Source organism: Macrotis lagotis, chromosome X (genome assembly GCF_037893015.1).
Source record: "Macrotis lagotis isolate mMagLag1 chromosome X, bilby.v1.9.chrom.fasta, whole genome shotgun sequence".
Taxonomy (NCBI): Eukaryota; Metazoa; Chordata; class Mammalia; order Peramelemorphia; family Peramelidae; genus Macrotis; species Macrotis lagotis.
The window spans coordinates 208,283,261-208,355,349 of record NC_133666.1 but is presented as its reverse complement, the minus strand read 5'-3'; the positions used below and the strand labels follow the sequence as shown (position 1 = coordinate 208,355,349).

Sequence of the window (72,089 nt, the reverse complement as noted above, 5' to 3'; positions counted from 1 at the left end):
GAAATACGAAAGGAGGGAGTTGCGATCAGCAATGGCAATGTTAGAAAAATATGGAAGTAACTTTTGTGATGAACTTATCATAAAGAATGTGATCCACCCACGACAGAGTTGGTGGTGTTGGAACACAGACTGAAGCACATTTATTATGATTATTATTATTGTTATTATTATTATTATTATTTTAGGGGGGGCAGGGCAAATGGGGCTGGGTGGCCTGCCTGGGGCCGCATAGCAGGGTGATCCTTGGGTGTCTGAGACTGTATTCAGACCCGGGTGCCCCTGGCTCAAGGGCCAGTGCTCTGTCCACCACGCAGCCACCCCTACTATTATTACTATTTTACTTTATTATAGGTTGTTTTTTTTTTTTTTTTTGCAGGGCAGTGGGGTTGGGGTGGCTTGCATGTCACACGGCTGGGTGATTGTTGGGTGTACAGGGCCAGATATGGGCTTGGGTGCTCCTGGCTCCAGGGCTGGTGCTCCATCCACTGTGCCACCTGGCCATACCTACAATTATTACTATTATTTTTTTATTTTTAATTTTAATTTTTTTCTCTCCCCTTTACTTTAACGCTCAAGTAAGTCTATTTTTTGGGGGGAAGGGTATTTTGTTTACTCTTAAACAGGAATATTTTATTAATGTATAAAAAATTGTACAAAATGAGAATAAATAAATATTAAATTTAAAAAAAGATCAAGGACTGGTTTACCTGTTAGATCTATGGAAAGGGAAGTAGTTTATGACTAGGGAAGAGATGGAGAGCATCACTAAAAACAAACTAGATGATTTCGATTACATTAAATTAAAAAGCTTTTGCACAGATAAAACCACTGTAACCAAGATCAAAAGAAATGTAGTAAACTGGGAAACAATCTTTACAATTAATGTTTCTGACAAAGGACTCAATTCTAAAATATACATAGAATTGAGTCATATTTTTTTTAAAAAATCCATTCCCCAATTGACAAATGGTCAAAGGATATGCAAAGGCAATATACAGATGAGGAAATCAAAGCAATCCTTAGTCATATAAAAAATTGCTCTAAATCATTACTTATTAGAGAAATGTAAATTAAAGCTTCTTTGAGGTACCACTTCATACCTCTCAGGCTGGCCAATATGACCAGAAAGGATAATGATCATTGTTGGAAGGGTTGTGAGAAATCTGGGACACTATTACATTGTTGGTGGAACTGTGAACTCATCCAATCTTTCTGGAGAGAAATTTGGAACTACTCCCAAAGGGCAACAAAAATATGCATACATACCCTTTGATCCAGCAATACTACTACTGGGTATATACCCTGAAGAGATGATGAAAAAGGGTAAAAACATCACTTGTACAAAAATATTCATAGCAGCCTTGTTTGTAGTGGCAAAGAATTGGAAATCAAATAAATGTTCTTCAATTGGGGAAATGGCTTAGCAAACTGTGGTATATGTATGTCATGGAACACTATTGTTCTATTAGAAACCAGGAGGGATGGGATTTCAGGGAAGCCTGGAGGGATTTGCACAAACTGATGCTGAGTGAGATGAGCAGAACCAGAAAAACACTGTACCCCCTAACAGCAACTTGGGGGCAATGATCAACCTTGATGGACTCGCTGATTCCATCAGTGCAACAATCAGGGACAATTTGGGGCTGTCTGCAATGGAGAATACCATCTGTATTCAGAGAAAGAACTGTGGAGTTTGAACAAAGTTCAAGGACCATTCCCTTAAATTTAGAAAAAAAATCGATATCTTATTGTCTGATCTTGTTATCTCTTATACTTTATGTTTCTTCCTTAAGGGTATGATTTCTCTCTCATCACACTCAATTTGGATCAATGTATATACCATGGAAACAATGTAAAGACTGACAGATTACCTTCTGTGGGGGTTGGGGGGAGGGAAGTAAGACTAGGGGAAAAATTATATAACTCAAAATAAATAAAATCTTTAATACAAAAATTGTTTTGGGCGGCTAGGTGGTGTAGTGGATAAAGTGCAGGCCCTGGAGTCAGGAGTACCTGGGTTCCAATCCAGTCTCAGACACTTAATAATTACCTAGCTGTGTGGCCTTGGGCAAGCCACTTAACCGGTTTGCCTTGCAAAATACTAAAAAAAAAAAAAAATTGTCTTAAAACCTTTTTGGTGAAATGTGAAAAATGTGAAAAAGTCTTCAAAGATTTACTCATTTGCTTTAATCATGTACTAATTTTGGCTTATTCAGACCCAAATAAACCTTTTGTTTTCTACGTAGGTGCCAGCCTGGGAAGATTTGGGACTTGTTTGTTAGGAAGAGAGTGATGGTCACCACAGGCCAATTGCATTCACTAGTCAAGAGGCTTGACTGACTTTGAGCCTTGTTGTACTGTGCATAAGCTTGAGTTCTTGACTTCAAAGGGTCCATTACAGAGAAGTTCAAAAACAATTTATGGAGCAAAGTGTGAACTGGTAACAACCCATTGACATATCTTGATCAGTACAAAGCTTGCCAGAGTTGGGTAGCCACATTGGCCAATTGTAATCTCAGCATACATTATGGGTCTGACAAGACTAATACGTGTGTAGACACTTTGGTCAAAATGCCCCAGAATCCTGGAACTGTGGGAATGCTAAAAGAAGCAATCTACGGCATGCAGAGCACTGGAGTACAATTGAATGGAAATGTAGCTTAGAGCATGGCATTTCCATCAGTCAGCATACTAAGAATATCTGTGAATCTTGTGACATTGATATTCTTGCCAAAATTTTCTACACATGCTTTGAAGTGAAAATATATGATATCTGATGAAAGACTAAAAGAAATGACATAAACCTGAAAGCAGTGTAATGATCCTACTTTCATGACATTCCAGTCAGTAAGAAGGCACCTTATTGTTGATGCCATGGAAGAAGTTGGAGCAATTTGATGAAGTATGGTATAGGACTGTGACCAATACCATACACAGAAATAGGTAGCAGCTGATCCTACCCAAAGTATGCCACTTAATAGCCATACATGCCCTGCATGATGACTTGGGTTTTATGTATCAAGAAAGTGCCTTAGAGCTGGTAAGAAACCAATTTTACTAACCTAAGATGACTACAAATGTTGCCAAGAAATATGAAATTTGTGCCAACTTGTTCTACATTCTTGGAGCACATAAGTACTGGCAAGAATTTGGAATTTATCTGTATTGACTTTCTATTCCTGGAAAGAAATAGTAAAAATATGGATCTTATCTTGGAGACAATTAACAATTTCATCAGGCATGCACAAACATACCAACCAGAAACCAAAAGGCATCTACAATTACAAAAGTCTTAGGGGAAAAGAATTTTTTAGTATTTTGTGTTATAAGAAATAAGACAGGGGGCAGAGCCAAGATGGTGACAAGAAGGGATCTAGTCTTAGGAGCTCTCTGATAAAATTCATCAGCTAAGGACTCTAACTAAACTTTCGAGAGACAAAAACCACAGATGGACCCAGTGCGGCAGTTCTCCTACTCAAGGTAACCTGGAAAAGAGCAGAAAGGCTCTGCTGCCCGGGGTTAGAGGGGCGGCCTGCCAGAGGGGTGGCCCGCCAGAGCGAAAGAACTTCAGCCTTCCAGAGGCAGCCCCAGGGCGCTGGGAGCCGTGGCCCACAGCAGCAGGGGAGTCACCTGAGCTGCACCCTGAGGAGCACCGGGCACAAAGTGGGGGAACAGCAGGGGACCTCTGCCAGAGCAAGCACGTGGAGCACAGCCCTCAGGGCACACGGTGAGCAACATGGTCTTTCCCCAGCCCTGATCCAGAAACAGAAGCAGGCAGAGCCAGTAAGCAGGAGCCTCCAGGGCATGAACCCATTGAGCTAAGGGAGGGGAGTGAAGAGAGACTGCAGAGCTCTGTCCTCTGCCTCTGGAACAGGACTCTGGGGCTCTGACCACATTCAGATCCTGATCCCAGTCTAGGCCCCCCATAGAACAGCAGCCCTGCCCCCACCTCAGCCCCGTGGCAGAGGGGGGGCGCTTATGGTCATTCACAGACCAGGAGGGAGGACAGAGCCTCACACACTGAGACCCTTGTGGGATTGTCCCAAAAGCTCAGGAAGCACCCCAAAACCAGGGCCAGGCTGGGAAAATGAGCAAGCAGAGAAACAAAAGAAAGACTATTGAGAAATATTTTGCAAATGAGCCCAAGAAGGATCAAAATACTCAGTCTGAAGATGAGGAAGCACAAACTCCTGCATTTAAAGACTCCAAGAAAAACAGAAATTGGGCTCAGGCTATGACAGAGGGCAAAAAAGACTTTGAAAATCAAATGAGGGAGTTGGAAGAAAAACTGGGAAAAGAAAGGAGAGAGATGCAGGAAAAACATGAAAATGAAGTCAGCAGCTTAGTCAAGGAAATCCAAAAAAATGCTGAAGAAAATAGCATGCTAAAAACCAGCTTAGGGCAAATGGATAAAACAATTCAAAAAGTTATCGAGAAGAATGCTTTAAAAAGCAAAATTGGCCAGATGGAAAAAGAGATAAGAAAACTCTGAGGAGAACAAATCAGACAAAGAATACAATTCAGGGAGATTGATGAATTTACCAGAAATCAGGAATCAATACTTCAAAACCAAAAAAATGAAAAATTAGAAGAAAATGTGAAATATCTCATTGAAAAAACAACTGACATGGAAAACAGACTTAGGAAAGATAATTTAAAAATTATTGGAATACCTGAAAGTTATGATCAGGAAAAGAGCCTTGACATCATTTTCAAAGAATTACTACAGGAAAATTGCCCTGATATCCTAGAAGCAGATGGAAAAATAGAAATGGAGAGAATCCACCGATCCCCCAGAGAAAGAGATCCCCAAAAACCAACCCCTAGGAATATTATAGCCAAGTTCCAGAACTCCCAAGTCAAAGAGAAAATATTACAAGCAGCCAGAAGGACAAAGTTCATATATCATGGAGCTGCAGTCAGGATCACACAGGACTTAGCAGCAGCTACATTGGAAGCTCGTAGGGCTTGGAATACAATATACCAGGAGGCAAAAGAGCTTAGAATGCAGCCAAGAATGAACTACCCAGCAAGGCTGAATGTCTTCTTCCAGGGAAAAAGATGGACTTTCAATGAACCAGGGGAATTTCAAAGGTTCCTTTTGGAATGGCCAGAACTGAACAGAAGGTTTGATCTTCAGTTACAGGACTCAGGTGAAGCATGGAGATTGGAGGAGAGGGGGGAAATATGAGGGACTTAATGAGGCTGAACTGCATGTATTCCTGCATAGAAAAATGACACTGATAATACTCATATGAACCTTCTCAGTTAATAGAGCAGGTAGAGGGAGCTTTTATAGTTGAAGCACAGGAGAAAGCTGAACTTGAAGATAAAATATGGTGTAAAAATGGAGTCAATAGAAAAAATGGGAAATGGAATGGGAGAAAGAAAAAGGAGAGGGGGAATAGTCCAAGATATTTCACATAATAAGATTTTTTTTATTACAATGAGCTATTGCAATGATATGGAAGTGGGGAGGCAAGGGGGAATGAGGGAAACTTTGCTCTCATCAGAGATGTCTAGGAGAGGAATCAGCATATATACTCAATGGGGTATAGACATCTGGAGTAAGAAGGGGGGGGAGCAGGGGGAAGGGGTGGGGATGTGAATAAAGGAGAGGATAGACCATGGGGGGAGACTGGTCAGATATAACACATTTTCTTTCTTACTTCTTGCAAGGGGCTGGGAATGGAAGGCCTGCCCAGGACCACAGGGCCAGGTGGATTCTGGGCCTAAGGGGTGGTATGGGGGCTCAGGGATTCTTGGCCCCAGGACCAGGGATCTGTCTGCTGCACCACTCTGCGACCCTACAGCAGAGTCAGAGTGAAAGGAGAGAGAAAATATAGTACATGGTAGTGGAGAAATAAGAAAGGAGGGAGTTGCGATCAGCAATGGCAATGGTGGAAAAATATGGAAATAACTTTTGTGATGGACTTACCATAAAGAATGTGATCCACCCATGACAGAGTTGTTGGTGTTGGAACAAAGACTCAATAACATTTTTTTGTTATTATTATTTGGGGGAGGGTGCAGGGCAAGTGGGGCTGGATGGCCTGCCTGGGGCCACATAGCAGGGTGATCTTTGGGTGTCTGGGGCCGAATTTGGACCCAGGTGCTCCTAGCTCAAGGGCCAATGCTCTGTCTGCCACCCAGCCACCCCTACTATCATTACTATTTTATTTTATTTTGGGTCTTTTTTTTCCTTTTTTTTTGATTTTTGCAGAACAGTGGGGATTGGGTGGTTTGCATGTCACACGGCTGGGTGAGTGTTGGGTTTATGAGGCTGGATGTGGACTCCAGTGCTCGTGGCTCCAGGGCTGGTGCTTCGTCCATTGCGCCATCTGGCCATGCCTACAATTATTACTATTATTTTTTATTTTAATTTTTTCTCTCCCCTTTACTTTTTTCGCCCAACCAAGTCTATCTATATTTATGGGGGAGGAGGGGTATTTTGTTTACTTGTAAACAAGAATATTTTATTAATGTAAAAAAACATTTGTACAAAATGATAATAAAAAATAAAAAAAAAGAAATAAGACAGACTTTAGAAAAAAATATATATACACATATACTCTGCCAGGATCCATTGTGATCAAGGTGGAGACTTAAAGAGAAAGTTACTCAGGGAAATGTTTGCCTTGGCAATTATCAAAAAAATCCAGTACTACTCCTTACCATACTCAAGGAGACTCATAGACTGAATGTTTTAATCACAAATAATTGAACATCTTTGGAGTTTGAGGCCAGAACAAAAGGTTCAACAGGGTAAACATATATCACCATGAGTACAGGCATATGATTCCAACAATAATGATGCTACAGGCTTTTACCATACTTGCTCAAGTTTGGATGAGAAAACTCCCCTGTTACCTGTAGAGCCTTGTATGAGGTAAAATTTGACCCTTTATTTTTGCTGAGACCCCTGGAGAAATCTCCAACTAGAATTTTTCTTTTTTGTGATACCCTAGACTAAGAGCAGGGGACATATTGTTCTGTTGTTGCCAAGGCAGCTGCAGATGGAATTCGAAATTCAAAAAATCTAGGTGCTTTTTAGGGGTGAATGATATGTTTGATCAAGTATAGACCTCAAATGATGTTACAAAAATCTGAATGACTTGTCAAAAAAAAAATGTTTCCCATCCCTGCCATAGGCTATGAGATCCTAGAGAAATTTGACCATTTTTTTTGATAAATAGAAATTTCATATTTTTCCCTAGGGAATATTTCCTCACAGGTCAGTTTCATTGACATAATTTGACAAAATGTATACTTATTAACTGCTTGACTGTTTAAGTATGACAGCTTTTGTATTATTAAATTCTATAAAAATATCAGTATTCTATTATTGTCTACATTAAATACCATATACAGTACTTATAAGTGCTGGTTTTAAGTTTACTGTGAGAAAGTTGGAATCACTAGATTGCTACCCTCTAGAAGAAATGTTCATATTATTTTTGCTTTTTTAAACAGATCTAGATTACTTGTCTTTTATGAAAACAAAATACTCTGCACTTTTTAGGATTAGAATGCCCGTACCTAATAAAAGATCCACAAGTAGCTAATATTCTTTTCTATATCTCTAATAGAGCCCACTTTTTTTATCATTCCAGCAACTCAATCTTCTTCTTTTCATCTCATTTAATGAGGTGATTAGCAGAATATATATACTGATATGCATATATATATATATGTAATTAGCAGAATATATATCAGAATATATATATACTGACATCTTTTAGTGACTTTTGGGATACCACTTTGTAGAATTTGTTTTGTTGGTCAATCTAATTTTTTTAAAAGAAGAAAGCTTAATTATCAATATCAATAATGAAAAGGGTGAATATATCACCCATGAAGATGAAATTAAAGGAATTATTAAGAGTCATTTTGCCCAATTATATGCTAGTATATTATATACTAGTAAAACTGACAAAGTAGGTGAAATGGTCAACTATTTCCAAAAAAGTAAATCACCCAAATTAATAAAAGTGGAAGCAGAATACTTAAATAACCCTATCTTAAAAAAAATAAATTGACCAAGTCATCAATGAACTGGCCAAGAAAAAAATCCCAAGCACAAGATGGATTTACAAGTAAATTCTACCAAAACATTCAAGGAGCAATAAATTTCAATACTATACAAACTATTTGAAAAAAAAAGTAGGTAAAGAAGGAGTCTTAACAAATTCCTTTTTTTAATGAAACAAATATGATTTTGATACCTTAAACCAGGGAGAGGAAAAACAGAGAAAGTCCTAGAACAGTTTTCCTAATGAATATTGATGCAAAAATTTTAAATAAAATTATGGTAAGGAGATTACGGCAATATATATATCACAAAGATCATACACTATGATCAAGTAGGATTTATAACAGGATCTAGTATTGGTCCAATATTAGGAAAACTATCAGCATATTTGTCCATTTCAATAGCAAAACTAACAAAAATCATGATTATATCAATAGATACAAGAAAATTTGACAAAATACAACACTCATTCCTATTAAGAACACTAGAAAAAGGGCGGCTAGGTGGCATAGTGGATAAAGCACCGGCCTTGGAGTCAGGAGTACCTGGGTTCAAATCCGGTTTCAGACACTAAATAATTACCTAGCTGTGTGGCCTTGGGCAAGCCACTTAACCCCATTTGCCTTGCAAAAACCTAAAAAAAAAAAAAAAAAAAAAAAAAGAACACTAGAAAACATTCCTTAAAATGATAAGTAGTATCTATTTAAAACCATCAGCTAGCATCATATTATAGGAATACATTTGAAGTTTTCCCAATAAGAAGATCAAGAGTGAAGCAAGAATGTCCATTATCACCACTATTGTACATATAATAAAAGAATTGCTAGCGGTAGCAATGATGTTTCTTTTTTTGGGGGTGTGGCGCAAGGCAATGGGGTTAAGTGGCTTGCCCAAGGCCACACAGCTAGGTAAATTATTAAATGTCTGAGACTGCATTTGAACTCAGGTACTCCTGACTCCAGGGCTGGTGCTCTATCCACTTTATCACCTAGCCACCCCTACAGATATCATTTTGTTATACTTAGAGAATCAATTGAAAGAACTATTCAAAATAATTAATAAACATAAAAAGTAGAAGGATATAAAATAAACCTATATAAATCATTAGCATTTCTTTATATTATCAATAAAACCCAAGAGATAGAAAGAGAAATTCCATTTAAGATAATATTAGACAGGGAATAGCTAGGTGGTGTAATGGATAGAACACCGGCCTTGGAGTCAAGAGGACCTGAGTTCAAAATCAACCTCAGACACTTGATACTTACCAGCTGTGTGACATTGGGCAAGTCAATCCCATTGCCTTGCAAAAAAACAAACAAAAAAGAGATAATAATAAATAAAATGCTTAAGATTCTAACTGCCAAAATACAGCCATGGGTTATCTGAGCATAATTACAAAATGCAAATTAAGTCAGATCTAAACAGTTGAAGAAATATTAATTGTTCATGGGTAGACTGAGCTACTATAATGAAATTCTAACAAAATTTAATTACTTATTCAATGACCTGCCAATCAAATAAGAATTATTTTATAGAACTAGGAAAAATAGTAATAAAATTCATCTGAAAGAATAAAATGTTAAAATGTTAAGGGAATCACTAAAAACAAGTGAAGGAAGGCAACCTAGCAATTCCAGATTTCAAACTATGTTACAAAGTGATTATCATCAAAACAATTTAGTCTGTATTTCTTAAACATATAGAGGTTGAGACAAATGTATAAAAATAAAAACCACTCCCCAGTAAATTAATGGACAGAAGATATGAAAAGACAGAAAAAGAAATCAAAGCTATCAATAACCAATTGAAAAAATGCTCTACATCACTATGGATTAGAGAAATGCAAATTAAAATAACTTTGTGATACTACTTACTAGTAGCTTAGATCGACTATCATGATAGAGAAGGAAAATGACAAATTCTGGATGGAATGTGGAAAAAATTGGGATACTAATGCACTTTTGGTGGGTGCTATAAATCATTTTGGAGAGCAATTTGTAAACATCTACAAAACTAGGCATATCCTTTCATCCATCAATGCGACTAGTAGGTCTGTATCCTAAAAAGAGCAAAGGAAGAAGAAAAGGACCTATTTGCATAAAAATATTTATAACAGCTTTTTTGGGATGGCAAAAAATGGAAATTGAGGGGATGCTATCAATTGGAAAATTGTTGAACAAGTTTTGGTATATGATTGTGAAGGAATTCTATTGTGCTATATAAGAAATGATTATTAGAGTGGTTTCAGAAAGACCTGCAAAGACTTACATGTACTGATACAAAGTGAAATGAGAAGAATTAACAGATCAATATTGTATAATGATCAACTGTGAATCACTTGGCTACTCTAATTCCAAAGGACCCATGATGAAAATCTTATCTCTCTTTAGATAGAACTCACTATGAACTCTGAAATCAAATTGAAGCATTCTTTTTTTTTTTAAGTTTTTGGGAGGCAAATAGGGTTAAGTGGCTTGCCCAAGGCCACACAGCTAGATAATTATTAAGTGTCTGAGACCGGATTTGAACTCAAGTACTCCTGACTCCAGGGCCGGTGCTCTACTGTGCCACCTAGCTACCCCTGAAGCATTCTTTTTAAAAACTTTTTATTGTTTTCTTTTGCAACATGCTAATTTGTAAATGTTTTACCTGACTTCACATTTATAGGTTATATAAAATTGTTTGCCTTCTAAAGGAAGAGAATTTGTAACTTAAAATTTGAATAATATTTGTACATGTTATTGAGAAGTATTTTATATAAATATTTTGTTTTCCAATTATATACAATAGTAGTTTCTACCAATCATTTTTTTTGCAAGGTTTTGAATTTTACAATTTTTCCCCCTTCCTTTCCTTCTCTCCCCCACCCCCAACAGAAGGCAATCTGATAGTCTTTACATTTGTTTTCATGATATGCATATATCAAAATTAAATGTCTTGAGAGAAAAAAACATATCCTTAAGGAAGAAAGAAAATATTAAAGATAGCAAAATATGTAAAAAATAAGATGACTTTTTAAAAACTGAAGATAATAATCTTTGGTCATTGTTTAAACTCCACAGTTCTTTCTCTGGATACAGATGGTATTCTCCAACACAGATCCCCTAAAATTGCCTCTGATTTTTGTACTGATGGAGTGAGCAAGTCCATGGGTTGATCATCATCTCATGTTGTTGGTAAGATGTATATTGTTCTTCTGGGTCTCCTCATCCCATTCAGCATCAATTCATGCAAGTCTTTCCAGGTTTCTCTGCAATCCTATTCCTCCTGATTTCTAATAGAATAGTGTTCCATCACATACATATACCACAATTTGTTCAGCCATTCCCCAATTGATGGACATCCCCTCAAATTCCAATTTGCTATGAATATTTTTGTATATGTGGGGCTTTTACCCTTTTTCATGATCTCTTCAGGATATGGCCCCAGTAGTGCTGGTTCAAAGGGTATGCACAATTTTATTGCCCTTTGAGCATAATTCATTGAGAAGTATTTAATGAAATAAATTAAAATAATTAAAAAAATAAATATTTCATTCTCTTTTTTGCCATCTTTTGCCTGTATTCTTTCTGTTAAATTCTATCTGTTGCCATCGAGTGTGGATGCCATGAACTGAATCAGAGGAGAAATACTATCCTTTTCCCTGCCACATCTCTTTTACCTTTGCTCTGAGAAATGGGTTTGGGGATGCTTCTCTCTGTGTTGCTTATTCTCAGTTTTAAGTGCTGATGATAATCCTAAGAAGTTTGAGTATAGCAAACTTGGAGACAGAATTACAGGTGATGCATCTGTGAAAACTGGAGAAGGTAGTCTCTGGAATTTGTGTCCAAGGAACAGACAAAGTTTGGACTTGGAACTGGGAGTGTACTCTATAGAAAGGAAACTACACTATGAACCTGAGTCTATTTCTTTAAAATTATACTTTAGGTAATAAAGAGATCCTATATGCATTTCTACATGTTCAGCTTTTTTGACAATTTTGTGAAGAAAACATATTTGTTGTTCTAGATCATAGCATTGAGTTTGGAGCTTTTAAGTTTCTTTATTCTCATTAGTTAATGTGTTCGCCCTTATGCAGAATATTGTTTTGCCAAAAAAGAAATGGCACGATTTAAGAAAAGAGGCAAAGATCTTTAGTTGTTTTAGAGCAAATTCATCAAGGACAGAAAGGGAAAAAAATGCACATATTGACTCCTACACCAATTTTAAAAAAGTTATCTCTTTTTTGTTTGTTTTTTGCAAAGCAATGGGGTTAAGTGACTTGCCCACACAGCCAGGTAATTATTAAGTGTTTGAGGCCACATTTGAACTCACAGCCTCCTGACTCCAGGGCCAGTGCTCTATACACTGTGCCACCTAGCTGTCCAAGAAATTATATCTTAAAGACACTTGCCTAGATTGGATTCAATGAAGGTTGTGTTGCTTTGAACGAACTGCTTTTTTAAGCTGAACGAAGCTAAGAAAGTTAAAAACGTAAACATCTTCATCAAATCTACATCAAAAACAATGTATTGGTAGTCATTCTGGAAGAAGCAATATTTGTGTTATCCTGAAATGTTGCAAGAATTTGCACACTTATGTTACTCAGTAGCAATCCTAGATTAGAAAGTAGTACAAAAAAATTGCACAGATTCTCTTGTTCTTTGGTATATAGGAGAATAGCCAGATTCATTCTGAGCAGGAAGCTTCTTTCATAGAAAATCATTTCAGAGTTTATGAAGTATTTTGAAACTTAGAAGTTTACCAATTTACTGTATTCACTTAAGGAACAAAAACACTCTTGTGAATTCAAATGATAAGAAATCATATTTAATAGATATATGGTATTTTTATTTTGGGGAAAATAGAAGCATGGTTACTAAAAAGTGGTGTGATATGCTGACAGTACTCCTTGAAAATGAATTCCAGCAATTCTTAGTCTGAGTTGGATTAATTACAAGTCATTTATAATATTAATGTGGTTATTGTTAATCCTATAAAAAAGATTATATGACACTTGAAATTAGTGAAAAAAGTTATAATTATAGTCTTTCAAAAGCTATGATCATTTTAAATTGTAAAAATATTGGTATTTAAATAGAGATTTTTGTTTACCTTTAACCTTAAATTAATCTTGGTAACAATAAAGAAACAGTAGTTTTCTATTTTAGCATCTTGTAGATTTTATTTCACTATTCACTTGGATAGAAACATTTTCTTTGCCTTATTCTTTAGTAGAGGCAAAGGCATGATGATTTTTCTGTTGTTTAGGAGTAACAACCAACTTGCACCACAAAAAGGATATTTATATAATTTTACTGATTCATCTTGCAATATCTGTCATTGAATGGCCTTTTATTCTAGTTGTAATGAAAATATTAGGCAAATATGTTTTATGTATAAAATAATCTTTAATGTACAATTTGTCATTATGCTTTAACATTCCATCTCTATTTTATTTTTTTAGTTTTTGCAAGGCAATGGGATTAAGTGGCTTGCCCAAGGCCACGCAGCTAGGTAATTATTAAGTATCTGAGATCGGATTTGAATTCAGGTCCTCCTGACTCCAGGGCCGGTGCTCTATCCACTATACCACCTAGCTGTCCCCCATCTCTATTTTTTAGAATATAATTTTTAACTGCTTTTGATGAAACAATATTTCAATTCATTTTGGTCAGAAACTTATCTTTTGAGAAATTGGTTTGAAACAGATATAGCTAATACTAGCTGATGTTTTAGGGTCAAAATTAAGCATTTTATTTCATGAATCTTCTGATCTACTTGGGAACAAAAATAAAAAAAAAATCATTGCCCCACTTAATACCTGCCCAAAGATAAAATCTATAGATCTAAATCACTGTTTGTTTTTTTCCAGAAAAAAGAAAACAGCTCTCTTTGACAAAAATGCAAAACTAAACTGCTCAAAGGTGTTAAAAATAAAAGTCTAAAGATACGAGTAATTTAATTTTGGCTAAAAAATGAATTTGGTTAACACTGCTGCATAATTTAGGTGAAGGCCCCACCTCTGTTAATTTTTTCCTTGATCTAAATACATTTTAGAAAACCAAACTATCAATTATCAATAAAAATGTAGTTTTCTGAAGACAAAAAAAGGTTTTTTGATCTATCAGAATAGATATTCGTCACAATTACTATTAGTGCCTTAAGTGGTTGTGCAGTAAGTAAAGTGATATTTAACTCACTCTTGTGGTTTTAAAAAAAAAAGAGAACTAAGAGAAATGAAGTAACTAAATAATAACCCAAAGGGAAATATTGGTATTTACTTAATGAAAACTATAAAACAGTATAGGATGAAGATACTACAATCTTGGCTTCAGTCCTACTAAAATAATTTCATAGGACTATCCATACAGTATTGTCTTTTGAAAATACCTTTTAAAAACCATTTGCTTTTGACACATTCCAAATGTTCAGTCTAATGGGAAATGGGTTCAATGTCTGCAATTTTCCCTGAAAAGGAACTGCTTAAGTAGAAACATCTCATTTTGATATAACACTTAGTTCACTAGAGAAATACTGTATTTTGATGTAATATTTAGTTCTCTATAGAAATACTGTATTTATAACTTGGATCTTTTTTGGGGGGAGAAAAACTAGTTTTGTTGCCCAGACTTTCTTTAACTAATTTCAGTTTCTCTTGAGACAAAAAATTCCAAACAACAAACAAACCACCAATCCTAAACCGTGACTAACTTTAAAAAAAAAAAGAACCTCAAGCACAATAGCTGAGAAAAAGAGGCTATAGTTACAACAAATGACCTGAAATTGTAATATTTCAGATCTATATTCATGTGTGAATTTTACTAAGAGGGGAATTTATTATCCATTAAGATAGAAATGCAATGGTTTGGAATGGAAAAGTTAAGGGAGAGTGTTTTCAACATATCTTTTAATACTGAGATTATAAGTAAATGGCTTAAATACTTTATGCATCAGTGATAATGTGAATGTTAAATTGTAACCTTAAAATACCCCTTTTGAACATTTCTGGATAGATTCTCTGTATAAAACAAGAAAACTGTCAGACTCTTGAAACTAATATTTTAACAGAATGTTATTTTTTCCCCTATTTTGGAAAGAAATTTCTCCTGAAATGTTCTTTTTTAAAACAGAATATCAGTTACAATGGTAGTTTCTACCAATCATTTAAAAATAACATTATCAATGTAAAATTTTTAAATAAAAATCCTATGAAACCAATTATAGCAATTCATCTAAGAAATCATTCATTAAGACCAAGTTGGATTTATACTAGAGATAGATAGTTCAAAACATAATTATATTTAAAGGATTCTATACCATATGGTTACCACAAAAGAGGTAGGAAAAAACTTTGACAAAATGTAAGGCTCATTTATACTTTTTAAAAACCTACAAAATGGAAGCACAGAGAGAGATTTTTTTTTTGATATCACAAAGAACTATCTATTTAAAATCAAAAGCAACCCTGGGGAGACACACACAATGGGGATATAATAGAAACTTTCTCCAATAAATATGCACTTTCTTTCTGCTTTGGTTCTATATTGTATATAGTTCTAGGAATACTACCTATAACAATAAAATATGAGATAGAAATGAAAGACATAAGGACAGGCATATAGGAGACAAAACTATTTGTATTTGCTGATGACATGATGATTTATTTAGAAAATCTTAGAGAATCAGTAAAGAAACTAATTTGACAACTAATAATTGAGGAAGGTGGAGAATACAAAATAAACTCAACAGCATTTCTGTACAATAAAACACAATCCAAGAAGGAAGAATAGAAGGAGAAATATCATTAAAAAGAACAAAAAATGTTTAAACATTTGGCAATCCAGTTACCAAAGCTTATTCAATATTTACATAGATTCAATGACAAAGTACTCCTAAAGGAAATATTAAAAAATAACCTAAATAGCATGAAGAATAAGCAATGCTCATGGGTGGAACATGCCAATATAATAAAAATGACAATTTTTCCAAAGTTAATCTACCAATTTAATGCTATACCATTCAAACTACCAAAGGAATATTTTACAGAATAATCAAATTCATTTGAAGTAACAAGAAATCTCACCTATCAAAGAAAATGCTAATATGGAAAAAGAAGTAGGAATATGATTTTCAAATAAAGAATTAATGATTGAAATCATTTTGTACTGGTTAAAAAATAAGTCAGTGAAACACTGATTTTTTTCTGATTTTTCATCAGAAAAAAATGGAATTCAATAATCTATTGGTTAGAGGTAGCTAGGTGGCGCAGTAGATAAAGCACCAGTCCTGGAGACAGGAGGACCTGAGTTTAAATCCAGCCTCAGACACTTAATAATTGCCAAGTTGTGTTACCTTGGGCAAGTCATTTAACCCCATTGCCTTAAATAAATAAAAAAATCTATTGGTTGATAAGCTATAAAACATAAATTACTTAAGAAAGAATTCTCTATTGAGAATTTTCAGGAAAAATGAAATCAATCTGGCAAAAATTAGTCTTAAAATAATATCTTATGTAATATTCCAATGGATAATTTTTTGGATACTAAAGATCATACTATAAAAAATTAGAAGTAGATCATATGCCTATTACAGCAGTAGAATTTTTTAAATTTTGAAATACATTTTATCATCTGAAAAATAAGCAAAAATCCAACATCTTGCCCCACTCCTTCCACCCATGCAATGTGAATAAAAGAAAAACAAAATTCCTGTTATAAGCATGTATAATCAAATAAAACAAAGTTCTTCCTTGGTCATATCTTCCAGTCTCTTCCCCCCCAAAAAAGGCCTATTGTGTATTCTTCTTAATCAGATGAAAGAATTACCAGCATATTTCTTAATAATTCCTTTGGAATTGTGATTATCGATTAAATTGATCAGGGTTCCTAAATCTTTCAAAGTTGTTTGTCTTCAACAACATTATTACTCCATTTTGTTCACTTCATTCTTCATTAGTTCATACAAGTCTTCTATTATTTCATTTAAAGTATCCCCTTCATCATTTCTTTGAGTACAATAGTATTCCATTTCATTTATGCATCATATCTTCAACTATTCCACAATTTATGAGCACCTCTTTAGAGTCCCATGCTTTGCTGCCTGAAAAAAGAGCTATATTTTTGTATATCCTTTGTTCAGTTTGTTTCGCTTAGCACTAATCACTAATTATACTAATCATTTCCTTCCATGCATGCAGGGGTCACACAATGTTCCCCTTTGGGAAGATTATTCCTATCCTGCATGACTACTTCCAAACTTACGGCTGATCTGACTCAGACTGGTTCCCTGGTAATTTAGGCATGAAATTAGATTATAATGAGACAGTCATAACTCTTTTAATAGTTAAAGACTTGCTTAGCCGTAGCAGGATATTCAGCAGAAGAAAATAAAGTTCATTTAGAACAGAATATTAATGTAGTTAAGATTTCCACTGTGGTTTGTGCTGTTATGTGGGGAATATCTCTAGTCCCTGGTGCTTTGACTGTTTTGTTTCCATTTGTACAATGATTTGAGTCTTACTTAGTTAAATCTCAAGAAACTTTAGAAAGTTCCTTAAAGAACCCTTTAAGGAAAAATGAATCAATCAGGGAAGAAACATCTTCATGGAAGTGAAGTGGGGGAGGGGGCAGATTAATAAATTGCTCCCACCACAGCACCAAAACATCTATGGCATTCATTCATAGGCCAAATCTTCAGGTTTAGACCAGTTCTAGGCTCATTAGGATGCCTGAATGAGTGAAAATGCATTGATTAAACATCGACTATATGCCAAGAACTATGCTAAAGACTGAATTCAAATACTAAAAAAGGGATAGTCCCTCATAGCCTAATAGGTAAATGCAATACATACACACACACACACACACACACACACACACACACACACACACACACGGGACTATTGACTAGAGAAGGGAAATGGAGGAAAAGAGAAAGCAAGTGGAAGGTAGCCCATGAGATGGTCTAGTTTGCAATTTGTACACATTCAATCATCAATTAACTGGGTCAGGTTCTAGGATGGATGATCTAAGAAGAGGGCCATGGATTCTGGAAGGCATGGAGGTCCTTGTCCAGTGTAGAGAATGCTAGTCCAGGTAAATTAGAGTATAGATGTATAAGAGTATAGATGGAATAAAGGCAAATCATGGTTATTATATTTTTAAAAATTTTTATTTAAGGCAACTGGGGGCAGGGGTTAAGTGACTTGCCCAAGGACACACAGCTAGGCAATAATTAAGTGTCCGAAGCCGGATTTGAACTCAAGTACTCCTGAATCCCTACTTCTTTCCCTCTATCTCCTTTCATTAAAAATACATCTCTAGGGGCAGCTAGGTGGCACAGTGGATAGAGCACCGGCCCCAGAGTCTGGAGTACCTGGGTTCAAATCTGTTCTCAGACACAATAATTACCTAGTTGTGCACCCTTGGGCAAGCCACTTAACCCCATTTGCCTTGCAAAAACCTAAAAAAAATACATTTCCTACCTATAACAGAGGCATATGCTCTGTTTCCTCTTAATTTTCTTATATTATGATCCTTAATTTTTTTTTAGTTTTTTTTTTTTTGTGCAAGGCAATGGGGCTAAGTGGCTTGCCCAAGGGCACGTAGCTAGGTAATTATTAAGTGTCTGAGGCCAGATTTGAACCCAGGTACTCCCGATTCCGAGGCCGGTGCTCTATTCACTGCGCCACCTAGCCGCCCCTATGATCTTTAATATTAAGGTTGTGTATCCATTTTAGACTATTGTGCAGTGTGGTGTAAAATGTTTGTCTAAGGGGGCAGCTAGGTGGCACAGTGGATAGAACACTGGCCCTGGAGTCAGGAGTACCTGAGCTTAAATCCATTCTCAGACACTTAGTAATTGCCTAGCTGTGTGACCTTGGGCAAGTCACTTAATCCCATTGCCTTACATAAAAAGTTTTAAAAAATGTCTAAGCCTAATTTCTACTATACAACTGTTTTCCAGTTTTCCTAGAAATTCTAATCAAATAGGGAATTTTTCCCTCAGTAATTTGTCTTCTACTTTATCAAACACTGGGTTATTTAGTTCTCTATTTTTAACCAATAACTGATAACTGTGGCTTTATAACACTGAGGATTCTTTTCATTTCCCTTTATAGTCTAGATCTTTTGTTTCTCCAAAAGAATCTTATTTCATAAAGTTCTGATTGGTAAAGCATCAAAATTATAAATAAATTTCAGTATTGCCATTATTATCATATTGACATATATGGTGTTTTGAAAAGAAAATATCCTACAGAATACTTTTGTTAGAAAATATAGTCCTAATACCTAAACCAGAGAAAGCTAAAATAGAAAATTCAGACTATTCAGACTGAATGATTTCTTCAGTTTTTTTTTTTATTCCTTACAGGAGCACTTTGTATAGCTATTTGGAATGGGATTTCAACTTTCTATTATTGTTTCTTGTGTTTTATTGTCATAGAAATGCTGTTAAAATGTTTTAAGCATTTGTTTAGTAGCCTGCAATTTTGCTTGCATTTATTATCTCAATTATCATCTTTGCTGATTTCCTAGCATTTTCCAACTAAACCATCATATTGCCAGCAATTGGGGTGGTTTTATATCTTCTCTACCTGTCTTGATTCCTTTCTTTAAATCCAGTGTATATTCTTTTTACTTAATATTCTTTCATCAAAAAAACTCAAAATCTTTCCCTCCCATTAAAGCTACATTTTTTTCTCTGTAGAATTACTTTTTTTTTTTTGCAGGCTCTTTTTAAAAAAATTCTGATTCATTGGTACTTGAACTTTATTTCTGGTTGCTTACAGGATCTTTCTTTGACTAAGAAAGTCTGGATTTTACCTATGACATTCCTGAAAGTTTTCAATTTGTGTTCTTCACAGTGGGTTCTTCCTATTTCACTTTCTTTTACAGTTATAATAAATTTTATGTATAATTTCTTGAAATAGTTATCTGAACTCTGATTAACGTTTTTAGGTAATCTGATAATTTTTTAGCTTCTCTCATGGACCTGCCTTCCAGAAGAGTTAATATTATGGATCTTATTTTTTTTTGATCTTTTCATTGACTTAAAATATTTCTTTTCATCTGTGTCAAAATAAAACTTTTCCCCATTTCCTTCCTCAAGAATTTTTTTCTTCTTTAGTCTAAGTATGGGCTAGGTTTGACCTTCTTCTATACTCTTGAATGGGATGTTCAGGCTTCCCTCTTCTGAGTTCTTAATACTGGTTTCCATTTCACTTAATGTGTTTGCATTAGTGTTCCTGGCTGAAGTTCTGAGATTGGCTCTCTCTTAAGAAGTGAGTCATTTGTTACCATGAAGAATTCTTGATTAGAGTGCTGAGTGGTCTCTTGTCCCCCACTCTGACCCACTACTGCAAGGGCTTACTTGATTTGGTTTTGGGGTGATCTGTGTCCCCACTCCATCAGGACTTCCTAAAATAGGCTTTTGGGTGGTCTTAAATCCAATCCTTAATCAGGGTTCTTGATAATCTCTTTTGCCTGCATCTCCCTAGAGTGTTGCCTTTTGTTTTTGTTGTTGTTGTTGTTGTAGGTTTTTTGCAAGGCAAGGGGGTTAAGTGGCTTGCCCAAGGCCACACAGCTAGGTAATTATTAAGTGCCTGAGGCCAGATTTGACCTCAGGTACTTCAGACTCCAGGGCCAGAGCTCTATCCACTGTGCCACCTAGCTGCCCCCATATGGGAAGTTTTAAAAAACAATAAGTCCTCATGGACCATAAAATTCAATTAAACAATGCTGTAATAATTAGACATTAAAAGAACACCCTTTAAAAAAACCACTTTTCAACATTTAAAAAAATAAAAGTTATCTATCTTTTATTTTTTTATCACTTCCATATACTTCCATATACAGAAGCCAGAAGAGCATCCGAAAGACAGTAAGAATTCAGCAATTTTGTAGCAACCAAACAGCTGAGACTTCTGAAGACAAAGAAAAGCTCAGCAGTACAGCAGTTACTTAGCTTGAATTACTTATAAACAGTAAAAACTCAATCTATCAATGCTTTGATAGCCTTTTCTCTTCCAGGCTATGCCTTTTAAACCTAAGATCTAGGCATGTCAAGTGTCAGCAAGGACAAGTGAAGAGACTCCAAACTTCTGTTGTCAGTGATGAAATCATCCCAACCATCCCTTCCCAATGGATTCTAGCATGATCAATAACATATGGTGGTCAGAGCCACAGCAAAAGACAGCCATTTCCTAGTTCGGGACTGTGAGAAAGAAAGTGTGAAAACTTGAGTTAAGTTTGAAGGGAATTAAACTAGGAATGAGAGGGGCCTAGACTTTCAGAAAAGCAGAAGCAGACTAGACAGAACCTTCACTCCACCCAAAAAACAGGGAAACTGAGGCTAAAGATGAGTAACAAGAAAATGTTCATGACTGTATCTCTATCAGATATATTTGTCAAGGGAAAGAGGGAAGGTAGAAAAATGTGGAACTCAAAATCTTACCAAAAAATGAATGTTAAAAACTCTCATTACATATAATTGAAAAAAAATTTTTAAATGAGAAAAATAGTACACACAGGGCGGTATCACATGTTCAAGTAGATATTCAGAGAAAATAAAGGCCTGTCCACAAGAATATCAAAAGTCCCTGTAATAAAGTCCTTTCCCTTAAATATTTAGTCCTCTCAATTCTTCTGGGTATTTTTAGCTATCAGTTTTTAATATTTTGGGATACTGTATGCCAAGATTTCCTCTCATAAGGGTAGTAGTGAGTTATAACTCTTTCTGGCCACTGTGCAGTATTTTAAAACTTGACTCAGAAGTTCTAAATTTTGGATATGATATTCCTGGATGTTTTCGATTTTTTTCTATAGGTCACCATTCTACTTTCACTTTGGACTCTAGTTCTAACAGATCTAAACACTTTTCATTTAGTTCCTGAAAAATGGCTCCTCCTTGAAACAGTCTCACTCCTCCCCTAGCCCCAAGAATTCTTAAGTTATTTCTCCTTGAATTGTTTTATAGGTAGAGATTTCTGATAGTATTTATTACTTTCTTAATTTTGTTCCAAGTATTTCTTCTTTTCTCATGGAGACATTATGATGTTTGGTTCATTATTTTCAGGTAATCTGTTATTGGAAAAGTCTTGATACCTCCTATACTAAGTTATTTTCCTTTCCATTCTTTCTTTATTTTATTTTTTCCCCTTTCCATTCTTTATTGGCAATTTTCATTTCATTCATAACTTATCACTTGTTTCATTCTAAGAAATAAGTCCTTGTGTCCATATTTTTTAAAAAAATCTGAGATTTTACTTGTAATTGTTGTGATTCTAGTTTTCTCTGTTTCTCTTCAATATTCTTAGATACATAACATTTCAACACCAGTAACTGTTGTCTTGTTTATTCTATTTTCAGTCCTACATTCTTAAGTGGGACTTTGTGTCAGAGCCAGGATCCACTAACTCTCAGATAGCATCACATGGCTGCCTTCTTTGGTTCTAATTTGCTATCTTGAATTCTGGAGACTGTCCTTCACTTCCATTGGTGTCTCTGCAGTTCAGAGCTGGCAAATTTCTGCCTGTAACCTCATGCTGTGGAGTGCTGCATTCTTTAAGGCCTTCAGAGATGGCTGAGTTTTGCAAATTCTCAGAACTTGAAGAGCACTGCAGATGATTGCTGCCCTTCCTGTATGAGATTTGTTGGCTCTCACTCCTACCATATACTGAAACCTGAGTATTGCAAGTTGTTGCAGTGTCCTTTTGAGAGCAATCCTATCCTCCTAGAACACAATGTAGGAGTCAAAAGCATTTTTGGTTCATGATGAAGAATTCTGAATTCTGTGCTTGCTCCAGTTTTTCCAGATCGACTCTCTAGTACCTGCAGGTTTTTGGATGTCCCCTGTACTGTCCAGGACTGGATGAAGACACTTACTGGAGTTTTTTTGGATGGATTTTTTCCTAAGCAAAATTCAATATGATGCTTTTTTTAAACCTTTGCTGGAGTTCTTTTGTGGTAACTAACCTGCTCTATTCCTTTCACTGGGCCATCTTATGTATCCATGCCTTGCTCTGGGTTCTTAAACCATTTTTATGAGATCCCTTTAGCATTCGCATTGTTTTACCTGAGAAAAAATTTTTTTCTGCAAAGGTTCAAAACAAATTGCATCCAGAGAAATTTTAGGGTTAAATATTATAAAAGACTGTTATAAAATTATCAATCTATAATGCTCAATTTTTACTTCTTAGGTAAAATACCTAGTTAGATACAAATTAAATTTATACTGCAAAATTATGCTGGGCAAGAACTGAGTAAAACTGACATAGCTTATTTTTCTAATAGAGAAGGATAGGAAATATTTCATAAAAGTTAAATCATAGCATATGAGAAATTGCTTTTACAAACTTTACATGTACACATACATGCCTAAACACAGTGAACTTATTTCATAAAAATTCATTTATTTAATTTTGGTTTATTGTTGGCCAAAGGTGGCAAAATAGATTATTTAGGAAAAGGATAAATTATCACTGTGTACAAATATAATGGATTAACAAATTGCATATAGTATAAAACAGATCCTCTGAAAGTATTTAAAAAATTAAAGGCAGAATGGCATGAGTTGAAAAGGTATTTTAAAGCAAAACCAAAAAGTACTTAATTATTTTTAAAAACACAAACATCAATCCTATAACAATAAAATATTCCCTGCTCATCAAACAGTTTATTACAGAAGGGAAGGTATTAAGTGGAAGCAAAAGAAGAGAGCACAAAAATGATTACCATATATTTGCATGGGAAGCAACAGAATGGTCATCTATAATTCTGTGCAATATGATTCTAGTTATGCTTCTGATTTACAGGGAAGTACTGTTTTCAGATACTAAGAAAACAAAAGACTTGAAAAATCAAAAACAGCATCTTGATGTTCAAGAGAATTTATGATATGGCAACTTAGGATATACACTGAAATAAAAGTGTGATTTTTCTTTGTGAAGTTATGGTACTCATGACTATGTGAATTACTATCAGCACAAAAAACTCCTGATATTTATCAAATGTTCATGAAAATGTCATTTTTGTCTATCTTATGGTAGTCCAATGAGGAATTACTGAGCATTAGTCCTGAGAGTATACACAAATCAGATTTTAAAAACTATGGGGAGGGGTGGCTAGGTGGTGTAACGGATAAAGCACCGGCCTTGGAGTCAGGAGTTACCTGGGTTCAAATCCGGTCTCAGACACTTAATAATTACCTAGCTGTGTGGCCTTGGGCAAGCCACTTAACCCCATTTGCCTTGCAAAAAAAAACCCATAAAAAAAAAAAACCTTTGGGGAAAGGAGTTCATTCTGAAGTGAAATAAGAAATAAGCAACACTGCAAATAATAGTAAGTTCAGATACATAGATTTAGAGCTGGGAAGAACTTAATAGCACTATTCATCAACTGACTATACCCTCTTCAAAAAAAATTTTTTTTAAAGTATATTAAATGTTTCAGCAAATAATTTCTCCTTTTAAAAATGTAGTGCTATCAAACTGTTTTAAATGCTATGGATACTCATTTCTGAGAACCATGTTATTTGAAGTTAGATCATTATGCAATAAAATTACATTTTTTCTATTTTCTACTTGGAATACCAGGTAAATTAGAAAACCTGCAGAAGTCACTGAAACTGTTCAATCATAAGATATGATCTTTTCCTTGATATTAAGCTACAGAAAATGTCTCTGTATCCCAGACAATCTTCTCTCAAGTTGTCCTGGGTGGCAGGTGTTGCTTATACATGCCTGCTATAGCTTTGGCAGCACTGTAGATCATTTGTCGCCTCGACATGCCAGTGAAAGCAACATGCCAATCAGTCCGGTTGACATGTAGCAAGTTCTTCTCAAGCACTTCACCCACTGTTACCAAAAGACCTGACCATTTTAAATTATAGTCCTGGGGAGTGAGATTTTGAGCCTGTAGAATAAAAAGATTAAGTAATTTAATGTAATGTAATTTAAAAGATAATTATAATAAATAATTCCATTATATTAAGTTTTGAGATATGACAGTACTATTTATTCCCACTTTTCCAATAAATGACCTGAGCCAAACCGACAATTCCTAGTCTATCAGTTCAACTGAATCACAAGTGTCTATCATCTTTACTTGCTAAACGATCAATTAGAATACATTAACAAGAAATGAGTAAGGGGGGGAGGGGTTTGAGGGAACTATAAAAGAAAATCAAGTGAAGAAAGTAAACAAAGAAAACAAAAAACCAGGAAAAGTGAAATTTGGGCAATGTGGAAAATATAAAAAAAAATGGAAAAAGTATAAAAAGGGAAAAAGATTTCAAGGCAAAATTCAAATTTATACTTCAATTCTAATGTTTAAAGTAATTTGAGAGAAAAAATAGTTATTATTTCATTTTTTAAAAGTACCTGCTGTACATATTCCAAAGGCACTGGTGTAGCTTGTGTAAATGTTTCCAAGTGAATGCCATGGGCAGGATCTTCAACTATCAAACAGCCAATGTCAAACCACCTGAAATGCAATGTATGTATTTTAAAAGCATATCAATTAAGAATCAAAGTCATTACTAGCTGCAACAAAAAGAAACTGATTAGATATTGATGAAAGGCACATAGAATGACAAACTAATGAATAGTTCTAATCTAATCTCAAGAAAACAATAAAAGTAATATTTAAATTACTTAAAAACCTAATTATGCATTGTTCAAAACTTAAATGGATCTGATTTCAGTCAATTGAGTACCTACCAGTATAAAGATTATAATCTTTCTATACATTCTTATCTGTGTAAACCTTGGCATTCCAAAAAGTTTCAGTCCACTCTGGGGGCTGGGGGATTTTTCTCTAGAGTAGATCTCAACATTGCAGGGTTACCTAAGCTCTACCTGATTAGCTCACTTCCTTTTGTTACCTTATAGTCTCTTTCAGCATGCATTGCTTAAAAAATAGCTTAAAAACCAAAGAATATTTCCTTTTGTTCTCCTGAAAGAGAACAAGAAAAATGTTGAATAGCTATATCAACCCATGTCAATTATCTCAAAGACAAGCTAAAGACTGATGACATAGATCAAAAAAATAAGTATTTCTAGAGATTGCTGAGTTCTAGCATTGTCAGAAAATCCTTGAATTTATAATAAAAACAAGGTTTCCTCAGATAAATATAATTTATGAAATCCCTCTTGATCACAAACTATGAACTGAATCTAGAATGGAACTATACCTTTAGTTGGATGAGTATCAATATAAAATATCAAGAAATCCCCCCCCTAAATGGCTTGTACAAAAGATCAACTATGATTCTACTCCTGGTTTAAAAACAAGTTAAAAAACTGATGATAAAAGGAATACCCTATAGGTGAATTAAAGTTATGAAAAAGTTAAAAAGAAATATAATATTATTACACAAATCTCTTTCAATGTTCACATATTTTTTCTATTCAAAGAAATATCATTTTTGGTTCAAATTTGGACCTACAAGAAGCTATTATCAAAAGTGATCAATAAAATGAAATGAAAATGTCCAAAAAAAAAATACGTAATGTATAATGCCTTTGGACCTCCCACCTTAACAAAGGAGTGAGAGAAGGATTTCTTCTCTATTTCTTCATTCAAATCATGCCCAGATCTTTATAATTTTGTTACTTTCATTTTTATAACAGCAATATTTCATTACATTCCTAGGCCAAAGTAGTTCACCATTCCTTAATGGATGGAAATTTATTATTCTTTGTTCTCTGTTACCACAAAGTGCTGCTATAAATATTTGGTGTATAGGGAGCCTTCCTTTTTGTCACTGCTCTCTTTGACGTATATCTAGCATACTCTTAATACAGTAGTGCCAGCCTGACTTTATAAAATCCTTCCAACAGTGCTATTCCCATCTTTTGCCACAGTTCTCAACAAGCAGGATGTGAAACAAAGTCTCAGGTTTTTATTTTCCTTTTTCTTATCTTTTATTTGACTCATCCATCAATAAATAATAGTAGTTTGTAATTCTTTTGAGAACTGCTACTTGTCTATCCAGAAATGTCTCTTGTTCATAAATTTTATCTTTTGTTAACTGCCTCTATTCCATTCCTTGCTCTGGATGAGAAACCATGTATTTACCCATAGGTGAAAAAAATATAGTCTATTACTTTTCTAATTTTTTCAAAGGTAGTCTTTAATATTCATGTCAATTTATTGTGAAATATGGTATAAAATACTGATCCAGTTCCAATATCTGACATATTGCTTTTCTAGATGCTGCTTCTCTGGAATTCTTATTAACTAGGAAGTTCTTTCCTAAGTAATTTATATTTTATGCTCTATTGAGCAATTGTGTTCTATTATTTCTTCCTTGTCCTATTTGTTATATTTTCACACTTTCTATTTTTTAACCAGTACCAAATAGTTTTACTCATTGTTAGTTTATATCATAGTTTAAGGTACAGGAAGTGTTATTTCACCTTCATTCTTTGCTCTATCATATTAACCTTGATATTTTGTTAATTCAAATGATTTTTATCATTATTTTATCTAGTAATTTTGGATGCAATGACTAAGGTTGGACCCTGACCTCTGCAGAAATTCTTGGGCACTGACTCAATCTCTATTTGAGTTATGTACTTAGCTCCTTCTGTGTCCTAATACCTGTTTCACTTCTTTTGCAGTGATTTTGATAGGCTTCAGCTTTTTGTTATCAATTAAACTGGTAGCAGGTCTTTTACAGAACCTCAGGTGCTTTACTTCCCAGGTGCTGCCAGGACTGTTTTCTCTTACTGTGATAATGTTGAGTATTGCATGGACACTGAAAAGGCAAGACCTGCTGTGGTTCAGTCATAGTCTTTGTGTGAAATCCTAGACTGGATGGAGGAACTTGTATTTTTCTTTGATTTTATCATTATTCCTTTGGGTGGATTTTGAGAGTTTCAGGATGGTGGAGTGAGAGAGTATAGGAAGGTGTTTCTGAATTCTAATGAAGATCCTAAGGTATAGGCTATCATGTTCCTCATCTCTAAAAATCTCTAGGTATTCCATTGTAATTAAATCTAAGGGCCTTTTCCTAATGCTTAGGCTTCTTGATTCTCTGATTACCATCTCCTCCTAAATATTTTCTCTCTAGGTTTTTGTGATACTTTTCTCTCCCAATTCTCTTTCTGTCTGACTACACTTTCTTAGTGTCCTTTCCTGGGCTTTCATCTTGGACATGCCAACTAACCATTGCTAGGCCTTTTCAATATTGCCTTGCTTATTCATTTAATCAGCTCCCATGGATCCTATCACTATCTCTTTGCAGATGATCCCCAAAATCCTCCTGAAGGCCAATCCTATATCACCACCAAGATGCATTTTAGGCATCTTGAACTGGATGTCCTTCAGTTATCTCAAACTCAGGATGTCCAAAATAGATTTCATTATCACTAATCCTCATTTTTGCCAACTTGCCTTTTACTGTCAAGGGAGTCACCATTCTCCTACTTACCAAGGCTAACACTCTTAATGTCATCCTAAACTCTTCACCTTCAAACATCTCTTGAATATGTTCTCTTGTCTCCAATCACACATATACCACAACATTAAAGACTGATATCACCCCTTGCATGGACTATTTCTTCTAACCGATCTCTGCCTCAAATATATCCTCATTCCAATTAATCTTCCACTCAGTTGCCAAGCTTATTTTTCTAAAGCTTGTTACTCACCCCTACAACCTACTCAATAAATTCCAATGGCACCTAGTTACCTCCAAGATAAAATATAAAGCCCCCAATTACTTCCAAGACAAAATACAAAGTCCTCTGTTTAGCATTTAAGACTGCAAGCTACTCCCCCTCCTACTTTTTCAGTTTTTTTATAATCACTCCCCTCCACTACACATTACAATTTAGCTACAAAGTTTCACTACCCAATTCCTTTTTTCACTAGTTGTCCCCTACACCTGGACTTCTTTTCTCTCCTTACCTTTGCATTATATATATATATATATATATATATATCTCTACAACCCTAGCTTCCTTTAAGACTTGACTCAAAATGGGAGATATATGGTGCAGTGGATACAGCACCAGCCTCAGAGTCAGAAAGACCTGAGTACAAATCTGACCTCAGACACTTAATAATTACCTAGCTGTGTGATCTTGGGCAAATCACTTAACCTCACTGCCTTGCAAAAACAAAAACAAAACAAAAAAGAGACAGCTCAAAATTTCCAATTATGTCCAGAAAGTTATTAAACTGGGCATACCTTCTGTTCTAGCAAGATCAGCAATAACAATAATGCTAGTTAACACTCCTTTAAAATGGGCCCCACCCATTTCCATTTTTACGGATGAGGAAACTGAGGCAAACAGAAGTTAAATGATTTGTCCAATGTCACATAGCTAATAAGATTGAGATCAAATATGAACTTGGGTCTTCTTGATTGCAAGCCTGGTGTGCTGACTGAGTGCTTCAATATACTTTAGATGATGTATCAAAATGACTATAACAGACATAGATCATTGGGGTTTGCTGAGATTCTCAATGGAGTTGTACACTTAGCACTATTCTTATTTCTCTTTCACTCAAGAGATTTTCCCATTCAACTGAAGTATTTGGGGGGGATGTAGCTTCATATGAAAGATTAGGGGAAAAAAAAAGAAAGAATAGGGGATCTCTCACTAAGAATAACAGATGTATGGAACTATCCAACAAAACTAGCATTTTATTTTTTAAGGTTTTTTGCAAGGCAAATGGGGTTAAGTGGCTTGCCCAAGGCCACACAGCTAGGTAATTATCAAGTGTCTGAGACCGGATTTGACCCCAGGTATTCCTGACTCCAGAGCCGGTGCTTTATCCACTGTGCCACCCCCCCAAAACTAGCATTTTCCACTAAATAGTTTAGATTAGCTCAGTTAGCTAAAGTCAGTTAAAGTAACAGACACCAAAACTTTGGGGAACTTTTGGAGGTTTCTCATTATTATGAATAATTATGAATTTTTTCCTAGTAATTATTTTCAAACCAACATGTCACCTTATTTTTCAAAATTTTATTCTTTTGCAGGGCAATGGAGTTAAGTGACTTGCTCAAGATCACACAGCTAGTAAGTATCAAGTGTCTGAGGCTTTATTTAAACTCAGGTTCTCCTAACTTCAGGGGTGGTACTCTATCTACTATGCCATCTAACTGCCCCAGCATACCACTAAAAAAAGGTTAAATCATCATCCAAATATTAACTAATGACATAACAAAATTAACTTTTGCTTTTTTATCTCACTTTATTCAGTTTAATGATTATCAGATACATATAACCATTGAAAATGGTTTCATCAATGGAAATGCACAAAGGTAATCTTGAAGATTGACATTTTCCTTTAATCTCTAAAATAGATCCAAATCTTGGACATATTTAATATATGCCATCTAGCTCTAATATACAATCTACTTTTATCTAGACACAATGTAATAAATCTCTTACTTGTCAGGTAGCAATTCGGCAATGAAGTTTTCTACAGAAACAGCAGGCTGTTTTTCGTGAATCACACCAGTTCGACGTAAGTTGTCTATACGCTCTTGGGCTCCCTGAAAAACAACAGTCCAAAAGTTCGAGAATATCCTTTGTTTCTCTCCTAAATTAAATTATTTTATCCTATCTTAAATAGCTGCATGAACAAACCATGCAGTTACCTGAAAAATGACAAAATAACGATCAAGAAATCCAATTGGAGAAACTTCTCAGAGCTGCAAAATACTCCTAAAAGTAACACCAAAAGGAAAAGTCCAGGAAATGGCAGACAGAATTCAGAGCTCCCATATTAAAGGAAAAATATTGGAAGTATCAAGAAAGTATCAGTTCATGCATCAAGAAGCCACCATCAGGATCATCCAAGACCTGACAACTTCAAATATACATGATAAGAGATCTGAGTATACAAAATTACAAATGGCAAGAGAGAGGAGCCAACAACCAAGAACAATGGATCTTCTTGAAGAAGCAAACTAGAATCATTCTGCTTCTAAACGATGGTGAGAACAGTCACACTTGACTAATTATGTTCAACAATAAACTTCAGTCATTTTCAGATGGCCTCAAACCTACTTGCACTGACTTCTAATTCAGTCATTTTTTTCATGTTTGACTGTGATTTAATAAAGGGTTTTTCTTAGCAAATGTGTTTAAGTGGTTTATCATTTCCTTTGCTAGCTCACTTTATAGTTGAGAAAACTGAGGCAAATAGGGTTAAATGACTTGCCCAAGGTCAACTGGCTAGTAAGAATATGAGGCCAGTTTTGAATAAGTCTTTCTGACTCCATGTCTGATGTTCTATCCCCTGTACCACTTACCTGCCCCAAACATGTGGAATTACATACTTTTTTTTTTAAGCAAGCAGTATGAAATGGAAATTTACAATCTCCTGTTCTTTTTTATGTTCTTCCATGTATAAGGAAATGCTTTATGTGTATTCAGGATTAAATATTTTTTAAAAACCTAAAATTTTAAATGAGTTCTAAAATTCAAATCTTACCATAATTGGATACAAAGTTTTAAATGGAAATAGAAATATAATGCTAAAAAAATTTTTTAAACAAAAAACTGCCATGTCTGAGGTAAAGGAAAATTAGAAATGTAGCTTTAATACTTCAATAATTTTAAAGGCTTAGACAAAACCTAATATATCACAGCTATTTGAGTACAAATGAAATAAAAAAACTCTCAAAAGATAAAGTTTATATAGCATGCAAGACACTATACAAATGTATCTCATTTGATCTACAGCTCAATACCTCAAATTAGAAAGAATTCCAAATTAAGAGAAATGGAGAATAGGACTTTTGACACAGCTAACTCAAAAATCATGAAAAACAATCATTTAACAGACTAAAAGCCTAATGCCAGCAAGTTCAAAATGGATATCTTTTACATAAGAGAGTATTAAGAATACCTAACAGAAATAGGACTCATGAATGATGGGTAGATTCATCCATCTAAAATACAAAAAAATTTCTATTATTAAAATTTCTCCTGGGTACTTAATTAGGTCAAGACCTATAGAAGTCAGGTCTCAAGGAAAAACCTTTTAATTATCTACTTTTCTCAACTTTTATCATCTGTTGTTATTCTGCTTAGATTCATTCAATGATTAGCCTGCTCCCACGCTATTTACTCTATTTAGTGGTATATACTAAGTATGGAAGAATTAGATCCCTTTCATCTACCTTAGTTGTTTAAACCTATATTTCCACCCACTGCAACTCTAATCACCCAGTACTGCCCCTCCTTTCATTATACCCTCAGTAATATCTGTTCCAGTATTAAAAACTTTCTTTCTTAATTCCTCTTTCTCACACTTTTTTCCCTTCTGGTACTCATTGCTCCTTCCTGATGACAGTAAGTCCTAGACTACTCTTTTGGGGTTTTTTTTGTTGTTGTTTTTAGTTTTTTCTTTCAAGGCAAATGAGGTTAAGTGGCTTGCCCAAGACCACACAGCTAGGTAATTATTAAGTGTCTGAGGCCAAATCTGAACTCAGGTACTCCTGACTCCAGGGCTGGTGCTCTATCCACTGCTCCACCAAGCCCCCCCACCCCCCGACTACTAATCTATTTCTAAGATTGCCAATGTTAAAAAAGTACAATTATAAAATCATATCTTATAGGATGTCATATAAATCCAATTGAATACCTCTTAGACATTTAATCTATAACTTCAATATCTTTCCCCAAGGATGAATTTTATTAGGAATTTTAAAAATGGTGTAAAGGAAAAAAAAACTAGTAACTTGAAGTTTCCATATACTGGTACTAGAAATAGTAGAATTACTAGAAGAAAACAACACATACTCACTTTTAATCCAGCTGCATAGCCCACTGGTTGTGGTGCAATGTTGGACTGGCCAGCTTCTCCTGTAACTACAGCTAAACCAAAGACTTCCTGGAAGGCATCTCGGACAGCAGCAATTTTTACCTCTTTGTTTGAGGTTACCACAATATCAAGTTCACCTGCAGATTCTACCAGAAACCAAGAAAGAAAGAAAGGAAGAAAGAAATAAAAAGGGATTCAGGTAAAAACAGAAATCTAAGTCAAAGTTTTGCTATATCATTATCATGTTTCTATTCTTCAGATCATATTTCATTTCTGTCCAAAAAATTCTTGGCTTCCATTTCTGGCAACCTCTCAATGAGATTACTGAGTTTTGCAAAAATGGAAATGAAATACATCATATGCTTGATGTATTTTTCCCAGTTCTCTTCTTACTTATTTTCATGGCTCCTTCTTTATCTACTTTGTCAGTTCTTTATTTCCCTACTTTTGGTATTCCTTCTTTCTCTCTGGTTTTAATTACCCTCTCTAGACAGATGACACCCTCATCTACATACTGTACCCCATCTCTTACTGTGCCTAAATTCTGTATAACCAATGACCTATCAGAACACTTCAAAATGCAAAAGCATCTCATATTTAACAGATCCACAACTATGAACTCCTTTAACTTTGCAAACCCTCTCCCCAATCAAAACTTTCCCCTTTCAAATTTTGATAACTTCTGCAGCATTAACTCTTTAGTCATTCTCACTCATCCCAAATAGTTGCCAAAATAGGTTGCTAAATCTTGTATCTGTACTTACACATCTGATAACTCTTCTCCATTCACATAGCTATTACCTTAATTCAGGCCTTTAGCATCTCTCTCCTAGATTATCATCAATAGCCTCTTAATTGATTTCCCAGACTCAAGTCTTTTATGATTCCAGTTGTACTGCTGCTAGTGATTTTCCTCAAGTTAGATTTGACTGCATCATTCCCTTATTCAATCAAGTCCAATAACTCCATACTGACTTTGATATGAAACATAAAGCCTTGTTAAGCTTTTAAGGTCCTCTATAAAATAGGCCCAGATTATCTTTCTAGTCTCACATTACTCTCCCTCCCATATTCTTATGATCCCAGCAAAATGGGATGCTCCTTAAATACAATATTCCATTTTCCATTTCAATGCATCTTCATTAACCTTTCTATCATGCCCTGAATGTACTCCTTTTATATCTCTACCCACAAAATCCCTCTCCTCCTTCTGGATACAGTTTGAGTACTACCTTCCACATGAAATTTTTCCTGATTTTTCTAAAGCTAATGTCCTCCCTCCTCCCAAACTCCCTTGCAATTTACTTTTTGATTATTATTTGTGTTGCATTAGTTCTCAACTTCCTCTTCTGAGCTGGGTCCATTATCTAGGCTCATATTAAAAAAATTCCACCTCTTGTCTAGAATTGTCATCTAATAGCAACAGTAGGCACCTCCTGCAGAACAGGTTCTATAATCTAGGGTTCTACTTTTGAGAATGACCTTGTTCTAATTGAGTGAGAAAAACAGGTCAGATAGGATGAGTAGGAATAGATGGACTGTGATCTGTATCTCAGATTTCATTACATTACCTTCAAAATCTTGTCATCATCTTTAACTCGTTACTCTTACTCACCCCATATATCCAATCAATTGTCAACCCTAGTTATTTTTACTTTCATAACATTTCTTATTCACCTTCCTTCAGTATAACCACCATGACCAGTCAGCTGATAAGGATTTATTAAGTTTCTACTCAAGATGGGAGTTCAGTATCAGTGTGGTTACTCCCATGATGCAAACTGATAATCTTCAATTGTGACTGGAAAAAAAATAGTCTCAATTTGTGAGCAACCTGGTGATACACTTAGTTGTTATTTTGGAGACTTTGGAGTTTCTTTGGCTACTATGTTGGACTCAAGATTGAACAATGAGCCAGAAACTAGTAAATGATGAATGGAAAATGAGGATGCTGATCTAGGAAAAGTCATTCTGCTTTTGTATCTCTTCATGGCTGTACCCCTCTGGCACCAGGAACCTCTTAATCCTGCAAGATTCCATCAGCCCTGAAATTCACAATTTATCAATCCCTAGGGCTGGAGGATAGATCTTCAGACTGGAGGCTAGAGCTCTCTCCTCTGATAACTACCATTTAAGGAGAGATGAGACACTTCATTAACTTTTCAGCTGCACACCTGTCCACTTCTCCATTTTATCTCCAGCTGGATAACTTCTCTTCCCCTCTTTCCTGTGTCACTATTTTTTTTGCAAAGCAATAGGGTTAAGTGACTTGTCCAAGGTCACACAGCTAAGTTTATTAAGTATCTGACATCGGGTTTTAACTCAGGTTCTACTGACTCTAGGGCTGGTGCTCTATTCATTCAGTCACCTAGGTGCCTCTGTATGTTGTCTTTTATACACTGTCTTCTCCCATGGAATTTCCAAATCCCATACTGGACTTCCAGTGGTGATAGTTGCCAGCTGGCAGCTTTTATCACCTACAGTAAATCCACTCCCAGGCACAGATTCAGAGCAGACTAAGAGAGGGTCCCATGCCACACTTGTGGCTTTCCAGGTAAGGAGACCCTAGGCAATGCTCCAAGAAAAAAAAAAACAAAATTAGAAGCCAACAGCAGCAGCAGCAGCAGCATGACTCAGACTCCAAATGCTAAGCAGGTTCTCATATCTAGCATTCAGCCCAGCTTTCAAAGGATTAACAGGAAAGAAATCCCAGACCAAAGGGGAAGCTGCAGTCCTGCCCATCTGAACCTCAGAGATTTCCACTCTGCTTTCAGGGGCTGAGTTCAGCAGCAGTTTGCTCTTCTTCAGACCTAAATTGTGTCAGGAACTTGTAGAGCTCAGATGAGAGGGGAAGCAATTAGACTGGCATGCATCAGACCACCAAGAGGGAACTGAAAATCTGCAAGTCCCTAGTTTGGCTCTGAGATCCTGGAATAACACAATACTCAATATCTCAAGAAAGCAACATTTCTTTCTGGTCAAGTAAGAATCCAATTTGTTAGCTATCTCCAGGGTACATTCAGTTTTAGAGCACTTTCATCTTAACAGAACCAGCTCTATAAATACGTTAGTACTATGACTAAAATAAGAATGGCTCACTAGTTTTCTTGGAAAATAATGTTCCTGGGTATAAATATGTAAGGATGTGAACTTTAAAATGGCTGTTGGAGCACTTTTCAAAGAAAATCAACCTAAAAAGTGTCTAGGTTATCAAAATTTTGCTAATGCTATGTCAGTAGCTGGTTAAATTGTGTTAACATCAATATCCAAAGTTATATTTATTACTAGCTAATTTTAAAAGTTCATTTTACTTGTAGCATATATTCTTATTTGCACTGGTCAGTCTTGAATTCTGGAAGACTAGGAATCAAATTTTACCTTTGATACATATCCTACACTGAGTGAAATGGAATAAGTAACTTAATCTCCAAGTGACTAAGACTAAAAATTGCAGAGGAGGTGTCAATCTGCATTGGTAGAGAGAGTTTTCTTTATATGGAATTTCCCTACATCAACGAAATCACAGTTCTGATCCAAATAATTTCTGGCATTTACTTATACTTTATTCCTCTGAAGAGCTTTCTAGCATGCACTATTAGTATATTACAAAAAATATGCTTATAAATAGCATTTAGTAATTTCATAAAACTATTATTATTTGAATTATGCATTGCAATATCTCTTATCTTATTCTAGACCTCTCTGAAGATTCCTACAAAAAGCATCCCAACTTAGTATACATACCAGCCTACTGAGGCAATGGTTTTATGGAGAATGGAATTATCTTATGTATAATGATTTTTTAAAACCATGAATTAAGGATAATGGGGATCAAAGATTCTTTGTTCCTACAAAAAGCATCCCAACTTAGTATACATACCAGCCTACTGAGGCAATGGTTTTATGGAGAATGGAATTATCTTATGTATAATGATTTTTTAAAACCATGACTAGTACAAAGTAGTTTTGGCTTTGATAAAAATTACTCTTTCGAAAAGTCCACTTGAGTTCTAAGGTTCTAAAACCTGGTACTGACATAAACATGAGGAAATTTTAAAAGAGAGGCTGTATTGACTGTAGAAATTCAGTTCCAATAGGCCAGGATAATATAATTATACAATAACCAAATCTCATTATGTTGCCAAAGGATTTTATTCCATCTATTTTAAATAATGGTTACCAAAGTCACTACAAGCATTAGCACCACTTATGCTTATCTCTGATTATTCTTAAAACTAATCAGGAACATTCTATAAAGGGTGCATAAACGCTGCTGAAACAAATCTTCCTCTACTTCTAACAAGAAACATCAGAAATAAGAGTGCAGTATCCAAAAAAGGGAAAATAAACCTGCTGGCATATTTTTCCTATATTATGGGACAACTGAAACAAAACAACCTACATGAAAATTCTAGCACATAATATTAAAGATCAGAAGACACTAACATTTTTTAAAACATAAAATTCGCATTTAGCTTATTCTCATAAAACAACTATTGTATACAACTTGTTGCAATATCTTTACTCCATCTTATACATGTCAAACACTACAGCATGAGGTAATTCTAGAACTTTCTAGGATTTCGCATAAAAATTTCAACAAAGGTATATTAGAGACACTTCCTCATGTTAAATCTGTTTCTATTTGACAACTGTTTTTTTTGAAAGTTATATGAATATTTTTCTAATTCTATATTTTCTAATAGGTCTGATGACTAAACACTTGGAACTTGGACTTCTCTCTACCATTAAACTCAGTTGATCAAGATGTTAAGTTCTCTTCCCAAGGCAACAGAACTAATAATAGAGGTAAGATTTGAGCACAAGGTTTTTTTAACTCCAAATCCAGTTAATGTTAACATAATGGTCCTACAAATAAGACACTCTATAAAATCCCTACTTCAAACATATTGAATAAAAATTATTTCACAGTAAAATATGCTTCTAAAATTTTTTTAAATAAATGTCTTGTATAATAATCAGGTTAAAACACTAACTAATGTTTTAACTATTCTTTTAAGTTTCACTTGCAGGCATACACTTCACAATTATTTGATTACAAGATAGTATATGGCCATTTAAAATTTACAAGGCATCAAAGCTAATAGTTAGCAGTTTGATGCAGTTACGTACTGATATATGGAGCCATGCCTGGGTCCAGCGTAGTAATCATCGTTTCTACTGAGTGTTTAGTTTTATCAACCATGGACTTCACCATAGGATTCTCAGCCATACCCTGTATTACAAAAATAAATAAGTAAAAACATGATTTTTTACAAATATTTTCTTGTTATAGGCTCTTAACATACACTCATTCTAACAATAAATCTGAATGACTCTTTCAGTCCCTTAAGGTAAGCACTATCTTCCCATTACACTTTTTCATTTACTGCAAAAACCTTCAAGATTCCAAAACAATGAAAGTGGATTAAAGTCAAATTTATTTTTGCAATGCAAAGATAACTTTAGAATTAAAGATATTAAAATACTGTTGTACTTCAAATAAGAAAATCTACTTCAGGATTGGTAGCCTTTAAATGAGAGAAACTTAGCTAATTTTGTAAAGTTTGTTTTAATTTCTTGCCCCTTCTGAGTATACTTTTAAATAGAAAAATTATAATTTAAACTAGGTTCAGAAATTATCTTTTCCACAAGGAAGTACTTTCGCCAATTAAAAAACAAGCCAAACATAACCATAAAGAAATCAAAGAAGAAAAGGGTTCACAAAATTCTTTTAGTTATGGCAAAAACTGAAAAGTAAGATAATACAGTTGACCAATTATGAAATATGCATGTAATGAAATATTACTGCACTTTGAGAAATGATGAGAGGGACAGTTTCAGAGAAACTTGGAAAGATTTGTGTGAATTTATGGAGAATAAAGTGAATAGAATCAGAAAAACATTGTATATATAAAAACAAAAGAACTTGTATTTTCCTTCCCAACATAACTAATATGGAAATATGCTTTGCATTACTGCATATGTATAACCTACATTAAATTTCTTGCCTTTTCCATGAGGGTAGAGAAGGAAGGAAATTTGGAACTCAAAAGTTTTCCTGTTCTATTAATATGGAAATATCAGATGTGGTTTTCTTGTTAAGCTCAGAATTTTTAAAATGTCACATATTATCTCTCAGGTATATGCCATGCATATAGTAACAAAACACACATACACATAGAGCCATCTAGGTTACACGTACATGGAAAGTTTTTACATGTACTTGGAAAAAATTTGCAAAAAAAAATAGCACCTACCTCATCATTAATATTAATGTGTCTATAGATATCTCAGATAGTAAGAATGCTATTTCCTTTTTCCAATATAGCCTCAAATTATTTTTTGCTGGTATTGGTGTACTGGTTTATTAACTACTGATTTGATTGAGATCTACCCAAAATAATGTCCAGTTTCTGGTCATGTGCTGAATAGCTCTAGACAAAAAAATTAAGTTCATCCTATGAGCTGATACTGAATCGTGAGTACAGCATGTAATTAATCTGTGCCTGTATTCCCTTAATAATTCAGTGTTCAAACAAGGTAAGGAATTGGTACATGTTGTTATGAGATTAAAAAGGTATATCAAAGAAGTAGTTCCATACATTTTTTCCTAACGTCTGGATTCATTGGCATAAGGAACTCTTGGTATAAAAACTCCCTATACAGCACCAAAGTAGATGACCGACTTATCTATAACTAATTATATTAGAGTTGGATGGGGCACTGAAATATTAAATGACTCATCCATGGTCACAAAGACAATATGGAAACAGGCAGAACTCAACTCACATATTTCTGTCAGTTGTCCATCTATTAACACTGCCTCTATCATACAATACTTCTGCTATTATTTTCACACATTTCTTCTAGAACACTCTGCTTAAAAAGTTTATATCATTTACATCTGGACAAGGAACTATGGAGTCTGAATGCAGACCAAAGTCTACTATTTTCAATTTTTAAAATTAGTTTTAGGCTTTTTCTTTTCATGGTTCTTTATTCCTTTTTTTTTCTGAGACTTCTTTCGTAATATAATTAATATGGAAATGTCAAAATAATTATAAATATATAACCTATATAAGATTACTCACTATCTATGGAAGGGACAGAGAAAAATGTAGAACTCAAAACCTCACCAAAAAAATGATTGTAGGAAACTATCTTTACATATAGTTGGAAAAATCAATTTATTTTTTTTAAAGTTTCTCTTTCATTTGTTGTCTCCTTATGTTTAGATTATTCCATATTTATATATTGACAGAATTATAGAGCTGAAGAAAAATCATCTTTTCCTTTACCTTCTTAAAACAATGTATTATTAGGGACAGCTAGGTGGTCCAGTGGATAGAGCACAGGCCCTGGAGTGTGGAGGACCTGAGTTCAAATCCTGCCTCAGAAACATTTTTGTTTTTGACAAGGCAATGGGGTTAAATGACTCAATGTATTCCTGAGGAACTGGTTTTATGTACACTAATCCGCAGAAATATATGGATAATATGATCTATTATTTCATGTACCTATACAGGTATATGAACATGTTATATACTTATGCAAACAAATTTCTATACAGACTAATCAAAGATATGAATATAATAAATATTTTACTCTTAAAAAAAATCTCTTTTAGACTGACTTATCACTGATTCCAATTGGGTTAGAAGAATTATTACTTCTTTATTTACAAATCTATAGCAGAGGGCTAGGTGGCACAGTGGATAGAACACCAGCTCTGGAGTTAGGAGTACCTGAGTTCAAATTAAGCCTCAGACACTTAATTACCTAGCTAAAAGATAACAGAAGTTATAATTTTTCTCCATTGATCATTAAATCTTAATATATCTTATATGTAAAATAAATTCAACTTTTCAACAGGAAACATTTTAATGAACTTTTACTAATTTAAATTTTTTAAAGTTTGAACTTAATTTAAAATTTTTTTTAATTTATCTTAATTCTGTTTCTGTGAAACAAAAGCACTTCTTCCTTGTCTTGCTTTCCCCTTCATGAAAGGATAAAAACCAAACAAATATACTGTACCTTAAAAAAACCCCAAATACCACCAGATGATTCATTCTGAATCTTTGCCAATCTGGGGTCTTCCTGCTCCTCTGGGAAGGTGATAGCTGAGCCACTTCCAGTACCCTGTGGCACAGGTGTAAAACTGGTTTGTTGAGCTATAATAGGTGGTGGCAACATACCTAAACAAATACATTTTAAAAAATACATTACACTTGCTTTTTCTATGAGATCTGAGAATATAATTCATTTATTATACATTTTTAATAATATTAAGTCAATTTGATTTAAATTTTAGGTACCCAAGAAAAATTTCAGCAATATGTGGGTTACTTTTTTTAATCACTTATTAACATTGCTTGAAACTTAGCTTTATGTGGATAGAAAATTATATAAATTGGAAAGCTTACTGTAGAGGTCAAGCTAACCTCAGAGAGATTCCAGAGAAGCCAAAAGATTGTAAGGAATACCAAGATCCCAATTTTTGCTTTGAGTCCATCCAAAGCTTGTGTTTTGGGTTTCCCAAATTAGATAGCTTTATCTGCTGATATACATCTCAAATTGCCCTTCTCTTGGAGACTAACTACTGTCTATACCAGTCTAACCAGGTAAATATCCTTAAGACTTTGTATTCCTCACAAGATTTGGAGAGGGAATCATTCCTTCATTCCCTCTACCTCTCTACCAAATTTCAGATCTGAGAGTATCATCATGAACAAATTACTTTACCTTATATTTAGCTACAACTTAACCTCTAAGGGAAAGATGGAGAACCTGTTTTCTGCCAAGGGCTATATGCATATTTATAACATCATTCAAATGTTACATATGGCTAAATATTTAATTAATTCACACCCTAAAAAAATTCACTGTATATATTGAATTTTGAATCCCTGCCTATGGTTGCCTTGGCAATGCCACACCAATATGGCCTTAGGATGTTCCCCACCCCTCCTCTAAGGGAGGCCTCCTTCTTTACTAAACTCACTTACAATGCATGGATATATCTATATATATACAATTCATCTAAATAAACCTAAAACATTTAAAAATAAAAGTTATTTATGTATACTATTGAAATCTTGACCACTAAATTTTATAAAAATGTATAGATAAATACACCACAATAAATAAGAATGAAAATAAGCACTGCATAACATGTACTTGCTTTAATACCTCAAGACTCTAAATTTCTTCACTTCACCTCACTTCTCCCTCCACTAATGCAGAGTTCAATTTCTATAACTCAGTAAACACTCTTCAAGATTTATTGTAGGGGCAGTTAGGTGGCACAGTGGGTAGAGCACCAGCCCTGGTGTCAGGAGGACCCTATTGACTACCTAGCTGTGTGATCTTGGGCAAGTCACTTAACCCTATTGCCTTAAACAAAATTTAAAAAAAAATTATTGTATCAAAGAAGGACATGATCCTATAGCCAATCTAGGATGATAAAGTGAGTCTCTGAATTTCTCATGTTCTCGGAAAACAAATATAGAGTCCATACCAAGGCCATTACTAAAATTCACTGCAGGCTGGATGGGCCATCCTGAACTAGGTCTCTGCTGAAATAATTTTTAAGAATTCATTGTTAACTCAATGCCATAAGAAGATATCAAGGAAGGGCTTTGGCAGAGATACAGCATCTAGTTCAAGTTTAAGATTTATGTGTAGATAGGTACAAATGCAATATTCATGCCTTATGATAAACTATTGCAAGAAAAGCATGCTAGCTAGAACCTGTTAAAGTAGTTATAAGAAATTAAGTAAATGTCCTTCAATTGGGGAATGGCTTAGCAAACTGTGGTATATGGATGTCATGGAACACTACTGTTCTATTAGAAACCAGGAGGGTCGGGAATTCAGGGAAGCCTGGAGGGATTTATATGAAGTGATGCTGAGTGAGATGAGCAGAACCAGAAAAACACTGTACACCGTAACAGCAACACAGGGGTGATGATCAACCTTGATGAACTCACTCGTTCATTCCATCAGTGCAACAATCAGGGATAATTTGGGGCTGTCTGCAATGGAGAATACCATCTGTATCCAGAGAAACAACTGTGGAGTTTGAACGAAAGTTTTCCTTTTTAGAGAGTTGCTTGAATACCTTTGAACCACAAAACTTTCTAGGCCCTATAGTTATTTAACTGGACCTTTAGAAACTTATTGAATTTACCCAGATAGTTTTCCTAGGAAGCTAAGATGAGAATCAAATCATAGAATTTTGGGTCAAATTTTTAAGGTTACTCTAAGTCTTCAAAATGCAATTCAAAATTATGTATTATCGATTTAAATTCATCAGCAAGTGGCAACAAAGAACTGAGGAACATATTTTAGGAAAAGAGTTACCTGTAACAGCAGGTGCAGTAAATGAGGGCATCAAAGGTGTCTGGGGAGTTTTTCCTGCATGACCCCTTGTGATGTCATAGACTGAATCAACAGAAAATCCTGATATAGGAGGACCCGTAGTAGGAGGAGGGGAAATAACAGTGCTTGGAGCAGTGCTTGAGGGAAAATATGGAAATTGGGGAGGAGCATTACTACTGAAGGCTGTGGCAGTTGATGGAGGAACTGGAACTGAACAAACAGGGAGTGGAATAGTAGAAACAGAAGAGGAGATAGCAGAAATTGGTGAAGATGGTACAAAAGGCAAAGAAGCTGAACTCTTTATGGGACCAAGTGATGGCACCGGTGTAGAGAATGTTTGTGGTGGTAAGGATTGCATTGAAGATGTATTAGTAGGTGAAAATGACCTGGAAGCAGCTGGAAGAAAAAAAAAATCAAAACATTACTGACAATCTCATAAAAAAATTTCCTTATCCTTTCATAATTTTTTTTCAATAGTCAAGTTTATCCAATTACTCCTTCAACAATCATTAGTGAAAAGATTAGAGAAAAATCCCAATATGCTTATTAGATTAAGTGAAATTTGGCTGAAATGAGTTTCAACAATCACTTTAAGCAGAAAATATCAATAATGGAAAGTAAATGTTTCCATGGCATTTATTTTAATGTTTTAATGGCTTCATGCTATTTTTTTAATTGCTTCTCATTTCTTCCTGACTGTTCTCAATTCAAAAAATTTAGTCAGAAGACTGACAGAAAACATTCAGAAGAATGCTATTAACACATTTGTGTACAAATAACTTCCATCTATCCACTGTTCATTTCCTCCTAGGTCATTACTCTGTTCTAGCCACCTAGACCCATTGGTAAACCAGTTCAATTCTATTATCTTTCCAAAAGACTCTTGCCCCTCTTGTCTCAATCTTGGATTAATCCCACCAACCACTATCTCCTCTCCTATTCACCCACAGAACTGAGCTGGAGAAAATCACAATGGAGTACCGACTAGGTCCAAATATGCTATAAAATCTCAACTGGGCACTCACTGCAACAAGGCCCTTTTATGACTCCCTAATGAATTCGTTATTCAATTTACGGCAGTGCTTTTCTCAAAATTTCAATCCTCCTCAAACTGCAACCCCATCCTATCAATTGAGAATCTTACATCAAATTTACTTTAAAAATATTGTGGTAGGGGGTGGCTAGGTGGCACAATAGATAGAGCATCGGCTTTGGAGTCAGGAGTACCTGGGTTCAAATCCGGCCTCAGACACTTAGGTAGCTGTGTGGCCTTGGGCAAGCCACTTAACCCCATTTGCCTTGCAAAAAAAAAAAACCCTAAAAAAAATTGAGGTCACTTCCTCATCTCACAACTCAGATGCCTTTCCCACTATCTTGTTTCACTCCTATGTCACAAAAATCAATAACCCTCAAGTGATACTTATTCAATCCTGTTTTCTCCTGCAGACTGCCCCTTCTACCATTCCCACTCCCTCACTAATCTTCAAAATGTCTTCCTGGCTACTTCCCTGTGCCCTACAAACACACTCCTGTCTCCCTTATTTTTCAAAACAACCAAATAAAAAACCCTTACTCCCTCCATCCCTTCCATATTTCTCCTCCCATTCATGTCTAAGTTCTTTGAGAAGACTATCTGCAATTGATGTACTATCTACAACTATCTTACTTTCTTCTCCCTCTCTTAACTATCTGAAATCTGATTACCGATCACATAATTCAACTGAAATTGCTCTTAATTGCCAAATCTAATGGTATTTTCCTAATCTTCATTTCTTTTGCCTCTCTGTAGGCTTTGACACTGTCAATTATCCTTTCCTCCTTGATGTTCTCCTCTCTCTAGTTTTTCAAAAAAATTGCTCTGTTCTGGTTCCTTGACTTTAGTTTGTCATCTGTAAAATGAGTTGAAGAAGGAAATTTTAAACCACTCCAGTAGGTTTGCCAAGAAAACCCCTGATAGGGTCACAGAGTTGGACAAAACTGAAATGACTGAACAACAAAAACCTCTTGCCTGGCAGTCCTGCATTTCCAACGATCTATTATGCCTTTCAAATTGGATGCCTCGTACACATCTTAAACTTAGTATATCCCAAACTGGATTCATCCCCCCCCCCCCAACTCTCCCTTCTTCTGAACTTCTTTATTCCTATCAAAGACACCACTATTATCTCCCAATTACCTAGATTCACAACCTATGTGTCAACTTCAAGTCCTTACACTTGCATGCCATATTTTAATCAGTCAATTTTATCTTTATAGCATCTCTAAATATACTACCTCCTCTCTTTCAAAACTGCCATCAATCTGCTGCAGAAACTCATCTCTTTGTGCCTAAATTATTATAAGAGTCTTCTGATTGGTTTCTGTGCCTCAGATTCCTCTCCACCACAGTCCATTCTCCACTCAGTTGTCAAAATGATCTTCCTAAAATGCAGGGCTGACCATATTATTTCCCTATTCAATAAATTCCAGAGCTCCCCTATTATCTCCTGAGTCAAACATAAACTCCTCTGCTTGGGTTTTAAAGCTCTCCAGTACCTGACTTATGTCTACATGTCTAGTTTTCTGATACCTTATGCCCCTCCACATATTCTGTGATCCAGTGACACCATTCTGTATTCTGCAAACAAGAGATTTCATTTCTTTATTCCAAACTTTATCATTGATTCTCCTCTATCCTAGAATGCTTTCTTTTTTCATTACTGCTTCTTAGCTTCCCTGTCTTTTTTCAATTTTCAGATAACACCCCATCTTCTATGGAAATCCTTTGACTGTCTCCCTTGATACAAATGTCTTCCTTCTGCTAATATCTCCAAATTATCCTGAATATCCTGAAAATTTGTACATAGTTGTTTTTGCCCCCATTAGACTGATTTCCCTGAAATGACTGGTTTTTTGACTTTCTCCATATCCTCCAGAACTTACCATAGTAAGCTCTGAAACATGGTAGGCCATTAATGCTAGTGACTAACTGAAAAAAATCTCCCCATCCTGACCACATATTTTCACTGGTTATTTTTCAAGTCTGGACTTCTCTCTCCCCATGTGTACCTCCCTGGCTTCCTTCAAGTTCAAGCTAAATTTCAGTGTTCAATTAAAAGTCCTTCTGGATTCTCCTTAAAGCTAGAGCTTCCCCTCTGCAATTTTCTCCAACTTACCCTATGTATCTTGTTAGCAGGTTGCCTCCTTAATTAGACTGTGAGTGCCTTTCTGTGCATGACCAGCACTTAGCAGTATATAGAAGTTATTCAATAAATATTTTAGTTTTTTGTGATTATAAAAAAAATGAATAACTACTTTGTATCCAAGTACCATAAACTGATAATATAATATAAAATGTAATTTGATAAACAATATCAAATATAAAATCAATAAGACTATATGAGTGAATGAAGTGCTTCATAATAGGATTTTACATTGTATTTGTCTTTTCTATGGTTTTACTATTTAATTTTCAGCTTTAAGTATAGGGATAATTTCCCCTTCATTGGATAATTTCCCCTTCATTTTAAGCAATAAAAATACCTTATGACAAAATTGGTCAGTCATATGCCCTTGGCTCAATTTTCTGACTATAATTCTATTCACAATTTATATTTTCTCCTTTGGAATTAAATGAAAAAAATTTGCCAACACTTTCAAAATAGCATAGTAACAGAACAAAAAGAACACAGACAATTATTTTAAATTCTCACACAAATACTTAAATTTTAGAAAAGCAGCTTTTGAAAAAATGCACTTTTACTAATTTTTAAAAGATCCAAAATTATTTTCATATGCAAAGATTCAAAAAATCCTCAATAAATTAGTACTTGAGCAACCACATTTACCTAGAGGGACAGGAGTGGTAGATGTTGTCATTACTGTTCCTGCAGCAGTTGGTGGGGGAGTTCCAGGTGGCGTTGTCTCTATTCCACTCTCTTCCATCATTTTGCTTTGTCATATACTATAAACCTGGCATACGCATTCAGACAAAAAAAAATCTTAAATCAGAGTTAGCATAATCAACTAAAGAATACATTTATTTAAAATTTTTATAACTTCTTTGAAAAAAAGTGTTAAAAAAAATTTTAAGGTTAAAAAGTCCAAAGATTTTTAGGGTGAAAAGGATAGTCTTCATGGCATTCACATTCCCCTGCTATATTGAATATGAGAGGAAGTGTATACATAGACAAATGATCTGGAAGTCAGGAAGACTTCATTCAAGTCCAGCTTCTGATAGTTAAAGTGACCAAGACGAAGTCACTTAACTTCTCAATATCCTAACTATAAATTGTAGGTCAGAAACCCACTTCTCTCATAGGTCACACTTAACAAAATCACAAATAAGATAGAAGTTAAAGGAGAATAAGAATCTTAAAAAGTTCAGTTCAGTAATCTATAGCAATAACTTAAAAATAACTAAAGTATATACTGTCTTACAAAGCAAGCATATTATAAATTATTAGAATTGTCATTTTAATGTGTTCAATATCAAATGCAAAATTAGACAGATGAAGATAATTAAAATTTTTATTAGATAAATTTGCACTGATTTTTAAAAACTTTTTTTCTAAAACACTGACCAACCACTTATGTAGTAAAAAAAAAGCATGATGCTTATTAACTCTTTTCTAAAGCAAACATTCTGACAATCATAGAGTTGTCTAAACTATAAATCAATGGCTCTGAATCATTATTTTTAAGAAGGGAAAATATAGCATAAATAATAAAATCAATTCAATTTAATTCATTAAGTATTTATAAGCATAAAGGAATACCTAGAAAAAACAACAGTGTCTAATTTCAAGAATAACATTCTAATATAGTTCACAATAGGCACATAAAAAATCAAGGTTGTAAAACATGAATTGATGAATTACAAAATCTGAACAAACTTTAAAACAGAAATTAGGACAAAATTGCAATCTAAGGGAAAAAAGATAATATATATTGTATATTCCCTTTATGATTCTATCTATGTGGAACCAGGCCAACCTGAATGCTTTTATTTTTGGTATGTTTTGTTTTTATATCATCTTTATTTCTAAGCAAACTATCAATAAGAGCTTTAAAAATAAAATTATTAGGTTGTGTATTTCCATAAACTCACCCCCTTCTGACTCTCCATTTTCCTTTACCCATCCTATCATCTCAGTTCTTTATATTTTCTTGCAATGTTACCTAATTAAAATGGAGAAAATATCTATTTCTTTCCCTTTGTTGCCCTTCTCCCTTCTTTCTGTCCCCATTTAATACAGTAGTTAAATGAATATGAAAAAAATATGAAAATATGATTGCACAGATACAATCTATATCAGATTGCTTGCCATCATGGGGAAGAGGAAGGAAGGAAAGACAGAGTGAGAAAAATTTGGAACTCAAAATCTTCTTATAAAAAATAAATGTTGAAAACTACCCTTACATGTAATTAGAAAAAATAAAATACTATTTACCAAAAAAATAAAGGAGTAGTTAAATCTTTTATTTTATTTTTTTGGTTTTTGCAAGGCAATAGGGTTAAGTGATTTGCCCAAGGTCACAAAGTTAAGTAAGCATTAAGTGAATGAGGCTGGATTTGAACTAAGGTCCTCCTGACTCCAGGGCTGGTACTCTATCCACTGTATCATCTAGCTGCCCCACAACATTTTATTTTTACTAATTGTGTTTTACTATGCCCCTTTCTAAGAACTTTTTCCTGGAGGACTTCTGGGTTAGAGCATAGATGGCAGTGTGAAGCTAGCATGCTCCTGGAGTTCTTTCCCACATAACAGCTAAATGAAGCTGTAGACAGATATTAAAGCTACAGATTCCACCAAAAAAAAAGAAAGAGACAAGATCAAAACAAGTTTCTAATTCTAAACCTCATGGAGGATCTTCAGTAAAGGTCTGTCTCTTGGGGGGGGGGGGGGGGGGAGTAAAGCCCAGCGAGGCTGGAGAGTAAGTCAGCAGGGAGGGTTCCAACCTCAAACAGAGTCAGATCACTAGGGCAAAGACAGGATCGGGTTGAGAACAAACCTCTGCTAGGACACATCTTGGCCAGAGATAAGTCAGGAATCAGACCCTATGCCCAGCACAGAAAGTTTGGATCCATATACTCCCTGAACCCAGAAAAGCTCAAACAATCAAAATAAACAAAAAACCCTAAAAGAGCACTAATCATAGAAAGCTACTCTACAGATAGAGATGATAAAAATGCCACCTCAGAAAATGAAAGCAGTGACAGATTACTTACATGGAAAGACTCAAAGGAGTCTATGAATTGGATTCAAATCCAAAACCTCACAGAATTTAAAAACGAAATAAAAGAGGAAGAAGAAAAATGGAAAGAAAGAAATGAGAGCCATGTGGGGAAAATTACAAAAAACTGACTAAAGGAATCAACTTCATGGGGCAACTACGCAACACAGTGGATAGAGTACCTTCCCTGGAGTCAGGAGGACCTGAGTTCAAATATAGCCTCACACTTAATAATTACCTAGCTGTGTGACTTTGGGCAAGTCACTTAACCTACTGTCTTGCAAACCCCCCCCACACACACACACATGCAAAAAAGAAATCAACTCCTTTAAAAGTAAAAATAACCAACTAGAACAAGAATGTAACTCTTCAAAAAATAAAAATGACTATCTGGAAAAGGAATGCAGCTCATCTAAAACTCAAATCAACCAACTGGAAAGGGAATGCAACTCAGCAAAAAGTAACATGAACCAAATGGAAAAGGAAATACAAAAGCTAACTGAAGAAAACCCTAAAAATTAGAATTGGACAAATAGAAACCAATGAATCCATGAGACTACAAGATTCCATCAAACAAAGTAAAAAAGCTGAAAAAATGGAGGGGAAATATAAAGTACCTTTTAGAAAAAACAAATGACCTGAAAAATAGATCCAGAAGAGATAATTTACGAACTATTGGTCTACCAGAAAACCAAGTTCAAAAAAGAGCCTGGAAAAGATCTTTCAGGAAATTATCAGGGGAAAACTGTCTAAATCTCCTAGATCAAGAAGAGAAAACAGTCACTGAAAGAATACACAGAACTCTGCCAAAAGAGACCCGACCCCAGGATAAAAACTCCAAGGACTATCATAACCAAATTCCAAAATTTTCAAATAAAGGAGAAAATACACCATGCAGCCAAAAAGAAACAATTTTAATACAAAGTAAACACAGACTTACACAGGACTTATCAGTTTCAACACTGAAGGATAATGGTTCTAGAATATGACATTCCAGAGGGCAAAGAACCTTGGATAACAACCAGGAATTTACTATCCTGCAAAATTCAGCATATTCTGTCCGGAGAAAAAGATGGCTGGTTCAATGAAATAGAGGACTTTCAAAACCACCAACTTATATTTTTCTACCATTTCTCAGTTAAATTCTGAGAGAAAGGTAATAATTGCTATTACTCTTCTTTCATTCATGTCTCAACCATTTGCAATCTGACTTCTGACCTCAACACTTAACTGAAACTTCTCTTTCCAGTTACCAGTGATCTCTTAATTGTAAAACAAAACAGATTTCTTTCGGTATTCATACTTCTGAATATCTCCACAGTATTTGACCAAAGTTTTTTGGATGGATCTACATCCAGATTCTGCACTCCTAATGGTCCTATTCCCTTTTCTTCTCCTCCTCTCCATACACTGTCATTTGGTTAGCTCATCAAGTTATAAGAATTTGTCATCTCTAACAGAGATCTAGTCTCTCTTCTGAGCTTTAATTCTACATCTCCAACTGCCATCAGATACTACAAACTGAATGTATCTTTGTTTCAAACTTGATATAGCCAAAACAGAACCCATTTTTCCCATCTCAAATATCTCTTTCCTTCTTTTGAACTTCTCCATTTCTGTCAAAGGCAGAACTATCATTTTAATCACAGATTTTACAAACTCAAGGTCATCCTTGATGCCTCACTACCCTTCCTGCCACATAATCTGTTGCTAAATGTTGATGTCTCTATTTCTATAACCTCTTTCCCTGCAGGTCACTTCTATTCCAGACAACTCCTACTATATATCTCTATAATTTCTTAATTCATTTCTCTCAACCCCTGTTTACATAGCTACCACAGTTATTTTTCTAAAGTCAGGTATGACTCCCGTTCAATAAATTACAGTGTCTCCTTGGGAACAAAAATAAACTCTTCTGGAATTTCTATATCTTTTCAAAAAAAAAGTCTACTTACCTAGATTTCTCATTTTTAACCTATTTCAAATAATTAAATCAGTCATCTTTTTCCACTATTTCCTCCTGCACTCCCAAGGTGGCCCTTCTCCTTGCCAAGACCAACTAACTCATCTCTACCTTGACCACATTTCCTCCCATCTTCTACAAAAGAAAACCTTGACTATCATTCCTATTCCCTCCTATCTTCAGTGTCCCCTGTACTTCACTGCTGCCTATAAACATTTCTCCACCATCCTTAGTAAACTCTCATCTAATTATTCTTGCTACCTATATGTTTCTTTGCCTTTTCTCTGAAAAACTCTTGAGACTGTCAACTACAGTAGGTATCTTTACTTCCTCTCCTCTCATTTCTAAATCCTCTGCAATTTGGCCTCAGTCCTCAATCGATCACTAAAACTGCTGCCTCTAAGGTTACCAATGACTTCAATTTCAAAATCTATTCACCTTTTCTCATTCTTCATGACCTCTCTGCATCCTTTTTCATCATTTCCTGGATAATTTCTCTTTCCCACTCTTTCCCTCTCTGGGCTCTCTTCCAATCTATCTGACTGCTTATTCTTAGACTCCTTTGCTTTCTTCATTCATGCCATGCCCACTATTCAAGAATAATCTTCAAACTTTTGTCCTGGGCTCTCTTTTTATGTATCTCTATATCTCACTTGTTATTCTTAGCTCCATAAATTCAGCTTTAACCTCTATGTAGAACATTCCACATCTATGTTTCTAGCAGTTTCACTCCCAAACTACAGTTCCTCATCACCAATTAACTTTTTGATAGCTTAAACTGGATGCACATATGATTCTCAAACTCATTTTTCTACATCATTTCTTAACTTCTTTATTAGTCAAGAGTACCATCCTACCATTATAAAGATCATCTTGGTAGCATGCCCAATTCCTCACTCTCACTCCACGTAACCAATCCATCCTTAAACCTGTTATTTCTACCTTCACATCTCATGCAGTCAGCTCCCACTCTAGTTCAAGCCCTCATACACACTTGCCTGAGCTGATTTCAGCTGCAAAGGTGATTGAACCCTCTCAATGAGATTTCCCCTAATACCTCCAGGCTCAGATATAAAATCATCTATTTGGCTTTTAAAGCTAATTATAACCTGGGGCCCCCTTTCCCACCTTTCTAGGCACTTTTCTTCCCTCAGGAACTTTTCAATCCTTCTAGCCTACCTACAGTTTTTTTTTACAATACACAATCTCCAGTCTCTATACTTTTGTACTATCTTGTTCTCATAATTGGAAGCATTTAGTTGGTGCCAAGGCCTATTATATTTCTTAAATATGCCCCAGCTTTCTTTTGATATTGCCATCACCCTAGTACAAGCCCTCACCTCCTCATGTCCGCACTACGGCAACAGGCTATTGGTTGAGCTGCCTGCCCTAAGTCTCTGCCTACTGCAGTCTGTCCTGCATTTAACTGCCAGAAATAACTTTCCTAAAGCTCTGGAATAACTCCACCAAGTCCATAATTAAATACAAAATTCTGTTTGGCATTCAAAGCCCTTTACAACCTAGCCTCCACCAAATTTTCTGGTCTTCTTATGCCTTAAATTCCATCACATATCTATCTCCTGGCTTCAGGGATTTTCTCTTCTGTCCTCTGTGTCTGGGAATATTCTCCCTCCTCATCTCCCCGTCATGGTTTCCCTAGCTAAAGTACCAGCTAGAGGCGGCTAGGTGGCACAATGGATAAAGCACCGGCCTTGGAGTCAGGAGTACCTGGGTTCAAATTCGGTCTCAGACACTTAATAATTACCTAGCTGTGTGGCCTTGGGCAAGCCACTTAACCCCATTTGCCTTGCAAAAAAACAAACAAAAAAATAAAGTACCAGCTAAAATTCTAACTTCTGCAAGAAGTTTTTATGAATTCCTCTTAATTCTGGTAACTTCCCGGTGTTATTTCTGGCGTATCTTGCACAGAAGCTTTTTGTACATAGTTATTTGCATGATGTCTCCCCTATTAGACCAAGAGGTCCTCTGGGGATCAGGGAGCTATTTTTTTTTTTTTGCTTTTCTTTGTAACGGAAGCACTTATCAAAGTGCCTGGTATAGAAAGCTCTTAAAACCGATTAAACTCCTTGATGGACACACTTATTTCATCAGTGCAACAATCAGGGACAATTTGGGGCCGTCTGCAGTGGAGAATACCATCTGTATCCAGAGAAAGAACCGTGGAGTTTGAACAAAGTTCAAGGACTATTTCCTTTAATTTAGGGAAAAAAACCTGCTATCTTATTGTCTGATCTTGCTATCTCTTATACTTTGTCTCTTCCTTAAAGATATGATTTCTCTCTCAGCACACTCAATCTGGATCAATGTATACCATGGACACAATGTAAAAGACTGGCAAATTGCCTTCTGTGGGGGGGAGTAAGATGGAGGAAAATTGTAAAACTCAAAATAAATAAAATCGTTAATAAAAAAAAAAACTGCTTAAACTGACTTCTATTAGAATCCCTGGTTCCCCCTAAGTCTCAGGTCCAGTTTTCTGGGTGATGAAGCGTCTGCTGACGATTGCACCCAGCGCTGGCACCCCTGCCCACTTTTGCCTTTGCACCCTTCCCCCGCCTGATGCCCGGCTCAAAGGTGCCACTTAAGGCTGATGGATTACATGACTCAATAAACTATCAAGGCTCACACCAAAAGTTTTTTTTTAATTTAAAGATCTCAAAACCAAGAATGCCCCAAGCTGACCTATTAACCCTTCTCCGCGGCGATCCTAAAAATGGGTTTTACCTTTAAAGTTCTCTGGGAGAAAGAACAAAAACCCCCAAACCTAAGGAGCATAAGGAAGAAGCAGCTGACTCCGAGTCCAGGAAGCGGGCGGCCGGGGCCTCTCGCAGGCGGCGGGCCGCCCGGCTACTGCCCGGCCGCGCGCGGCGGAGCCCGCGGCTCCCTTCCCGGCCGCCCGCCCCGGCCGCCCGCCCGCGCCCCACCTGTCACTCATTACCTCCAGGCCCCCATCGGGCCCAGGTGAGCGCCCCGCCCCCCGGCTCACCTGAGGCAGCGGCGCGGCGGGGGGAGGGGCGGACCCCGGCGGGAGGCGCGCGCGGGCGAGGGGCACAGGAGCCGCGGCCCGCCGAAGGCCCAGGTCGCCCCCAGTCCGCGGCCGGCGCGCCCAGCAGCGTCCTCCACCTCCAAGATGGCCGCCTGCCACGTCGGCCCCCGCGGCCCCGCCTCTCCCCGGCTCCCCGCTCCAGCGCCCCCTCTGGCTCGGGGAGGTCGGTGCGGCCCAGGCCCGGGCCAGCGGGGGCGGCCGCGGGAGCGCGCGTGCGCACACTGCCCCGCCGAGGCGCAGCCGGCCTGTGCTGGCTCGGGGGTGCCGCGGCGGCGGGCGAGGCCCCTTGGACTTGACGTTGGGTGACAAGCACGGGCATGGGCGAGGAGGGCTGTGAAGACTCCCCGCGTTATTTCTGTTGCGTCTCCCAAACTGGAGCGCTTTGCCTTTCCTTGTCCAGCTTATTTTACAGATAAGGAAACTGAGGCACACGGGGTCGGACGGCTTGCCCAACTAGTCAGTGACTGGATGTTGCGCCAGTGAGCCCTGGCCCTCCCCTCTAGCTTCCTCACTGCCCAAACGCCGGGTCTGCAAGCACCTGGGGGGAGGTGAGGGCACGATCAGGATGCAAGGAGGTGAAACGGGGCGTTGTCCCAGAGAGAAGGCACCGCACCTGAGGGCTGGCAGGACCGGCGACGCCTGCCCTTGCAGGAAGACCATGACATCAGGGACGGATGCCGTGACCCACTGAATCTGAGGGGGGGCATTGTTGTGCCAAGCCACCAGTCTCACTCTGGAACGTGTGGGTCCAGGGACCACGTAAGAGTCAGGACTGGGGAGACATGCCCAAGGTCACACAGCTAGTAAGTGTCTGAGGCTGAATTGGAACTAGGGTCCTCCTGACTGGAGAGCCAGTGCTGGCTCTACAAAAAGTTGCGGTTTTTTGTCGTATTTTTTTTTTTAAGGATTGGTAAAAACCAGGGGCGGCTAGGTGGTGCAGTGGATAAAGCACCGGCCCTGGAGTCAGGAGGACCTGGGTTCAACACTTAATAATTACCTAGCTGTGTGGCCTTGGGCAAGTCACTTAACCCCATTTGTCTTGCAAAAAAAAAAAACAGATTAAGGTAAAAACCTGAAGTTGGGTTTTTTTTTGTTGTTTTCTGTTTTTTTGTGGAAAGCCTCTTGAAGGGGACACTTGAAGACAGCTAAGTCAGAGATAAAGAGGGAGAGAGGAATCAGTGAAAATGTGTGAAGTAAGATGGATTGTCCTGGGTAACACTGCTGCTATTTCAACATTTCACACTTCTCACTAAGTCTTGGATTTCCCTCCATCAGCTCAAATTTCAATTTAACAAAGAGAAATCTAAAAGTTCTTTATGAGATTTTGCTGGGGTCACTCCCAAGACCTCATGGAATTTCCATACTAACTGCTTCTCATCAGTGACTTTTTATTTTTAACCTCTGAACTGCTTTAAAACTACCTTGAGAATTGCCTCTATTGAGGGTATTAGAATGTGATTAGTAAAATATATCTTTATTATTAAATTATTAAATTAAATCTTTAGCTCTGATCATTTCTACTTGAAGCAAAATTGGAACTCACACATGTCTCATTACAAAGAACAGAAAAAGAAAATTTTATGTAAAATTACAGACAGCTTGAGGTTTTTAAGTGTGTGAAAATATCTATCTACATTGTACAGCTAATTACTTCCTTATCTGCCTCCCTATCTATGATTTGTCTTCTTGACAAATCCTTTCCGTGAATTTTCTTTAAATTATTCATTGATACTATTTCCTTCCTATTTTTTGGCATTGTCATCAGAAGGCTCACAGCTCCCTTAGAACAAGACAGTATACTCAAGAAAAACAAATGTACTTGTTGGCCATATCTGAAAACATTCTGTAGCCCCTCATTTCATTGTCAGGAGATGAGAAGCATGGGGTGGCTAGGTGGCAGGCATAGTGGATAGAGCACCAGCCCTGGAGTTGGGAGTACCTGAGTTCAAATCCAGCCTCAGACACTTAATAATTACCTAGCTGTGTGGCCTTGGGTAAGTCACTTAACCCCACTTGCCTTGCAAAAACCTAAAAAAAAAAGATATGAAAAGCTTGGTCATTGCAACAATGAGTTCTAAAGTCTTTCGGTGTTGTTTGCCTTTGTTATACTATAATGACATAATTCTCTAGGTTGGGTAGATTTTACTATGCATAAATTCAAACAAGTATTTCTAGGTTACTCTAAATCTATGTCTTACACAATTTCTTAGGACAGAACAATATTCCATTATATTTATATACTTCAACTTGTTTTATCACTCCCTATTTGACATACACACATTTTGTTCTAATTCCTTGCTGCAACAAAAAATGCTACTATTAATATTTTGGTACATATTAATATTTTGGTACATTCCCTCTTTTTAAAAATCTCTCTGGAATATATGCTTTGTAGTGATATCACTGGGTCAAAAGGGATACAGATTTTAGTGACTTTTTAATGTGTAGCTTGTATATTCTAGCCCTCTCTCTGAGAGCCAGGCTCTTAGTTCTGCTCCTGGAGATATAACTGTTGTCTGGAGAAAGTTCTAAGACTGTTTCTTCATTATAATCATGTCTCTCCTCTGATGAAATAAGCAAAGGATAAACAGAGCAACTGAAAAGACTAAGGAAAAAGAGAAGTGGCAGAAGATGTGTAGGGCCTTTTGAATACTTCAGCAACCATTCAACTTCCCTTTTACTGTGGTTAGCAGACTAGAGTCAATTTATGCATAAACCATAATCTCTCCCAGGTACTTCCTTTACACATCATCACAACTCTCCCAGAATTTCAGCTCATCTACCTGGAAAAGAACCGTCTAATGTATTTTGTGTGGATGACAGGCCCTCATTATATGCATATGGTTCCAAACATTCCAGAATGATTGGAATGCTTAGAAGCTCTATCAACCATAATATAGTATTCCTGTCATCATCTATAGGTAGCAACACTTGTCATTTTGTCTTTTTTATCACGTTTGACAATCTTATCAATGTAAAGTATATTTAACTTATTAGTGATTTAGAGCTTTTTTATATAGTTGATGATAGCTAGCTCTTTTAAGAAACACATCTCTAGAATATGTGGCTTTAAAGGGGAGAAAATTGGGGAGCAGCTAAGTGGCACAGTGGAAAGAGCACCAGCTCTGGAGTCAGGAATACCTGAGTTTGAATTTGACTTCAGACACTTAATAATTACCTAGCTGTGTGGCCTTGGGCAAGTCACTTTAACCCCATTGCTTGAGAAAAAAAGAGAAAGACTGATAAAAGGGAGAATATATAAATGTCATCTTCTGAATTATCAGACATATGTTATCACCAGATGGAGTGAATAAATAAACTGCTACTATCCTGTCTATATGTATTCTGTGCTGGTTTTTAACTGTGTTTATTTAGGACCCTATAAGAAAATAAAAGCAACAATTTTGGTGACCATGAAACAATTGACTAGTTCAACTTTCTTAGATTCCTATCTCCAAAAATAATCTAGTATACATGGAGTGAGTTTGTTAATTTAGAGAAGAATAAGTGAATGACTGATAAAGTTGCAGTCCTGTACCTTTGTCCTCTAAATTGAGAGGTCTACAGATACAGGCTAATGTTTGGGATATTTTCTGTATTATCTGTCTGTTTCTTGCACTTGAGAAACTTGCTAAATATCTTTATATTTAACCATTTTGCTGAAAAATAAGTCAGTCAGGCATCCACTTTGATTCACTGAGGAGCATAGCACTGTGATTTAGAATTTGACTATGGGGGGGAGGGTGTCATGTTTCAACAGGAGGTACTTCTTTATCTCTAGGTAAATACACAGACTAGGACTAAGACTCTTTCAAAACTTTGTAGCCCTTTATTTTATTTCCCACAGGCAAATAACCAAGAGATGAGATTTGTTTGTTTATTGAATTGACTTAACCACCCTTCCTATTTAAATTTCCTGTTTGGTTTTAAGCTAACATAAATCTTGAATGATCAGCAGGATACCTGTCATTAATATTGTTAATCTGATATAAACATCAAATCCAATTTGAGAAGTCATTCTTAACTATGAGATGCTATGTAGTCCCTTGCCAAGTAACACAATTCCAACAATCCTTAGATGTTGTTTATAGTGGTTAGTGGGAATTATGGAATCTAATCAATCTATTGGCAAATGGGGGGAAGGGGAGGGAATCCCAGGAAGAGCTGGTATGTTTAAGTCTGCTCTTGTTGAACACTATTTTTTTTTTGTGTGGCTTGGTGGATAGAGCCTCGGCCCTGGAGTCAGGAGGACCTGAGTTCAAATCCGACCTCAGACACTAAAGAATTGCCTAGCTGTGTGACCTTGGGCAAATCACTTCAACCCCATTGCCTTCCAACCTCCCCCACCAAAAAAACCCACTATGAATTTAAATGGCAATCTTCTACCTGTTCTTCCAAATAATCCTGACCATTTTTTGTACCTTAAAAAACTTTTTTTGGTTACATTTTAAGTTCCAAACTCTCTCCTTACACACACACACACACACACACACACACACACACACACACACAAACACACAGTCTTCTGCATCTTTTTATTTATCAGGTCTTTTTCTGGAGGCAGATAGTATCTTCTTTTATAAATCCTTTGAAGTTGATTTGTGTATTTAGAATTCTCAGAATACCTTAGTGGTTCACAGTTGTTTTTCAAACAATAATGCTGTTACTGTAAAATTCTCTTAGTTCAGTCATTTCACCCCTCATTAGTTCATTCAGTCTTCCCATATTTTTCTGAAATCAACCAGCTCATTGTTTCTTTTTTTCATCTTCTAGATTTTTCTTTTTATTATTTTTATTTCTTAAAAGATTTTATTTGAGTTTTACAATTTTTCCTCCCAATCTTACTCCCCCCCCCCCCCATGGAAAGCAACCTATCAGTCTTTAATTTGTTTCCATGTTGTACATTGATCCAAATTGCAGCTCATTATTTCTTATAGCACAGTAGTTTTCCATCACAATTACATACTACAACTTTAGTCATTCCTCAATTGATGAGCATCTCCTAAATTTCCAGTTCTTTGCTGTTATAAATATTTCAGAACATATAGGTCTTTTCCTTTTTCCTTTATCACCTCTGGAATAGAACTAATAACAGTGTAGCCAGGTCAAAGAGAATATAGTTTTGTAACTCTTTAGACATAAATTCAGTTTGCTTTCCATATTTGATGTACTGCCAATATTGTATTAGTGTTTCAAATTTTCCTCATCCCTTCCAACATTTGTGCCAATTGGATAGGTGTGGGATGATATTACAAAGTTGTTTTAATTTGCATTTCTCTAAATAATAACATTTTAGAGTATTTTTTCCACTTAATTATATATATTTTTGATATCTTCATTTAAAAATGCCTGTCCATATCCTTTGACTATTAATTAGGAAATGACTCATTCTTATAAATTTAACAAAGTTCTCTATAGATATGAGACTTTATCTGAGATACTGTCTACACATGCCTCCCCCGCCCAACCCTACCCCCCAAATTTTCTGCTTTTCTTATGATGGCTGTATTGGAGTTTTTTGCATAAAACTTTTAAAAATTAATGTAATCAACATTGTTCATTTTTATATCTCATAATGCTCTCTATTCTTAAATTATTTTCCTATCCATAAGTCTAATAGTAATTTGTTCCATGTTCTAAATTTTCTTATGATATCTTCTTTCTTATCTCAGTCTTGTATCTATTATCCTTTTCTTGATAAATGGTATAAGATATTGGTCTGTATCCAATTTTTGCCAGACTATTTTCCAGTTTTCCCAGCAATTTTTACCAAATAATGAATTTTTATCCCAAAAGCTTAAATCTTTACATTTACAAGTTTACTATAATTATTTACTACTGTGTATCATGCATATACTCTATTCCTATATTTCTATTCTGACCCACCTTTTTGTTTCTTATTTAGTATTAGATAGTTTTGATAATTATTGCCTTTTTATTTAGTTTAATATCAGGTACTGCTAAACCTCTTTACTTTTTTCATTAATTCCTTTGATATCCTTGATTTTTTGTTCTAAGTGAATTCTGTTTTTATTTTTTCTAGCTCAATGAAATAACTTTTTTGGTAATTTATTTGGGAAGGAATTGAATAAATATCTTATTTTAGGTAGAATTGTTATTTTTATGACCTTGTCTAACATGAACAATGACTATTTCTCCAATTATTTTACTTGTTGCATTTTTTTAAATCTTTGCTTCCTTCAGAAAAATTATATTTAATTTTTACCCCCAATTACATGTAAAAACAGTCTTTAACATTTGGGGGTTTTTTAGGTTTTGATTAACAAATTCTGTCCTTCCTGCCTTTCCTTCTCCTCTCCTTGATATACTAAGCAATGTGATATATATATATATATATATATATATATATATATATATATATATATATATAATACATGTGCAATCATAAAATATATTTCCATATTAGTCATTTTGTAGAAGAAAATTTTAAGAAAAACAAAAAAATGAAAGGGGAATAGAGAAAACAAATAGTAAAATGTGATTTTTTTCCCTCACTTGTAGGAATTTATTGTAAATAATTATAAAATAAGCAAAGATTAAATCTGTGACTAAAATATAATTTAAATACTGTGGCTTTTCAAATTATGATGGTAATGCAATTTGATAGGTCTATTTAAAAACTGAGTTATTTCCTATCATTTTCTAGAGAAGAGAGAGGGTTGTGTTATTTCTGTGAAAATTTCAGAGTTAAATTTTTAAGGAACTATAACACCCCACAAAATCCCAACTAGAATATTACATTATTTTTCATTTAAAAATTTTTTTTCATTATTTTAAAAAATGAAATATCCTGGTTGGGATTTTTTTTTTTGAGATTATAGCTCCTAAAGTTTAACTGTAATGATGCAAAATTCTCATCTTTGCCAAAATGTCTGGTAAAGGTTAAAAGAAAAGTCAAGGATTTAGTAGTATGATCAGGCCATCCTTCACAAGTGGCAAGGGGGGTTTGTATGTGTGGCTTGAAGCTAAACAAAATAGAATCTTTTCTCCCTTTTCCCTTCTCGAAGGGAGAGCTCCTACCAGAAAGGGAAGAAAGAATTTGAACCTAGATGTCACTCAGAGAAACAGTATATCAGACTAGAAATATTTATCTCCCTGCTTCCTTAAATATTATTTTTCTAGGGATAAGGTTTTGCTGGTTCAAGCTAATATTTAATTGCTGTTCATTGTTGGGGGAAAGTAGGACTTCTAGTTTTTTACCCAAAGCTTGAGCCCCTTCCAACCAAATGAACAGAAATAGTTCCTTGATGAACACACACATAGCAAGCAGCCAAGAAACCCATTTAGTCAAATAATGACAGAACAGAAATATAGAGAAAAGATAATTTAGCTCAATAAAGAGAGAGAGAGACAGACAGAGAGAGAGAGAGAGAGAGAGAGAGAGAGAGAGAGACAGACAGACAGAGAGACAGACAGACAAACAGACTCAGAATCCTCACTTCACCTGAAGTCTCTGGTGAACAAACTAGGAATATAGAGACATTATGGAGACTATAGCTCCTTTCATTTTGCCTTCTTCCCAGAGTCTTTTCCCTTCAATAACCTAAAGTAGGGTTGATATCGTCCATCTTCTTTCTTCAAGCTGAAAGCCAGAGGTATAGGATATATGAAGAGACTGAGCAAATAGAAAAAAGTCTCTCCCCTTAACTGCTCTCACCAGCTCCTTTGTACAGACTTGGAATATTAATCTCTATCAGTAAGGAGAAAGTCCCATACCAAGAGACTTTGGATTAGAATTACAGTAGAATATTTTAGAAAAGTTTAAGGAAACTTTAGATCATATTATAAGCAAAATAGGAGATTTTCATGCCTATAACCTTGTGAACTTTGGAGAAATACTTGTTTCCTCCTCAGAAAGTTAGTCAATTTTAAGTATTCTCTACTGGTCTCAGAATTTAAGTAGTAGTAGAATATCTAAATGAATAGATGAAATTACTTTGCCACATAAGATAATTCAGAAATGTATTCAATTGAATTAATATCATTTGATTGACAAAAAGTTTAATTGTAGTCTATGTTTTAAATCTATGATGCTACTTTATGTCTATGATTTCCTATCTAATGATTTGGGGAAAACATCTTGTAAGAAATTCTGTTAAGTTAAAATAGAGTTATAACTCATTTGTTGTAGTTTAGTTCCTCTTTTCATCTGAATATTTTGATTTTACAACTCTAAACTGTTACTCATTGACAGAATTGCCTTCTAATTATAAAGCATCTTTAAATAGGTATGCTCTGGTTTGTAAAAAATTAATCTGCCTGCTTGGCTTGTGAGAGGCTTTACCAGATTCTCTGAATTTTTGGACCAAGGTAAGGATTGCTCTGTGAAAAAAAAAGCCATTTGGAGGGGGGTATTGTTATGAGAGAAATTCTCATGTTGTGGGTAACTACTAACAAATATATGTTTACCACAATGCAAAAATTATGAAAGTAAAAAAATTTAGATTTTATTATTTTGCTCAAGCATAGGGTTAGATCTCAGAGAAAACTTAAAAGTTATGAGGATTTTAACAAGATATCTTTTTTTTTTTAGATTTTTCAAGGCAATAGGGTTAAGTGGCTTGCCCAATGCCACACGGCTAGGTAATTATTAAGTGTCTGAGGCTGGATTTGAACTCAGGTACTCCTGACTCCAAGGCCAGTGCTCTATCCACTGTTCTACCTAGCCACCCAGTAACAAGATATCTTATAGACAAAATTATGTCATTGCAACAAAAATCATAATTTTACATATTGCAATCTCATATATTCCTCTTAGACCAAAAAAATTAAAGAGAAGCTAATTCTATAATCCCATACTTCCTTCCTTATAAAATTCAAACAATCTTGATTAAATAGAGTTATAATCTCTTGCATCCCCTTTGGAAACAAACCTTGGCAAACAAACTCTATAGATAAACCAAGTTAGGCTACAAATTAAACTGTAACTACAGGATTCACAAATAAACCACTTGAGTTGCTGTCAAGAACTCAAGAACAATTGAGGTTCTTCTTCAGGTTTCTTATCTATGGAATGCTTGAGGCTCTTTGTAAATTTTCTCATCCTATGGGAGGGGGTTTTGATGAAGGTGAAGTTAGGTAGACTTTTAGTTTACCAGAATTTGGTAGAGGAATGGCTCTGAGGTTTTTTTTGTTTTTGTTTTTCAATTGATATTTTATTTTATTTTTCCAATTATTCCAATATATTTCCAATTCAAAATTCCAAAATTTCCAATTTTCTTTTGAAAGCTTTTCAACATTCACCCACATTCATATGCATATTTTTAAGTTATATAATTTCCTTCCACTCTTCCTTCCCACCCCCTCCCCTCAGCAGCAAGCAGTCAGGTGAACATTGCCCATACACATTTGTAACTAACATGTTTCCACATTAGTCATTTTCAGTGTGAGGAAAGAGGATTAAAGGAAAAGAAAGAAAACCATGTTTTAGGAAAGAAATACAAAGAGAAAATTTTAAAAAGTGAATATAGTGTTCATTCAGATGTAGAGTTGGGTTTTTTGGTTTTGTTTTGTTTTCTTTTGTTTTTCCTCTGAATGGGGATAGCATTTTCCACAGCACATCTCCTAGGGTTATCCTAGCTCTCTGAGCTGCTGAGAGGAGCTGCTTCCATCATGGTTGATCAATTCACATTATTGTTAATGTGTACAATGTTCTCTTGATACTGTTCTTTTTGCTCAGCATCAGTTCCTGTAATTCATTCCTGCTTCTCTAGAGTCCAACCATTCATGGTTTTTTAATAGAACATTGGTACTCCATTACATTCATATGTATGTATATCTATATCTATATCTATATCTATATCTATATCTATATCTATATCTATATCTATATCTATATCTATATCTATATCTATCTCATACCTTGAGCAATCATTTCCCAATTGATGAGCATCCCCTTAATTTCCAATTCTTTGCCACTATAAAAAGAGCTGATATGAATATTTGGAACACATGGAACTTTCCCCATTTTTAATGATTTCTTCTGGATATAGACTTAGTATTGGTATTATTGGGTCATAAGGTATGAACAGTTTTTTTGCTCTTTGGGAATAGTTCCCTATTGCTCTCCAAAATGGTTGGATCACTTTCCAACTCCACCAACAATGCATTAACACAACCCACAACCTCTCCAACATTGATCATTTTTGCTTTTTGTCATCTTTAGCTCCAAGTTTTAAATAATAAAAGGAAATGAAAAATTTCTACAACAGTATGTCAGTGAATTTCTGAATTCTACCTTGAGACTAGAAATAATTTTCTTACAGAGGCACTAAACTTCCTTCCAAATATAAACACTCACTGTTGAAGTGGAAGAATTACTTTAAATTTGCTTATAGTACAGAAATGAATGATTCATCTGACTACTTATTATTGCCCCTGGGGTCCATTCTTCTGTAGGCCACCCAGCTAGCACTCTATGCCTGCTGTCCCAATCTGCATCCTTGAGGCTCCCATTTTGGCCTGCTAAGGTCAATTTGTAGCCCCTCTGCCAGAATGGGAACCAATACTACAAGGACCTGAATTCTTCTGACAATGCTAAGACAGTATGATTATAGGTCTGTACATTATTGTATTGTCCCTTCTCTCCTTTGTTTGGCAGCAGGGCAGTGGATGCTGCTGCTGAGGAACAACACAAAAAAAAACCAATGAGGTCAAGGACTCCTTTTGGCAAGTACATACATTCTGTTTGCCAGGTATATTCAGGAATCATTTCTGCTGCAATTAGGAAAATGTTCCTGAGGCCTGAGTTTGTGCTCAGAAAGAGTTTCAGTTCACAAGTCAGAAGATAGAGTGTCAATATAGTTTTCCAATATTCATCCATTTGCAAATATATGAATCCACATTTTTTTATCACATTCCCTTCCTTCTCCCTCCCCATGGCATTGAACAACAGTATGGTAAAAGTTGTACACATACCTTCATGTTTTGTTTTGTTTTTAAGTTTTTTTTGCAAGGCAATGGGGCTAAGTGACTTGCCCAAGGCCACATAAGCTAGGTAATTATTAAGTGTCTCAGGCTGGATTTGAACTCAGATCCTCTTGACTACTGGCCCAATTCTCTATTCACTGTGCCACCTAGCTGCCCCTATATACCTTCATGTTTAACATTTACGTATTGGTCATTTTGTGAAAGAAGAAGAATTAAAACCAAGAGGAAAGGCAAAAAAATAAGATGTTTTTTGGTTTGTTTTTGTAAGACAATGGAGTTAAAGTGACTTGCCCAAAGTCATATAGCTAGGTAATTATTAAATGTCTGAGGTCACATTTGAACTCAGGTCTCTCTGATTCCAGGGCTGGTACTTTATCCAATTCTTTGGAGTGGAAACCTTTTAAACTGATGTGGTGTCCCAGTCTGTTATCAGCAGACTAAATGGAATACAACTGGTACATTTATTTATATTCCCAATTCCAGAAATATCTCTGGTTTCCTGGGGAGAATTTAGCATTGTGCTTTCAAGGCTCTCCCACACTGACTTGCAATAGAGGATCACAACAAAATTCCTAAACAAAATTCAAATAGTTTGTTTAGCACAGTTATTAGACCTAAAGTTCTAGAAATCTGCCTTCTTATGCCACCCCTCAGGGGCTGACTGTGATTGTGTACAATTAGAGAACTGAAGATTTCCCATTCAGCTGCACTGTCATTTTCAAAAAGCCATTCAAAACCAAACAGTTCACACAAATACTGTCACTCTTAAATTGGGATAGCACTTGTTTTCAGAAAGCCTTTCTGATGCCACCACCTTCAAGGCAATTGGATGATGATAACTGTTAGCAATACAAAGGTTCCCCAGTTCAGAAAGGGTTAGAACCCAACTAATTCTTCTGAACATGTTCTTTTCTTTTCATTTCTTTTTTAGTTTTTTTGGCTAGGCAATAGGGTTAAGTGGCTTGCCCAAGGCCACACAACTAGGTAATTATTAAGTATCTGAAGCTGCATTTGAACTCACGTACTCCTGACTCCAGGGCCAGTGCTCTATCCACTGTTCTTTACTAATGAGGAGAACATTTCATTCTCCACCCCCACCCCCCCCCATCAATTCTTTCAGGTTTCTTTGAAGGCAAATGGAGTTCTGAGGAGTTCCATTAGTAGAGTTTGGTGAAGGCTTTAAATGATTTTTCCTTATGCCTTATGAGCCCTAACCCTGTTCTTTATTCTCACCATAGGAATTGGAAGCACCTTAGTGCTTGTCATCTTTTGAGGTTCCTTCAGTTCAAATATATCACCAAATCAAAATTCTGATAATTTATTGACTTAGAGCCTCTCCCCTCAAAATGATAGTTTTTTTTTTGCTTCCTCAATGAACTCAGTGTTTGGCACAGTCTTTCTCTCCATCCCAACTCCTGCTTTCATGGTATTGTTCTTGTCCATGGGTTTTTTTTAGGTTTTTTTTTTTTTTTTGCGAAGCAAATGGGGTTAAGTGGCTTGCCCAAGGCCACACAACTAGGCAATTATTAAGTGTCTGAGACTGGATTTGAACCCAGGTACTCCCTGACTCCAGGGCCGGTGCTTTATCCACTTCGCCACCTAGCCGACCCTCATGAGGTTTTCTTGCAAAGATACTGGAGTGGTTGCCATTTCCTTCTTCAGTGGATTAAGGCAAACAGAGATTAAGTGATTTATTCAAGTTCACTCAGCAAAAAAGTATCTGAGACCAGACTTGAGCTCAAGCCAGTCTGACTCCAATCCACCAATCTTACACTCACATTAGGAACTTCAACATACACCTTTATTTCCCCATTCCTCAATTTACTCATTCCCACAGCGAATTTGTAACCTACACATAGAGATAGTCATACTCTTGATCTTGGCATCACTAAATAAATATTTCTTAAGCATATGTGAGGCACCGTACTAAGTCCTAGAGGTTCAAAGAAACAGTCCCTGATTTTTAAGGAGCCCACAATATAATGGAGGAGTAACAAAAAGTACATGCTTAAAGCAGATTTTTTTTATTATTACACATACTATCTAGTACTATAGAAATACTGACTCTACTTACAATTCTCAATATATACCATCAAACTTTGTTAATCAACATGCAAATTCATGATAATACTCCTTCTTTATTGAGGCTGATGTTCTAATATGTGTCCATTAAGCAACATATTTTTAAATGACCTGTAATGCTTGAATCTCCAACTTCAGGGATGAGGGAATGAGTTTTGGTAACCATTCAGAAGCAGATCAATGTCTGAGATGATTACATCTAAGTTATGATTAATGACTGATTACCTAAGTTTCTGATGAAAGGAACTTATCAGTCAAAATTTTATTTTCTGAACATCAGTAGCAAGTATTTATCAATTATTTATCAGATTTAGACTATGGGAAGCATAATTGGTGATAGGATGAAAGTAAAAGATTTTAGAAGAATTTGTGGGAAGCAAATGTCCCTGGTAGTTGTTTACCAAATTTGAGGATATACACATACTTAAATACCACTCAACTATCTATCTTACAACAGAAAAACAATTTACATAATTGGTCACAAAATGGAGTAGCACATCCTAAATTCACATGGTTATTCTCACTGCTGGAAGAGACAACTTGTAAACAACTATTTACAGAAAAAAACCAGAATTAATTAGAAATAACCCCAAAGGAAAGGTTGCTAGATTAAAAGATTAAGAAGGACAGGGTGGGGCAGCTAGGTGGAGCAGTGAATAAGTGAATAGAGTACCGGCCCTGGAGTCAGGAGGTCCGGAGTTCAAATTCGACCTCAGACACTTACTGATTACCTAGCTGTGTGACCTTGGGCAAATTGCTTAACCCCATTAATTTACAAAAACCTAAAAAAAAAAAAAAGGACAGGGCAAGGCTTCTGAAAGAGGGATGAGTTGAAATTTGAAGGAAGACAGGAAGCTAGGAAGCAGAGATGAGTAGAGAGAGTTTCAGGCATTGGAGACAGCCAGCAAAAATGCTCAGTCAAGAGATGGATTGTCTTATACAAGTAAAGTCAAAGGAGACCAGTGACATTACATCATAGGGTATGGGGAAAGGAATAAGATATAAGAAGACTAGAAAGACAAAAGTCAAACAGAGAATTTTATATTTGATCATGAAGGTAAAAGGGGTCACTGGCATTTATTAATAAGGGGTGGGAGTGGGGGCGGAGCCAAGAAAGGATCCAGTCTTAGGAGCTCTCTGATAAAATTCATCAGCTAAGGACTCTAACTAAACTTTCGAGAGACAGAACTCACAAAGGGACCCAGTGAGGCAGTTCTCCTACTCAAGGTAATCTGGAAAAGAGCAGAAAGGCTCTGCTCCCTGGGGTCGGAGAGGCGGCCCACCAGAGGAGTGGTCCACCAGAGCCAAAGAACCTCAGCCTCAGGAGGCAGCCCCAGGGCGCTGGGTGTCTCAGCTCACAGCAGCTGGGGAGTCTCCTGAGTTGCACCCCGAGGAGCACCGGGCACAAAGTGGGGGAACAGCGGGGACCTCTGCCAGAGCAAGCATGTGGAGCCCAGCCCTGTTCCAGGAAACAGAAGCAGGCAGAGCCGGTAAGCAGGAGCCCCTAGGGCATGAGCCCATTGAGCTGAGGGAGGGGAGTGAAGAGAGACTGCGGAGCTCTGTCCTCTGCCCCTGAAACAGGACTCTGGGGCTCTGACCACATTCAGATCCTGACCACAGTCTAGGCCCCCCCATAGAACAGCAGCCCCCCCCCCCACATCAGCCCCTTGGCAGAGGGGGGCGCTTATGGTCATTCACAGACAAGGAGGGAGAACAGAACCTCACACACTGAGGGAGTGTCTCAAAAGCTCAAGAAACACCCCAAACCAGGCCCAGGCTGAGAAAATGAGCAAGCAGAGAAACAAAAAGAAGACTATTGAGAAATATTTTTCAAATGACCCCAAGAAGGACCAAAATACTCAGTCTGAAAATGAGGAAGCACAATCTCCTGCATCTAAAGACTCCAAGAAAAACAGAAATTGGGATCAGGCTATGATAGAGCTCAAAAAAGACTTTGAAAATCAAATGAGGGAGTTGGAAGAAAAACTGGGAAAAGAAAGGAGAGAGATGCAGGAAAAACATGAAAATGAAGTCAGCAGCTTAGTCAAGGAAATAAAAAAAATGCTGAAGAAAATAGCATGCTAAAAACCAGCTTAGGGCAAATGGATAGAACAGTTCATAAAGTTATTGAGGAGAAGAATGCTTTAAAAAGCAAAATTGGCCAGATGGAAAAAGAGATAAGAAAACTCTCTGAGGAGAACAAATCCTTCAGACAAATAACAGAATTCAGGGAGATTGATGAATTTACCAGAAATCAGGAATCAATACTTCAAAACCAAAAAAATGAAAAATTAGAAGAAAATGTGAAATATCTCATTGAAAAAACAACTGATATGGAAAACAGACTTAGGAAAGATAATTTAAAAATTATTGGAATACCTGAAAGTCATGATCAGGAAAAGAGCCTTGACATCATTTTCAAAGAATTACTACAGGAAAATTGCCCTGATATTCTAGAAGCAGAGGGCAAAATAGAAATGGAGAGAATCCACCGATCCCCCAGAGAAAGAGATCCCCAAAAACCAACCCCTAGGAATATTATAGCCAAGTTCCAGAACTCCCAAGTCAAAGAGAAAATATTACAAGCAGCCAGGACACAATTCAAATATCGTGGAGCTGCAGTCAGGATCACACAGGACTTAGCAGCAGCTACATTGGAAGCTTGTAGGGCTTGGAATACAATATACTGGAAGGCAAGAGAGCTTAGAATGCAGCCAAGAATGAACTACCCAGCAAGGCTGAATGTCCTCTTCCAGGGAAAAAGATGGACTTTCAATGAACCAGGGGAATTTCAAAGGTTCCTTTTGGAATGGCCAGAGCTGAACAGAAGGTTTGATCTTCAGATACAGGACCCAGGTGAAGCATGGAGATTAGAGGAGAGGGGGGAAATATGAGGGACTTAATCAGGATGAACTGCATGTATTCCTGTATAGAAAAATGACACTGATAATACTCATATGAACCTTCTCAGTTAATAGAGCAGGTAGAGAGAGCTTTTATAGTTGAAGCACAGGAGAAAGCTGAATTCAAAGATAAAATATGGTATAAAAATGGAGTCAATAGGGAAAAAAGGGAAATGGAATAGGAGAAAGAAAAAGGAGAGGGGGAATAGGCCAAGATATTTCACATAAGATTTTTTTTTTTATTACAATGAGCTATTGCAATGATATGGAAGGGGGGAGGCAAGGAGGAATGAGGGAAACTTTGCTCTCATCAGAGATGGCTAGAAGAGGAAACAGCAAATATACTCAATGGGGTATAGACATCTGGAATAGGAAGGAGGGGGGAGCAGGGGGAAGGGGTAGGGATGTGAATAAAGGAGGAGAGGATGGACCATGGGGGGAGAGTGGCCAGATATAACACATTTTCTTTCTTACTTCTTGCAAGGGGCTGGGAATGGAAGGCCTGCCCAGGACCACAGGGCCAGGTGGATTCTGGGCCTAAGGGGTGGTATGGGGGCTCAGGGCTTCTTGGCCCCGGGATCAGGGATCTGTCTGCTGCGCCACTCAGCGACCCTACAGCAGAGTCATAGTGAAAGGAGAGAGAAAATAGAGTACATGGTAGTGGAGAAATAAGAAAGGGGGGAGTTGTGATCAACAATGGCAATGGTGGAAAAATGTGGAAATAACTTTTGTGATGGACTTATCATAAAGAATGAGATCCACCCATGACAGAGTTGTTGGTGTTGGAACAAAGACTCAAGCACATTTTTTTTGTTATGATTATTTGGGGGAGGGTGCAGGGCAAGTAGGGCTGGATGGCCTGCCTGGGGCCACATAGTGGGGTGATCTTTGGGTGTCTGGGGCCGGATTTGGACCCAGGTGCTCCTGGCTCAAGGGCCAATGCTCTGTCTGTCACCCAGCTACTCCTACTATTATTACTATTTTATTTTATTTTGGGTCTTTTTCTTTCTTTCTTTTTTTGCAGGGCAGTGGGGATCGGGTGGCTTGCATGTCACAGGGCTGAGTGATTGTTGGGTTTACGAGGCTGGATGTGGACTCGGGTGCTCGTGGCTCCAGGGCTGTTGCTTTGTCCATTGCGCCACCTGGCCATACCTACAGTTATTACTATTATTTTTTAAGTTTAATTTTTTCCTCTCCCCTTTACTTTTTTCGCCCAAACAAGTCTATCTATATTCATGGGGGAGGAGGAGGGGTATTTTGTTTACTTGTAAGCAAGAATATTTTATTAATTTAAAAAAAATTTGTACAAAATGAGAATAAAAAAATAAATTAAAACAAAACCAAAGAAATTGAGGGCATAGAGAGATTAAATCATTTACCTAAGTTGAATAGGGCCTGAAGTGACAGGGTCAGGATTTCAACCCTGCATCTTTTACACTGTAATTATTTGCCTCCAACTCCTTTCCCTTTGTGAGTTCCGTGAAAAGAAAGACAATGTGTTGTAACAGATAAAGAGCTAGCTTCAAAATCATGAACCTTAGGTTCAAACTCCACCTTTTACATTTATTGGCTATATGACCTTAACAAGTTGCTTAACCTCAGAATATGGTGTCTAATATATGGTAAGTACCCCATAAATACTATTTGACTTGATTTTGACTCCTCAAAAACTACATCTATAATTGCTTCTTTTGTTATTAGTCATGTCCAA

At 36.1% G+C, this 72,089-nt stretch overlaps 1 protein-coding gene across 2 annotated transcripts; it reads right to left on the bottom strand.

Annotated features, from left to right (window-relative positions):
* Positions 1–15,387: 15,387 nt before the first annotated feature.
* Positions 15,388–54,510, bottom strand: PRRC1 (proline rich coiled-coil 1). 2 transcript variants are annotated; one of them, XM_074207142.1, is made up of 9 exons: positions 54,384–54,510; positions 47,025–47,148; positions 43,180–43,593; positions 40,852–41,012; positions 37,945–38,047; positions 32,794–32,957; positions 30,429–30,532; positions 25,398–25,500; positions 15,388–24,930 (listed from the first exon to the last, which is right to left on the bottom strand). In XM_074207142.1, the coding sequence occupies exons 2-9, from the start codon at positions 47,122–47,124 to the stop codon at positions 24,721–24,723; spliced, it is 1,359 nt and encodes a 452-aa protein (XP_074063243.1). In that variant the 5' UTR covers positions 47,125–47,148; positions 54,384–54,510; the 3' UTR covers positions 15,388–24,720. The 2 variants fall into 2 exon arrangements, with proteins under 2 accessions (XP_074063243.1, XP_074063244.1); XM_074207143.1 differs by lacking the exon at positions 54,384–54,510 and adding an exon at positions 54,122–54,187.
* Between the last annotated feature and the right edge of the window lie 17,579 nt (positions 54,511–72,089).

Coding starts and splice junctions, on each gene's coding strand:
- PRRC1 (XM_074207142.1), bottom strand. CDS start 47,124: ATGATGGAAGAGAGTGGAATAGAGACAACGCCACCTGGAACTCCCCCA. Junction 43,594..47,024: donor TACCACTCCTGTCCCTCTAG/GTAAATGTGGTT, acceptor TTTTTCTTCCAG/CTGCTTCCAGGTCATTTTCA. Junction 41,013..43,179: donor TACTGCACCTGCTGTTACAG/GTAACTCTTTTC, acceptor GTATTTGTTTAG/GTATGTTGCCACCACCTATT.